At 35.7% G+C, this 72,089-nt stretch overlaps 1 protein-coding gene and 1 long non-coding RNA gene across 2 annotated transcripts; one reads left to right on the top strand and one right to left on the bottom strand.

The window, feature by feature from the left end:
• Positions 1 to 14,642: 14,642 nt before the first annotated feature.
• Positions 14,643 to 19,678, bottom strand: LOC104882950 (cationic peroxidase 1). Its single transcript, XM_057391458.1, has 4 exons — positions 19,463 to 19,678; positions 18,433 to 18,624; positions 15,632 to 15,797; positions 14,643 to 15,119 (listed from the first exon to the last, which is right to left on the bottom strand). Exons 1-4 carry the CDS (start codon positions 19,676 to 19,678, stop codon positions 14,689 to 14,691), a joined length of 1,005 nt encoding a protein of 334 aa, XP_057247441.1. The 3' UTR covers positions 14,643 to 14,688.
• Positions 19,679 to 33,885: 14,207 nt separating this feature from the next.
• LOC130589663 (uncharacterized) lies at positions 33,886 to 35,212 on the top strand. The gene is made up of 3 exons (XR_008967256.1): positions 33,886 to 34,061; positions 34,153 to 34,251; positions 35,021 to 35,212. It is a non-coding gene; the product is annotated as an uncharacterized LOC130589663 (long non-coding RNA).
• The last annotated feature ends 36,877 nt before the right edge of the window (positions 35,213 to 72,089 follow it).

The raw sequence follows: 72,089 nt of genomic DNA, 5'->3' as shown, positions 1-72,089 counted from the left end.
GAGAAAATTAAGAAAAGCGAAACTTAATAGGAAGATTATAAAATTTGCATTAAATAGTTCTAGTTTTCAAAATAAAGTATAGAGAAATGAAGAAAAAAGAGGAATATGATAATCAATGTAGTGGTTGGAAAGAGAAAATGTTGATTGAAAATTGAAGTGATGCATGGCAGCATGGGGAAGTTAAATAAATTGTTTTATAAATATGTATGGGAAAGAGAAAAAAGTAATAAATTTTGGTACATTTTCTAGATAAAAAGAGAGGATTTGATGGAGAATTTTAAAACCAAAAAAAAGGAAGGAATCAAAATGGGAAGAAGTTTTAGGAACACTATTTGAAAAAAACAAGAAGAACAAAAAGAAACGAAGGGAGTATTATATGTCTCGACAAATAAACAAGGGATAATGAGACATGAACAATTCTAAATTCTTATCCCATAATAATCCCTCTAAACAAACAAGATGTGTGATAAGTTAAATCAGAATATTGAAGTATAGATTGTACCCAATTAAATTCATCAACATCTAAGGTTAGCTTCTTTTAAAAAAAAAAAAATATAATACATTAATTAAAAAAATTGATTAAAATAATACAAAGTAATAATAATAATAAATAAATAATTTATTAATTGATTAGTTAATTAATTCAATCAAGGGACACATTTGTGGAGAAATAGGTTCTCACATCTTTGAGTTTCAACAAGAATCATGTGTTTATCTTAATCTAAAAGTTCGTACTTGGGATTTGTTTGGGGTTCAATATTTAGGGGACAGTAGAATTAAAGGAGCTATTAAAATTATTTACTAATTGAATCGTTTATTGAACAAAGTTAATGCTGATGTTAATTTGATTCTTTACGAAGGATGTCAAGCTCTCCATATTTCTTGGGAAAAAAAGAAAAAAGAAAAAGAAAAAAGCTTTCCACATTTCTCCACGAATATTTATGGAGAAGTACGTGGGTATTCATTTCGGCCCAGGATAACATATGAATATCTTATCTTGGTCTTTCTAATTGTACCGAAAGGCTAATGTAACTGGGAAGTTACATCGAATCAACCCAACATGCTACAATACATTTATGTTTTGGTGGTCATGAAATCTTTGTAACTTCTAGTCACAATATTGCTTCCTCCACTCGATATTAATTGCATTGTTGGAGATTTTACGCTTGTCAATGTGTATTTTAGTTTACTCCCTCCGTTTTTTTAATCGTTCCATTTGACTTTTGGCAGTATTCACTCTCTCCACTTTGACCATTAATTGTTTCTTATACATAAGGAAAAATATATTCATGTGGGGTCTTCTTAGATTCGTATCGAAAAAAACTTTCCAAATATATAATTTTTTAAATTTTTACAATTATAAAATAGAGATATAACGGCTTAAAGTTTTGTCTCGGCAAGTGTGAAAAAGCAATTGGAACAATTAAAAAGAAATGGAGGGAGTATTAACTAGTATTTTTTGGTTCGAGCATTCCCTCAAATCGAAAACATTAAGTTATTTATAATACTTCCTCCGTAATAAAAAAAAACACAATAATTGTACTTTTCACGCAAGTCCAGAAAAAACTTTAAATATTAATATCTCTAATTATGTATTTATAAAAACTATAAATACTAGATCATAAAAAACTAGAAGTTGAGACAAATCTAACGAGACCCACATAATTATATTTTTCCTTATATATAAGTCACAAATTATGGTTAAAGTGAAAACTGTGAATAGTGTCAAAAGTACAATTGTTGGGTTTTTTCTGTTACGGATGAAGTATTTGTTATTTGATAAAATTTTGATAAATATTCCTTATATTATCATTTGTTACTTTTTGTTTTCAAATGTGTAGAATACATTAAGAAATAAATTGTCGATAATACTTCATCAAACTGGCATTTATTATAATATATCTTCAAAATTAAAGATAAGTTAGTTTTTTTTTTTTGGTGCGAAAGAGCCACGAGGGTCGGGATGAGAATCGATCCCATGATCACCTGGGACTGGGAGAGAAGCTGTAATAGCCTTATTTTTAAGTGCGTTTATTAAATGTTCATTATGTTTATTGAGTTAATTATGTTATGAAAATTCTTATTTTATTTTCGTGGTGTTTGTAATATATTTAATTATGGCAAGTTTATTATTTTATTATTAATAATTTATATTTTGTTAGTTAAGCGGTATTTCACAAATTAGGAAACCAAAGCCAACTTCCAATCCAAACCTTTTGTTATGTTGTTGGTTAAGGAATCGAGAACCTCGACCCTTCCTTCTTTATTCTCGTGCCTTTCAAAACCGAAAACCCCAAGAGGAAACCCAAACTCGTGAAACCCAAAACCCTAATCCCCAAAACCGAAAAACCGAAGATCGTCGAAGCTTTCTTTTCCCCTCGGTGTGGTGCTGGTGCTGCTGCTGTGCTAGTCCCTAGTCATGTATTCTCGCCTCCTCGTCGCAGTGGTGTGTGTGGTGTTGTTGTGTTGTCGGTGGTGTTGCTGGTGTTTTTCGTGGTAGTTGTTGTCGTGAGTATGCAGTTGCCGAAGCTCCTCCGTCTGAGCCTCCTTATTTCTCCATCCTCAACTCGATTTTGCTGTTGATGTGTTGTAGTTGTTGCCGTGGTGTTGTTATTGCTCCTGTTTCTCTCTCTCCTTGTTGTTCTCGTCGTTCCCCCAGTTCGCCGCACCTATTGATGCTCGTCGGTGCACTGAAGCCTCGACCCCCCCCCCCAACTCCTCTGTTCCCTGTTCTTCGCTGCTCCTAGTAGAGCAGGGCAAAAAACTCTTTGTTCCTAATTTAGAATCCTTGATTTGTAAACCCAATATATATTTAGACTAGGATTAGGAGTTTAATTATGGAGTATTAGTTTAATTGTGGTGGTTGCTGTTGTGGTGGTTTCTGTTGTGGTGGCTGTTGTTTGTGTATTGGTGTTATTCTTGTTGTTGTTGTGTTGTCATTATTATTGCTGCTATTATGTTGTTGTTTTGTTGTTGTGATACTGATGTTGCTGATGATGTATTGTGGTATTGGTGGTGGAGTTATTGTAGTTGTGCGGGTTGATGGTGTGGTTGTGTGTTGTTGTTGTGTCGATGTTAGGTGTTGAATTGTTATAATGTTGGTTAGAATTGTGGGTATAGGATGGATAGTTTAGTTTACATAATCTGTAATTAGGGAGTTGAATGATAAATGTATGTAGATTTTGAGTTGAGAATGCGTTATGGTTCTATAGTATGAGAATTGAAGAATTAAGATTATTATCGTAAAGGATCTTTAAATTAGGAATTGGTTATGGTTTCATTTTCTAGTTTAGAATAGTTACTGTTATTTCATTGTATATAATATTTGGGAATTTAGTCGAGTTATTTGTGTAAATAAAGGATATTTTTCCACTGTGATTTTATTAATTAAGATTTGGATTCTAGTTTATTGTTGTCGAGTGTGTTTTATTAACAGCTCGGAAGAGTGGGCTGTTACAAGATGGTATCAGAGCAACCTTGTGACCATATGCCTAGTTTGCTACCGCTAGCGAGGGTAAAAGATTTTTGGGATAGTTTGAAATCAATTTGGGATTATTAGTGGTTAAGAATTGATGATCAGAAATTAGGAATGTTGAAGATTAAGTGTATATAAGTGTTTGTGCTTTTGCGTGTGCTATATGGTTTCGTTTATGTAAAGGTATAGTCTCTTGTGTTGTCTATGATGGTGTATATTTCAAGAAAACTTACATGATTTGCTGAAGTAAATGAATTTCAAGCGAGATCTCTACAAATGAGATGTCTGAATTCTATGCTGAAAATTTTTGCCCCTTTTGATTTCTTTGCTCCTCGATTCTGATATTGAGTTGAAGTGGAGATACAGAAGCTGATGGTAGAATTGAGGTTGGATGACTGATATCTAACGAGTTTGAGATTTTGGTTTTATTTAAATCATTATTTTCAAGTTTCGAGGACAAAACTTTAAATAAAGGTGGTAGTATGTAATAGCCTTATTTTTAAGTGCGTTTATAGAATGTTGATTATGTTATTGAGTTAATTATGTTCCAAAAATTCTTATTTTATTTGAGTTGTGGAGTATTATTTTTTATTTTCATGGTGTTTGTAATATATTTAATTATGGCAAGTTTATTAATTTATTATTATTATTAATTTATATTTTGTTAGTTGAGCGGTATTTCACAAATTAGGAAACCAAAGCCACGTTCCATCCAAACCTTTTGTTATGTTGTCGGTTAATGAATCCAAAACCTCGACCCATCCTTCTTTATTCTCGCGCCTTTCAAAACCCAAAACCCCAAACCCCAAAAACGAAAACCCGAAACACTTTCTCTCTCTCCTCCGCCGTTGCCTCGCCGGCGTTCTTGAAGATTGTTAAAGCTTTCTTTTCCTCTTTGTGCGGTGCTGGTGCTGCTGCTGCGCTAGTCCCTTGTCGTGTATTTTTGCCTCCTCGTCGCGGTGGTGTGTGTGGTGTTGCTGCTGTTTTTCGTGGTTGTTGTTGTTGTGAGTATGAAGTCGCCCAAGCTCCTCCGTCTGAGCCTCCCTATTTCTCCCTCCTCAGCTCGGTTTTGCTGTTGTTCTGTTGTTGTTGTTGTCGTGGTGTTGTTATTGCCCTTGTTTTTCTCTCTCCTTGTTGTTCTCGTCGGTGCCCCCAATTCGCCGCACCTATTGATGCTCGTTGGTGCTCTGAAGCCTCGAAACCCCCACCTCCCCCCCAACTCTTCTGTTCCCTGTTCTTCGTTGCTCCTAGTAGAGCAGAGCTAAACTCTTTGTTCTTAATTTAGAATCCTTGATTAGTAAACCCAATTTATATTTAGACTAGGATTAGGAGTTTAATATGAAGTATTAGTTTAATTGTGGTGGTTGCCGTTGCGGTGGTTATTGTTGTTTGTTTATTGTTGTTATTCTTGTTGTTGATGCGTTGTCATTATTATTGCTGCTGTTATGGTGTTGTTTTGTTGTTGTGGTATTGTTGTTGTTGATGATGTGTTGTGGTAGTGGTGGTGGAGTTGTTGTAGTTGTACGAGTTGATGGTGTAGTTGTGCGTTGTTGTTGTCGTTGTTGTTGTGTCGATGTTAGGTGTTGAATTGTTATAATGTTGGTTAGAATTGTGGGTATAGGATGGAAAGTTCAGTTTACATAATTTGTGATTAGGAAGTTGAATGATAAACATATATAGATTCTAAGTTGAGAATGCGTTATGGTTCTATGTCCTAGTTTTATTAGTTTGAGAGTTGAGGAATTAAGATTGTTGTCATAAAGGATCTTTAAATTAGGAATTGGGTATGGTTTCATTTTCTAGTTTAGAATAGTTACCGTTATTTCATTGTATATAATATTTGGGAATTTAGTCGAGTTATTTGTGTAAATAAAGGATGTTTTTCCACTGCGATTTTATTAATTAAGATTTGGATTCTAGTTTATTGTTGTCGAGTGTGTTTATTAGCAGCTCGGAAGAATGGGCTTTTACAGAAGCTCTAACCACCTGAGATATTCCTCACACTCATTCAAGATAAGTTAGTGGCAATATCTTTGTGGTAGAAACTTCAAGTTTCAAATTTGATTTTTGTTGGAACTACAGTTTTTTGCTTTTTATGCATTAAGTACAATGCAATACCAAGTGGCACTATTTATTGCAAATTAACACCTTTTAATAATATGTATAGATAGATAGATACTTCATTCATTTCTTTGTATTTGCAATAAAAGGGTATTTTTTGTGAAAGATAAAATATTCGTTTGTTGCAAATATAAAGAAATGGAGGAAGTATTTTTAGTAATGTATAAATAAAAATTATAAAAAAAAAAATAGATATTAGCATAGCATACAATGAGATGAATACAATTAGAACACACTTGACTATATCTTTCCGGCGTATAAATCATAAAAGCTCGGTAGAATATTCAATAGGTGCGTAAAATAAAGTGTAAGTTGCAGCACAAACTCTAGGGTCAAAATGCGTATAAATAGAAATTGAAATTGTTAATCTGGCATTCTTTTAACTCCGAGAAATATTTTTTATTTTATTATATATGTTGTGGAATCGAACATGCACGCTTTCAATGTGCCTCTTACTCTTGCATGCATGATGTGGTGAATTGGGCTGCGATTAGGGAAAATAACTTTGGGTGTTTTTGTAGAGTAAACTAGGTTCATTTATGAAGGTACATGAAAGAGAGGCAAATACAAAGTAAAGATGTGAGAGACCACTAAATAATAAGGCCAACCACCTCATTTACTCCGTATATTGTTTTAAGCACCTGACCACAAAGTTTCTATTTTAGCTTATACCTTGTTTTGTTGGTGCTGATATCACAAAATTTCTTGTTTTGTTGGTATTGGCCTGCCCGGGAGGCATCAGACCTGCATAGGTCCGCGGCCCAGCACCACATCCATAATTCCAAACTTTCTCCTTACCTGCCTAGGGCTTCACCAATCTGCTCGGGTGGACACTTCCACCGCAACTTAACTTCAACACTTTGCAACGTACCACATTATTGAGACTGGGAGTCTTTTACAAAAATGACTACTTTTAACAATCTTTTTACCAAAATGGCTATCTTATAAAACTACTTACAATACTAATTACAGTGTAATAAAAAATCAAGCTAAACCAATTAATCCTTTTTTTTTAACTATGATTTTTGGTAAGTTTCACAATACTAGCTATGTAATTACCATTGTAATTTTTTTAAGAATTAATTTTCAATCACTTATTTTTTTGAATACATAAAGACTAAAAAAATACATTGTAAAATATTCGTTTACTGCTTCTTCTTCCTCAAACATATACACCATTAATCATTCATTTATGAAACCACACACAAATGTATAAATAATATTATCAAATTCAAACAAATTGTTGGCCAATAAGCAATCACCCAACATAATAAACAAAAAGAAAAAGATAAAAAAAATATGTAGCTACATGGAGCAGGCTACCATGAGACAAAAGATCTTTCTAAAGAGATTCGATTCGGAACTATATTATGTCCAAGGTCCAATATGAAAATAATTTCAGAGGCAAACTTGAATCTTTCAATTCATTTGGCTCTCACACCCAATTACTTCAATCATTTCAATTATTTATCGAAAATTTCCTATGCTTTATTTTAATGTAATGAACCTATCCTCTCTTCTCTATTTATATTCGACAAAAAATAAAATATGGACTGAAGAGGACAATCTACGAACTTTCTCGATACACTTTAATGTCTAGGTTCCTTAACTGCATGAAATGGAAGATCATGAAAATGAGTTATTGACTAATTGGTTCAATGACAGATTATAAGCGAATTAATGAATTATTAATACTGACAATATATTACAATGTATTCCCTATGTTTTTTTTTTTCAACCTTTTCCAAATTTTTTGATTTCAAAATCTCTAGTCTTGGGAAATTAGAGATTGAAAATTGAAAGTGGATAAAATTTTCTTGCATTGAATTATAAAACCACCAACATCAAATTTACAGTTTTCCGAATCATGAAGCGAATCGTTCTAACCCCCCGATTTTTTTTCATTCTAGAAACTGGTTTAGCATAAAGGATTGGGTTATCTTTTTTCAAAATTATACAGAGTAATTAATATGGTAAATACTTTTTAAAAGTAGCTATTTTGGTAATATTTTAATAAAAATAGTCATTTTAGTAAAAGACTTTGATATTGTTGTAAAACATAAGTATTAGAAAATACTAACAACCTCAGATAAGTCCAAAAATTACTAATTAATAAGTCAAGATAAATTCAGTTAAACAAGAACATGTATTGATACCCTCAAACATAATGCACTATAGCTCACCTGAAATTTATTCAACTAAAATGACTAGAATTGATTAAAATTATTGTTATTACGTAAAATAATCTAAATTGATAGAAGTTAATTTTACTTATCAAAACTTATTTTTACTGAATTTATTTTGATTGAACTAAATATTACTAATTAGAGCTGATTTACATTGTTTGACATGTTTACTAATTTTTACTGAAATTATTGTTATTAAGTAAAATAATCTAAATTAATGAACTTATTTTCACTAATTATACTTGATTTACTGATTCGATTTGATGTAAACTAATTATTTTTTTTGATGCAAAAGATTTGAACTAATTATTGCTTATTAAGACTTATAGTTGCTGATTCGAAGTTATTATTATTGGACATTAATTTTGTTAGGTGAACTAAACAAGGTCGGACTATCCAATAAAATTAGTACATTAGTATTAATTAGCACTAATAAGTAAAAATAAGTGCTCCTCTAAAAAAAAGTAAAGATAAGTGCTAATAAGTTTAAATAATATAAGATAAGTTTTAATAAGCAAAAGCAAGTTAAGCATAATAGACCTGCAATATTTTATAGGTAAAGTTTATCATTCTTTAAATCCATGAAAATAAGTATCATGGGTATATGCTCTTCATCTCATTTTTTTCTTATCATGATTTATTTTAACTTATTGGAACTTAGTATTATTTTTTTACCTAAATTTACCAGGTAACTATTAATATTTATCTCAACTTATTGAATACTTTTAGAGAAGTTAATGTGGCCATATTTTCCGACACGTCAAACTAAGAGTTTTTCTTTAAATTTGTTACACTATTATCTGTTATTTTAGTTGTTAGAAGCAAGCTCTAAGCGTTGTGGTTCGAAGGGGATAACTTGTACGGAAGAAATCGTGGAGAAAATGGAAGCGCGGACCTGACCCGGGCACCCAAGTCACTCGACCCGATCGGGCCAGGGGGTCGAGTCAACTCACCCAGTCGGGCCGAGTGATAATGTGCTGCTCCGGAGTTGACCCGGGCAGTCGGGCCAAACGAGCCGATCGGGCCAAGCAGGTTGTTCCTTTTTTGGCTTTGTTCGTTGGATTTTTCTACAAGTTGTACCCCTTTTGTAATGTTTTCCTTGGTTTATTTTATTTCCTAATATTAAGAGGGCGAATTTAGGAAATAGATGAGATTTAGGAAAATATATATTTTTTGGTATGTAATCTTTTGGGAATAATAGGCTTGGTGAGCAAGTATTTTCCTTAATCGATTGGGGGGTGTTTAGCATATAAATAGGGGCTTTAGGCTAGACATAAAATATGTTGATGTTGAGAGTCATATTACTTTGAGAGATTGTATAATTGTGAGAGATTGAATACATTAATACAATACATTATTTTGAGGGGAGGAAATTCAAATTCCCTTATTAAACACTTGTCTATAAATTATTTTTCTATTTTTCTTATTAATCTATTTTTGAGAGAGTGTTCTTAAATTTTTATGATTAGGGGCCTTGTGGGGTATTTTTCCTAACAAGTGGTATCAAGAGCTTGGTTTGAGTGCCATGGAAGATTTTAAGGCCAAATACAAAATAGACTTATTTGATGGGAAAACGAATTTTTCGTTATGGAAAAGAACTGTGAAGGATATTCTTATCCATCAAAGTCTTCAGAAGACTTTGGAGGACAAGAAGTCGGAAAGTGTGGATGATGAAGACAAGTGGGAGGAGATGAAGCTTCGTCCTACAAGTACGATCCGCTTAGCCTTTGCATCGGAAATTAAGTACAATGTGTAGGATGACACAAATCCAAAAGATTTGTGGGACAAGTTGACGAAGATGTATGCATCAAGTCATTGGCGAACAAGTTGCTCTTGAAGAAGGATCCCTACGCCACTAGGTGAAAAGACGCAATGTGCTACGAAAAATGTGATGCGGTTATAACAAAACCGTAGCAAAAAACAATGCATAATTAAGGCATAAAAAAATAACTTTGTGCTTCGGTTTCAGAAGAACCGCAGCGCAAAACTATGTGTTGCAGTTCTTCTAAAAACTGCAGCACAAAGGGTTAACCCAAATAAACCCTTGGGCCAATAAAGAAACTTGCGGCCCGCTAATCAGAACAAACACGCGTCCTACTCTAACCAAAACAACCCCCCCTCTTATAAACCCTAACCCTAAACAAACCCCCCCTATTTAGCTGAAATTTATTCCTTCTATATTCTCTCTTCTCTCTCATCCTTTTCTCTTCAAAAATGCCCGAAAGTCCAAAAATCCCCCCAAATCTCTCCAAAATCCCCAAAAATACCCGAAAATCCCAAAATTTTTGAGTTGTAATATTTTTTTGATCAATTCATGAATTTGACTTCGTTCTAGTAGAAAGTTTTGTCGAAAACCTCGGTCTTTTTCGTGGTTTTTTTCGAAAAAATTGCGATTTTGCAAACAAATTTGGGGGTTTTCGAAAAATTGGGGTTTTTTCAAATGAAATTACGATATTTTTGAAGAATTTTGGGTTGGGTTCATGTGTAGATCTGGGTTGGGTTCGAAAATAATTGGGCTTTCTCGGGTATGGGGGTTCGGGTATGGGGGTTCGGTTATGGGGTTTCAGTTAGGGTTAAGGTTGGAATTTGGGCGGTTTGGGTTCTAGGTTGTGGGGGTTCGATTTTGGGGGGTTTGGGTTCTGGGTTGGGGGGAGGGGTTCAGTTTTGGAGGGTTTAGGTTTTGGGTTGGGGGGTTTCGAGTCTAGGTTTTATCGAGTCTGGGTTGCGGGGTTCGAGTTCTGGGTTGGGTTTTTCGAGTTAGAGTTAGGTTTTTCAAGTAGTGGGTTGGGAGGTTTTTCAAGTAGTGGTTGGGGGGTTTTCGAGTTGTGGGTTTGGGGTTTTTCGAGTTGGGTTCGAATCAGGGTTCGGGATCTGGGTTGGGTTCGATTTCTTGGCTGGATTTTCCGAGTTAGGATTCGAATTAGGGTTCGATTTCTGGGCTGGGTTAAGAGTTCGAATTAGGGTTCGATTTGAGATTTGGGTTTTTTGATTCGTTCGACTTTGGGTTCGAGGGTTCATTTGAATTTATGTTCATGAAATTTTTTTTTGAATTAATTTTAACTCTGTTTTTTGTTCTTGTTTCAGGGATTTTAGTGGAAGATGGTGATGATGATGAAGATTCTGATTGATTTTTGTTTTTTATTTCTTTTTGTTTTAGATATAAGTTGATATTTTTATAGTCTGTAGTCATTAGATTTAGATATTTAGTTTGAATTATTTTAAATCTTTTGCTTTATCTTGTTGTATTATAAGATGAAATTGTATATTCTCAGGTTGAATAAATAAGGCATCAAATTAATTTCATTGCAAATTGTGTTAAAATTTCATTGAATTTCAATAATTTGTAAATTCAGTGTTCAAATATATTGATTTAATAATTTCAATAACTGTATTAATGACTACAATTAATGACAAGTTAGAAAAGACAAAGTTCAAATGTATAAAGACTAGTAAGGAAAAAAAACAATTCAATTGCAGACTTTGTGCTGCGATTTTCTGGAAACACCACAGCACAAAGTCTGCGGTCTTTTAAAAAAATTATTCTTTGTGTTGCGATTCTATAAAAAACAGCAGCACAAAATATTTTGTGCTTCGGTTCAAAACCGCAGCATAAAGTTTTTGTTTTGTGCTGCGCCCGTTTGTGTTACGGTTCAATTCCGGAGCACAAAGCCCCAAAAAATTGCAGCACATTTCAATTTTTCTACTAGTGACGCTCTCTAGATGGAGGAGGGGACATCACTACAAGATCACCTATACAAGTTCAATGGCTTGATCACCCAATTGACGAGTTTAGAGGCGAAGATCGATGAAGAGGACAAGGCAATATTGTTGTGGCATCTCTTCCTAAAAGGTAGAATTCTGTTATTACGAGTTTACTTGTTGGGAAGACTATTATTGCTTTGCAAGATATTGTGGTGGCCCTAATTGAGGTGGAGAGGTTTATGAAGCAAGGAGGGTCGTCTTCAACCAATGGAGAAGGGTTGGTAGCGCAAGGAAGCACAAAGAGGAAGAGCAAGAAGAAGGTGGGCAACCCTGATGTCAAGTGTTGATACTGTGATGAGGAGGGACACATTCAAATGAGGTGTTCCAAGTACAAGGAGGACTGGAAGGCGTTGAAGAATGTGAGGGGTGATGCTACTATTACCATTGATGAGGAAGATATGTCTCTCTTGGTGGATGAATCGAAGGGTCCAAAGAGTGATGATTGGATCTTAGATTCGGGATGTTCCTATCATATATGTTCTAGGAGAGAATGGTTTTGGTCCTATGAGAGAGTTGAAGGGAAGTCCATTACTGTACCTAATGGGGAAGAGGTGAAGGTTGAGGGGGTCGATGTTGTGAAGATTCATCTTCAAAACGACCAAGTGGTGACTTTAGCCGAGGTAAGACATATCCCTGGCTTGAGGAAGAATTTATTTTCTTTGGGAAGACTAGTCAAATTGAGGTATGAAGTTCATACGCGCAATGAGATTCTAATGGTCACTAGTGATTATGTGGTGATCATGGTGGGTAGATTAAATGAGCAAAATCTTTTCGTGTTGGAGGATGAAGGGGTTTTGACACAAGGGGAGGCCTGTGGCTCAACCAACACTATGAGCTTGAGGGGAGGATTGTTAGAAGCAAGCTCTAAGTGTTGTGGTTTGAAGGGGATAACTTGTACGGAAGAAATTGCGGAGTAAACAGAAGCGAGGACCCGAACCAGGCACCAAGATCAACCGACCCGATCGGCTCAAGGGGTCGGGTCAACTCACCCGGTCGGGGCTGAGTGACAATGTGCTGCTGCCACTACAAAAAAAGTCCATTTAGAGACGGACAAAATCCGTCCGTAAATAGGTCAAATCCGTCGCTATATGGGCTTAGAGACGGATTTAGAGACGGATATTGTCCCTCACTAAAACCCTTGTCGCTAATTCGAGTTAGAGACGGATTTTAAAAATCCGTCTCTAAAGTTTAGAGACGGATTTTGGAAATCCGTCTCTAAGCTTAGAGACGGATTTTCGAAATCCGTCTCTAAGTTTAGAGACGGATTTCGAAAATCCGTAAATTCGTTGAAAATAAAAAAAATATATAAACGAAATTAACAACACGATAGTTCCTAATATTATCATGATTATATTTAATCACCTATTATTACCTACCTAGTTCAAGTTGATCTCATTACCTTTAGGAATATCCTTAAGTAAACCCGGTTCAGCTCTACAAGGAAAGGATAAGAAGACTCCACAGTCGCAAGAATCGCTATTCGTAGGAATCGAACTTGTAACCTCAAAGAAACGAGAAGAAGCTCCAACCAAACACACCAAATACAACTTGTATACTTCTCTACATATATTGGTAATATGAGAAGAAATATTAGAGACGGGATTCAAAAATCCGTCCCTAATTAGAGACGGATTTTCAAATCCGTCCCTAAATTAGAGACGGATTTTAAAAACCGTCTCTAAATTAGAGACGGATTTCTAAAATCCGTCTCTAACTTAGAGATGGATTTTTAAAATCCGTCCCTAAATTAAAGAAGCGCAATAAAATATTCATATTTGAATTTAGAGACGGATTTTTAGAATCTGTCTCTAAATTTAGAGACGGATTCTAAAAATCCGTCCCTAAATTAGTGACGGATTCTAAAAATCCGTCCCTAAATTAAGGACGGATTCTAAAAATCCGTCCCTAAATTAGAGACGGATTTTGAAAATCCGTCTCTAAATTAAATACGTGCAATAAAATATTCATATGTAAATTTAGAGACGGATTTTTTAAATCCGTCTCTAACTTTAGAGAAGGATTTTTAAATCCGTCTCTAACTTTAGGGACGGATTATCAATATCCGTCCCTAAGTTAGAGACGGATTTTCAAAATCCGTCTCTAAATTTATTTCAAGACGGATTTTTAAAAATCCGTCTCTAATTTAGAGACGGATTTAAAAAATCCGTCTCTAAATAAATTTAGAGACGGATTATCAATATTCCGTCTCTAAATTAGAAACGGATATATATCCGTCTCAAAAAATCCGTCGCTATATAAACTTAGAGACGGATATAAGTTGACCCGGGCAGTCGGGCCCAATGACCCGATCGGGTCAAGCAGACTGATCCGTTTTTTGGCTTTGTCGTTGGATTTTTCTACAAGTTATTATCCTTTTGTAAAGTTTTCCTTAGTTTTTTTTTATTATTATTTCGTAATATTAAGGGGATGAATTTAAGAAATAGATTAGATTTCGGAAAATATAGATTTTTTGGCATGTAATCTTTTAGGAATAACTAGGCTTGGTGAGCAAGTATTTTCCTAACAAGATTGTGTGTGTGTGTGTGTGGTGGGGGGTGTTAAGCCTATAAAGTTTTAGGCTAGACATAATATATGCTAATGTTGAGAGACATATTATCTTGAGAGATTGTATTATTGTGAGAGGTTGAATCCATTACCACAATATATTATTTTCACGGGAGGAATTCAAATTTCTCATTAAACACTTGTGTATTATTTATTGTCATATTTTGCTTATTACTCTATCTTGTGAGGGAGTGTTCTCAAATTTTTCGTGAAGCGGTCTTGGGGTCTTGTGGGGTATCCTTTTTCCTAACAATAGCACCTACCTTTTGTCCTAAATGCTATTCATTATTTGTGTTTACGCTATTTGCTATATTCAACAATATAGAGTATGAAATAAGACCTTTAATGCTAATTGGTGGAGAAAGCTAGAACTTGTTTTTTTTTTTAAGAAGGGGTTTGAAGCGGTGACTTCAACCTCACCTTTGATCCTTGTGGTCAGAGGTTCGAATCCTCATATCCCCTTCCCCCGTTATAAATATGTATCCGCCCTTGTGGCTCATTTGCAACCAAAAAAACAAAATTATATTTTTTTAAATAATTTTTTTATTTATTTAATTATAAAAATGGACAATAACATATTTAAAGTCGATCGGTAAGACCTTGTAAAACATTATTATTGCCCTTAACGCGGCAATTCTTTCTGACTTCTCCATTAGTGCCAGTAACAATCTGCATGTTTCCGACCTTCAAAAACGCCTTAGAAAACACCTCAAAGAACAACTCTTTATTGGAGCTAAAAGATTGAACAATTGAGTCAGTTTTCCCTCGCTTTCCAGTGTATAGTTCTTGGTCAGACTCAAGAAGACCTTTCTTGTTGATCAAGTTGGTGAAGTATGCATTGTCGAACACGTACGGCGTTGTGGTGTCGAGTGATGCAGTGTTGTTCTCCCCTCCGATTGCCGGACAATTTGCCTGCAGTGCCTCGGCGTACTTGGGGTCGATGTCGACCTTCTCGTCATGGATGCGTTTTTTGTAGAACATGCATCTCGCCCTTCCCACCGTGTGACCACCTATATATAGCATGAAATATATTAAGAGCATTAACTTTTATTTTATTTTTGATTGCAGGGTAGGGGATGGGGGAACCAGTCCCCTTACTTGAAGATTCGATCCCAGGTATACTCAAATTCTCTATTAAGAGCATTAATTAGTTAACGGCAACTTTGATGCTCTGCCATCTGTTCTACATCGACTTATGTATACATGCTGGTTCATTATGCAATCCAATAATCAATGAACATTTTCTGTTGTTAATATCTAGAATTGCATGTTTGTAAAGATTATAGCTATTGGATATTAATGATGAATCGCGGCAATATATTTGTTTTTATATTGTGATAAATGTATAAAAAATTCCTTTTAACATGTGAATAGTGTAAATGAATGAGAAAAATGCACAAGTCAATGTGGAACGGAAGGAGTAATATAATTTGTTCTTTATTTTTTGTCCCATTTCTTTTTCTAGAGTCAAATATTTGGGGTCGAGGGAGTATTGCATAGACATGCATGCATTGATGCATACCTTGTAAAGCCACATATTCATCCTTAGTGAAGCCTAGCACGTTGAAGGCTGCAATCTTTGTGTCTAAATCCCCTAGTAGAATTCCGGCTATGCTATCAAGTTGAACTTTTAATGCTTGATCTGAGTCTCTTCTCCCCAATGGCACTGTCCAATTTGGTCCACCAAGCTGCAAAACCAAAAAAAATAGAATATATAAATAATAAACTATCTCTTATTATTACAATGGTACAAACTAAAGGTTGAGTGCATACAACAACACTACTTCGATTAAGTGGTTGTATATGACAATACCAAGTATTATAATTATCTTTGGTGCACCAAATGACATACTTGATCCATTTCAATTTAGGTGTAACGCTTTCTATTTTAAGAAGTTTCAATTTTGTTGTGACACTTTCATTTTGGGTAATAAATTCTCTCTATCACTCTCCTATGTCCTATCACATGGGACCCATATTACTTTCTTTCTCTATCTCTCTCCTCTCCGTGATTTTAAAAGTGTGACAACTAAATTGAAACGCAAGAAGTATTACACATTTTCTTAAAAGGTTCCAAAATTGATAAGGACAGGATTATGGAAGTAGCAAGAATGTGAGGGAAAAAATAGGTGAAACTTGAAAAGATTTTAGTTTCAATGTCATTAGACACCATCCAAAATAAAGGTTGATTATTGTGCCCTATCCACCCAATGCAAAAAAGATATAATATTGTCATATACGCCCATTTTAGATGGTATAAATAGGGTGTAATTCGGTCCCTGCATCCAATCCAAAGGTTTGCCGTTTGTGTCATCATTCTAACCCTAAACTAGTTTGTGCCTGCTTTGCTCGGGTTGTGAATTAATTGCTTCTTGATCTTAGTTTTGGGTGTATAATAAGAAAAATCATACAAATTTCTACAACTGTACGTAAATATGTGGAGATTGTTATATTAATAAATAGGAGCAATTAATCACACTAATTGTTTCCATGATTATAAATATCTTGAAGGTAATAATTGTTAAAAATGAGGGAGTGAGTATGTAGCCCCAGACAATGCTAGCTGGGTCTGGAAATTTGTCTGCAATGCAAAAAATGTTGTCAATGATAAATTGCAACCTAACCAATGGCTTCAGATACTCATTTCAGTATCAGAGAGCAATATAAGAAGATCAAAGATGAAAGAAGAACACAGGCTACTCACTGAGATAAACCTGCGTGGAACAGATATTCTACTCCTAAGCACAAATTTATCTTATGGCTTGCTGTTCAGAACAGATTGAAGATTAGATGCAGACTTCTTCAGATAGGTCTAAGTAATGATGACATATGCTATCTATGTATGCAAAGGCCTGAAAACATTCAACATCTTTTCTTTGAGTGTGAATTTAGCAAAAGATGCATGCAGGAGGTAATGCTTTGGCTTGGAATCAGGTGGAGTGTTAAAAATTTGAGTCAATCTTGTCGTTGGATGAGAAATAGACATGCTCGAAACCAGTTTAAAAGACATGTTGGGCTAGCTGCCATTGCTACACTAGTTTACAAGATATGGATGAATAGGAATTAAGCTGTATGGGAAGATACTGTGGATACTATAAGTCATACTGTTAAAGAGACTGAATACATAGTGAAAAGATATTGAAATCAAAGGTGAAAGAAAGTAATAGGAGGTGGGTTAATACATTGTAATTGATGGGGTTTTGTCCAGCTGTAGAATGAGGCTTGCTATTTATGAGCTGCCTTTAGGTGTTTGTGTTTTGGTTTAGGCTCCATTTGGTAGGGCGTAAAACATTTTCAGTGTAAATTGAATTTCATGGAAAACAATTTACAATGGAAAACACAATTCCAAAATTAGTTTTCCGTTGTTTGGTTCGATGTAAGATAAATGATGAAATGAAAGGAAAAAGAAAGGGAAAGTAAGGAGGTGGTGAGAGGAGTGTACAAGAGAGATAAGGAAAATAGTTTTCCCTTCATTTTGAAAGGAAAATGGTTTTCCATCATTGGGAGAGTAATTTTACCCCAAGGGAAAAATGGTTTTACACTCTTTTGCCAACCAAACAATGTAAAACTGAAAATAGAGGAAAACAGTTTTCCGGGAAAATATTTTACGCCCTACCAAATGGAGCCTTAATACAATTTCTTAATTACCAAAAAAAAGAAAGGTAATCCAATTGTTGCTTAAATAAATAAAATGTCGTGGTCATATCAAAGGATGCTTAAGTAGGTGTTATGAAAGGAATAACATTAAGAAGCTATGCCACGTTTCAATATTTTCCAAATTAAAGGAGAGAGGGGAGAGATGAGGTGGATGATTTTGGGTGTTTTTACTTTAGTCTTTCTTTTTAAGTACTTATAATAGATACTCCCTTTATCCCATAATATAGTGCGTACTTCATTTTTGGTGGGTCAAGCTTTAAAATTTTTGATCGAATATTCTCATTTGTATGTATAAAAAAACATATTCATGTGAGAACTTGTTAGTTTCGTCTCAATGTGTAGTTTCATAATATCAACTTTCTATATTTTTTATTAATACGGAATTGAAGATATTAAAGGTCAAAGTTACGTCTTGGAGACCATGTAAAAAAGAAACAAGCACTATATTATGGGATGGAGGGAGTAGTAGATAGTAGATAGTAAATGTATGTACTTCCTTCATAACAGACAAAAATGCAACAATTTGTATTTTCTGAGAGGTATAAAATATTCAAATGGTGTGTTTTTTGAGTTATGCGGGAAGTAAATTAAAACTAGGAATATTAAAATGGATTGAAGCTCGAAATTATTATTCTGTCTTTGCAAGATGATGATTATAATTTTTACCTTGGCGACAGCATCCCGAGCAACCACGGCAAGGATATCGGCACAAGACACAACTCCTGGACATTCTTTCTCTAGCCGAGCTTTGATCCCATCAATGACTTCATATCCTGTTTCTGTATTGAAATTTTTGGCTTTGGGGTTTCCTGCAATGAAACTCCCGGTCTCATTGAGCATTATGGAACCATCACATCCCTATTGAATCCACAACAATTTATTAGAATTCAAATATATATAAGTTTCCTCCTAGATACTTATATATATAAAAAACCACATATAAACATAATTTTGGATCAACCTAAACTTTGAGCTAGTAATTTGAATTATGTGTAATGTTATATGCAACTTTTAGGGTTGTATATAAATATTAAATATATTTCTTTCCTCCTAGATACTTTTCTTAAAATGGTATAGATTTAAGAATATATGACAAAATTATGAAAGCTTGAAAAGATTGATGTAACTTTTTAGCAGGAGGATCAATGTAATTAATGCTAAAATATTATATGCGCAACCTTAAAGGCCACATATAACATCTTCCTTGAATTTATATCTATACACAATCGTATTATTATTATTATTATTATTATTATTATTATTATTATTATTATTATTATTATTATTATTATTATTATTATTATTATTATTATTATTATTATTATTATTATTATTATTATTATTAACTTAAGGAATTTACAAGAAATTAGTTGGCGGCCGAGATACTATCTAGGCCCCACTAATAATAATAATAATTATTATTATTAATAACATTTTCCTTAAAGGCAAATAACATTACTTCTCACAAATGGTACGGTACTTTTGCCTATGTATTTAAAACATTAAATTATTAATCATGAAAATTTTGACTTTCCAGCTTGAGAAAAAAATTTGATAAATATAAACCTACATTCTAAAATTTTCTGTTTGAAAAAAAAAATTGAATCTGTTCAAACAACATTTTATTCTATACCATTTCTTTTTAATAATAATAATTAATAACAACGATGATAGAAATAATAGTCGTAATACTTACACCAAAAAGGCAATCTTTCACATGAATTTTCATCAATGGTGCTCCCAAGTAAGTATCCTTGGATATGGCAGACTTAATTTCGGATTCGATGATGGAGAGTGCCTGAGGGCATGAACTTGAATAGTAGTCCTCAGACAATTGGGCAAATGCCGTGCCCAAAAGCACACAGAACAAACACCATTGTAGAAGCCTCATGTTGGAGGATGAGGAAGCCATGGGACAAAGCAACCTAATGGAGAAAATAATTCAAAAAGAGATGCACATAAAAATTTTATTTGGTCGCAAACTAATAAGGCTAAGCCTGATAGCCCTTATTAGCACAAAACAAATGTTGTAGAATAATGTCACTTATAAGATTTGCTACATGATTAAATATTTTAACTGCTCCGGATAGATTTACTATTCTTTGATTGAAGCAGTCAAAATGTATATATTTAGGTAAAACTTGTCTATTTCATATCCCCTTTACTTAGAAAGATTGTACAAAAGTGCATCAATATTTCAATGGTATGTGTGTCATATGTAATCTTTACCTATTTAACAACGAAGAATGTGGTGAAAGTAAGTCAATGTTTGTGGTAATTTTGTATTATTCATGTCTTACCCTTTTCTATTCTTTTCTTAGGGTAATGTGGTTAAAGTGTGCAAGTCAAGTTTTGTTGTAATTTTCCATTTTTCCTTTTTCTTTATTGAGGTATATCGTGTCACATTATTGTTTGCTTATGTTATATCTACACATCATAAATTTCGCTGGCTTTATAAGTATTATAGAGGCTTTGATATATTGATAGTTGTATCTTGTACTATTGTTGATAATTTTCCCTTTTTCTCATATTATTACTAATTGGCATTTGTACTTCATATATATGACATGCAAAATATATAAAAATGGATAATATTAGTGTATTATGAAGTCAAAAAGTAACATCTCATTAGTGGAAGGCGACATATTATTATGGGATACATAGTGTAATATAAAATATCTCATATATATATATATATATATATAAATAAATGAGATATTTTATATATATTAGTGTATATCAAGTCAAAAAGTAACATCTCATTAGTGGAAGGCGACATATTATTATGGGATACATAGTGTAATATAAAATACCTCTTATATATATATATATATATATATATATATATATATATAATATATATATATATATATATATATATATATATATATTTACCTAACTTAATAATCATATACAAGGGAAAATTGCTAAAAAAGGACCTTAAAAATCAACATTTTGCGAGAAAGGATCTTCATAGAACTTTTTGTGAGGAGGGACAAAAAAATTTTCTGAAAAAGGACTTCATGGCACTTTTTCGACGTTGACCAACAATTATTGGCATTTTTGGTTGACAAATGCCCTCACTCCACCTCCATCTCCACCACTATCACAATGTCCTCACGCTTGTTATCCTTAAACTGCTTTTAAAATGTTGGTCAAATCCTGTTTTTCAATGGTCAACGTCAGAAAAGTGTCCAGAAGTCCTTCCTCACATTTTTTTTTGGTTGTTGGTCCCTCTCAAAAAATTTATTTTAAGATCCTTTCTCACGAAATGTTAGATTTTTAAGGTCCTTTTTGACAATTTTTACATAAAATTAAGAACATGAAAATTAAGTTGTGTGAATATGGAAAAGCCACTTACCAATCAAAAAGAAGATTAATGTAATTACTATTATGGCTTATATTATGTAACAAAATATTAAAATGAAATAAATAAATATTTGTTTATTTGTTGTTAAAATAAAGTCTGTAAAATTTGAATATATCTTTTGTGATCTTTACATTTTATGGACAAAGATGTGAAAATGTTACCTTTTCAAGTTTGTTAAATTATAACACCACATTCCTTAATATTCTCCAACCCCTAATCTTAATCCAAACACAACCCTATAAGAGTTCTCTATGATTTCTTCTTAGTGTATGTTCTTAGCTTAGCTTGCTCCTTTTTATGATAAAGGGTAAAATTTTGCACAAGCCTTGAAAATGGTCATAAAACTAGATAAAACTTGGAGGAAGGAAGTGGTAAATTAAATTTATTGGTTGGCTATCAACACATGCATTTGAAATTTTTGTGTTTGCCATGCACATTTTATATGATTACGAAGTATAATTGTAAATTAGTAAAAACGTGAATCTAATAATCAGGATATTCTTTATACTTGTGAATAGTAGTTACTGTAACAAATACACAAAAGATTATAACAGTACGAGAGTATAACTTTCAAAGTAAAGATAATAATATAAAAGAAGTGATACTAAATAGCGAATGAGACCTAAGTACGGAGTAGTTCTTATAAGTGCATTTTAGGCTGCATAACCTTAGAGGAAAATTACTTCATTTTTTTCTTATGCATATTTTGGTTTTGTAGGCATGCCATTTGTAATAACTTCACAAGAACATACTCGTTTACTACAAAAGCTTAGAAGTTTAAAGACATCGTTTTAATGTTAAGCGCAATCATGATTTTTGCAATGCTAAGTATAAGGTCTTCATTGTTTTATGTGTAGATTCTCAATTTTTTTTGGTTTTGTTTATTGGGGGATTTGATAAGATTTTTGTCATGTTATCCCCTTAATTCTTTTTACACTTTAGAGCTTTTATTTTTGGATTTTGCTATTTAATTATTTGATAAAAATAAATTACTTAAGTTTTATATTTGGGTTTTGCTATTTTCGGGTTTCGCTTTTATTTGATAAAATTATTTTAAAAGATATTAAATATATTATTCAATATTCAATATTCAATATTTTCCCTACACCAATACAACCTCAATTTATCTTTCCACTATCAGTATTAATTTATCATTACCTTTCTCTAACAATACTGATTAACATCAACAACAAAATCAATCCACACCATAAAACCACCACCAGTTACATCATTGCCCTATGCCGCCCTAAAAACCACTACAACTCACCCAAAAACTATTTTATAATTTGTTGTATCTAGCCTTTACCTCTTGACCACCATCATATACCACTTACATGAGGCCATGACTACTCACCAACATTTACGACACCTCCTCAATCACTTTGACCACCTCTAAATCTGCCTAAAAAGCTCGTCAGTTCACATCTTGCACTATTGTTCTTGACCACCTTTTCACCTAGAAACAACCTAATGACACCACTATTCCACCATTTGGCTGCACAACTTGGACCACCAAAACTAGCCGAACCACACAACTCGTGTCTCCATTATTCAACAATAATCCATCATTTTTTCATTGCGTAGCATATTATTAAACACCTTATATGCATCATCTATCATATCATCCACAAATCAAGTATAACTTCATCAATACATTAAAGTTATCAAAACACAATCATGCAAATATTTGGCTACATGTTCGATTCAAGCAACATATTAAGGGTAAATATTTACCACTAGGGATAGAAAATTGAGAGGCAAGTAGTGGAAAGAGTTAGATATGAAATTGAAGAAATTGATGTATATAGAAAAAGGTTGTAGCGAAGTAAACAAGTATTATCTTTTTTAAATGTGTGCATTGATCATTTGATTTTGATTCCATTGACAGGATTTTGAGTTTGATGATTAAGGCTTCGTTTTGGTAGGGTGTAAATTTTTTTTCATGTAAATGAGTTTTCCTTTTCGTTTCATTTTCCGTTGTTTGGTTTAATAAGGGTGTAAAATAAGATTTCCATCAATGGAGCTTTAGGTGAAATCATTTTTCTTTCAAAATAAATGAAGGAAAAACACATTTTCCTCCCTCTTCCTTAGCAACTTTTTACTATCCTCTTATCCATCCTCTCCCTTCCCCTTCCATTTTTCTCTTTTCCATAACTTTTTTTACATTGAACCAAACAAAGGAAAATGAGCTTTGCATTTGAATTTTCCATTGTAAAATGTTTTACATGAAAAAACATTTTACATTGTAAATATTTTACATCCAATCAAACGGAACCCAAAAGTGTTTGAGAGTACTTCTCTTTGGGGAGAGAAAATGAGGAAGAAAAGTGAAAGAAGGTTTGATGAATATCTAAATACAAAAAGGAAAATTGAATTAATGATTATTTTATATGTAACAACACATTAATTCAACTCAATCAAGTGAGTTAAAGGTGGGTTAGTTTGCCGAAAACTTTAACTTGTGTCCCAGAGAGTGAAAGAAAAAGTTCTAGATCCTTAAAAGTGACAATTTCAATAGTTTAGGTCCATCTTATTACCTTAACTCCAACTAGCTCCTGGGTTAATGTTTGGACAAGCGATAGGATCAAAGACAATAACACTTTTATATCATTGCCATAAGTATCTCCTTACGCTGATGGGAAAAAAAAAAATTAAAAATCAGTAGACTCATTCTATGTCGTGGAATGTGTCTTAGCTTCTCGATATCATTCTCTTGTTTGCTAGACTAATTTCTAGACTATCAATCATCATATTTATCAATATTCTGAGTAATATTGCTTAGAACACAGGAGACATTAGTACTCCCTTCATAACAAAAAAGTTTTCAACAATATATACAATCATTGTAATCTGTTCACTATGGAAGGAGATATGACGGCGGCAGCAGTACACCAACCACAGCAACAACCGCAACATCAACAAGCAAGAATATGGGGAAGAACGCAGCGCGGCAACAAGCAGCACCGCCGCAACAACAGCGCGCGATAGAGAGAGAAGAGGTGCGCAATCACCGGCGAGCAAGGCGGCGCGACTCCAGTGGTTATAGTGCGCAGGAGAGAGAAACACAGGGGCAACGGCAACAACACCGCGGCGGCAGAATACGAACAGAGGAGAGAGAGATGAGTCGGCACGAACAACCCACTAGAGAGCTTGGGCGAGCTTCGGCAATTACCCGTGAGGGGAGCGAAAGAAAAAGACGGGGAGGTGCGAGAAAAATGGGGTTTGGGGGTTTTTCCTTTTGGGGTTTGAGAAGTGACGAGGCAGGTGGGGTGGTTTTGTTTCATCCATATTAAACCGATAAATCGCTTAAAAAAAAAAACCCGATAAAGAGAGTTAGAAGAGTATGTTGAGAAACCGTGGATTGGAAACTTTCATTGTTCAAGAATAGTGAATGTCCTAACATGCATAAATGCATGTTAGAAAAAGTTTTTCCTCCGCGCAGAAATTGTTGAAAGTGTAATGTTAAAACAGTATAATTTTTGCCTATAAATATTGGTGTAAGAAATCAGTTCTATACATCAATACAAATACAATACTCCCTGATATATTTACATAACTTCTCTCTCTATATTTCTCACAACACGTTATCAGCACGAGTCTTCTACCGAAATTTTTTTAAGGTATCTTTAGAATCTTTACATCCATTCTGTTTTAAGTTTTAAATTTTTTTCTCCAAGTCCAACTCTTTACTATCCGAACATGGATCAACAAAGTAACGTGATTAACATTGTTTTACACAATGTATGTGTCTCGGGTGTTTATATTTGGATAGAGGGAAACAATGTACCATTCACTACCAACCCAGCGAGGGGAACTGTAATACAGCCCCGACCTAGTAACCATAACGATGGTACAAATACCCGTACTAGAGAAAACAACCAAATCCCTGTTCCCAACACCAATAATAACCCTCCTATACAACCAGCTGAAACTTAACCTCCGCCCAGTAATAAAAGAGATAGAGATGAACAGGAAGAAACTAGTAGTAAACGTCACCATGCTGCTAACGCAGAAAACAAATCATTTTAACGCCAGCTTCATGGAGGGCAAGGACATTTTATTCACGTTATTTATTTTACTTGCTCTTGAACCGTCTATATGGACAGGTTAATTTCTTTTCAAAAATTGCCACCTATATGGATGGCTTAGCGAAGTGATAAAATTATTGTCTCTTATATGTGCAATAATGTTGTATGCATGCAGGGAACAAGCATTTAGAACACTATTATATATTATTGTCTCTAATCTTCTATTTTTTTTTTTGCATTTATAGTTACATATCACTAGGAAAAAAAAGGAAGGGCTGCGCTTTTCCTCAAAGCGCAGCCCTACATAACAGAAGGGTTGCGCTTGTGGAAAAAGCGCAGCCCTTCTCACACTCAGAAGGGCTGCGCTTTTCTACAAGCGCAGCCCTTCTGTGTTAGTAGGGCTGCGCTTGTTAAAAAAGCGCAGCCCTTCTGTAATGTAGGGCTGCGCTTTTTTAAAAAAGCGCAGCCCTTCGTTAATTTTTTTTTGGTATGAATTAGTGCGCGCATGTACAGTAGAGAGATAGAGCAATTCTTATTTCCCTCTTTCCCTCCCTTAGAGAATTTTTCGACGAAAAAATTTTCGCCCTAACATTGCTGCACACCACCACCACTGTTGCCCACCACCACTGCTCCACCACTGGCATTTGCGCGACCTAACTCCACTGCCCCTGCTCCACCACCACTGCTCCACCACTGGCATTTGCGCGACATAACTCCACTGCCCCTGCTCCACCACCAGTGCTCCACCACTGGCATTTGCGCACCACATTGCTCCACCACTGCTGCCCACCACCTTGCGTACCACATTGCCCCACCACGTGCAACCGCGAGCATTCTCTTCTCTTCTCTTCTCTTCTCTTCTCATTTCTTCTCCACCATTTGAGTGGTTAATTAGGTATGAATTAATTTTGTTTTTAAGTTAATTTTATTTTTCTTATTTGAATTAAATGATTAATGTGCAATGCGGGTTTTGTCAATTGTAGGAAGAAGAGGCTAATCCCAAGTATCTCTTTTCTCTTCATTGTTCGTCGTTGGTGTTAAGAGGTAACTAGATAGTTTAACATGTAGACAAATTTGATAATTTATCGATGTATATATGTATTTTTTATAATGTATATTATAATTTATTGATATGAGATTGTATGAAAACGCAATGTGATTTAGCTATATATGAAATCTACAAGTTGTTGAATCATCATCATATCCTAGATACCCGTTCAAGACTTACTCATTAGGAGTAAGTCTTGAATAGTCCCCGATTTGGGACTGTTCTTGGACGTTTGATCTCACTTAGGTAGTGAATGTGTGTCTTCTTTTCAATTCAGAGGAAAATCTTGGCTTATCGTTTCTCTACATTGTTCTCTGGTACATATGTAGATAAGCAATTATCTACATTGTGTACTTGGGAACTGTAGGGAAATGCTGCCGGATTTTCCTTAGAATTGAAAAGTTGGCATATATTCACTAGTGAGATTAGACGTCCAAGGATGGGTTAGGTTGGAGTGATAAGGATCTCTGACTGCATGCATACAATTGAACATGTCACTATCTTAGCTTGCTGTATACGTGTGTGATTTGAATATGTGAGTGTATGTACTTTAATAATGATTGATGCATTATAATGAATGTTGTGTTTAATTATTAGAGGTGGTCTTCTTGAATGAGATGGATCGTACTTGGATGTATGGTAGTCGTGAATCGATTGAGTTTGTGAATGGGGTCTCGGAATTCTGTAGAAGTGCATTAGAATATCAAACATCCTCTGGAGCAGTCGACTTTTATTGTCCTTGTTTGGATTGTAGAAATGTGAGCAAGGTTAGTAGTATACATGTGGTTAGGGAGCATGTCTTTCGCCGTGGGTTTAGGCCTCAATACCACGTATGGGTTTGGCATGGTGAGCAGGGGAGGTATATGGGAAGCTCTGGAGTAAAGAATGATGTATGTGAAGAAAAAAAAGAAGGATGATGATGAGTTAGGGGATGAGAATTTGGATGATGAATTTGGAGATGACGATAGGGATCGGGTAGACGAAATGATACACGAGGTTGAAGATCAGACGTGTAGACGACCTCGTATTTTTGAGTCTATGTCTCAGGCTGCTGAAAAGCCGTTGTATCCAGGTTGTACAAAGTACACCAAACTTTCCGCGGTGGTAACACTGTTCAACATTAAGTCGAACGCTGGTTGGACGGACTCTAGTTTCACATCGTTGTTGGAAGTTTTAGCTGAGATGCTCCTGATGGAAATGGACTGCCAAAGTCGTATTATTATGCGAAGAAGCTGATGTGTCCTTTGGGTTTAGAGTACGAGTGGATACATGGTTGTCCTAACGATTGTGTGCTTTATCGTAATGAGTATGAGCATTTACATGAGTGTCCACGTTGTGGATTATCGAGGTACAAGCGTGAAGGAGCTGGAGGTAGTGAAGGACCACCAGCCAAGGTGTTGTGGTATCTACCCATAATACGTAGATTTAAGCGCATGTTCTCAATTACAGGAGATGCGAAGAATTTGAGGTGGCATTTACTATGAACGATTATCCACCTTATGGGAACTTATCTGGGTATAAGACTAAAGGAAAACAACCTTGCCCGATTTGTTTAGATGACATGAAAATCTACACACCTTAAGGGCTGCAAACATGTGTATATGCGCACACGAAGGCTCCTCAGCCGCGACCATCCCTATCGGTTTAAGAAGAAGGCATTCGATGAGACGGTTGAAGAAGAAGTTGCTCATAGACCATTAACTGGTACTCAAGTTTATAATCAGGTGAAGGGCATTGAAACAGTCTTTGGTAAACCTGTTAGTGAGGTTAATCGACCTACAGGATTATGGAAAAAACAGTCCATTTTTTGGAAACTCCCATATTGGAAAGATTTAAAGGTCAGACATTGTTTGGATGTCATGCACATAGAGAAGAATGTTTGTGAAGCTATTATCGCGACACATATGAATATTCCGGGCAAGACAAAAGATGTTAAGGCGTCACGACTTTACTTGGAAAAAGAGGGGATTCGACCAGAGTTGTGGCTCAGAAAAGGGACAGAAGGAAGAAGAAAAGAGGGAGGAAAGGGTTGATGATGAAACTCAGAAAAGTAAAAAGGTGGAGGATTCGAAGAAGAATTATTTGCCACCAGCTTGCTACACAATGTCGCGTGCAGAGAAACGGATTTTTTGCGGGTCATTGTATGGCATTGTATGGCATTAAGGTCCCTACTAACTACTCATCGAATATGAAGCGCTTTGTTACCTTAAATGGTGAGTTGAAGTTATCGAGTATGAAATCGCACGATTGTCATGTCAAGATGCAAGTATTCTTACCGATTGCAATTCGTGGGATACTTCCAAAGCATGTGAAGCACACCATTATAGAACTGTGTTCATTTTTTCATATAATATGCAGCAAAGTCCTAGACCCGTCGACCCTCGATTCCTTGCAGGCCAGAGTAGTTGAAACTCTATGCAAATTTGAGATGTTTCCCCCCCCCCCCGCATTCTTTGACATTATGGTCCATCTCATTGTCCATCTAGTTCGAGAAATTAAGTTGTGTGGCCAGTGTTTGTGAGGTGGTGCTCTCCTTTTGAGAGATATATGGGAACTTTGAAGGATAAAGTTCGGAATCCTGCACAACCAGAAGGTAGTATAATTCAAGGGATTGTGGGTGAAGAGATCAGTAATTTTGTGGCTGAGTATTTTGCTAGTGTTGATCCTGTGGACTTCCGACATCCCGACACGAGGGCAGACTTGAGGGCAAGGGTACAATTGGTTCAAAATTGATCACACCTTCCGTAGAAAAGCGTAAACAAGCTCACTTATTTGTATTGCATCACGTACCAGATGTCCATCCTTATTTAAGTGAACATATGGAGGAATTACGTGTTAGCAATCCTGGAAAAAGAGTGAGGGCATTGACGCAAATGCATAACAAGACTTTCATTGACTGGTTTCATAAACCAGTACTGAATGATTTGGATGAAAGTGTTTCTGAAACAGTCAAGTGGTTAGCATTTGGTCCTTGTGAAACTCTACGCTCTCATGAGGGTCATGATATTAATGGGTATACGTTTTGGACTGAACGTCAAGATCTGAAGTTAAGATCGCAACAAAATAGTGGTGTTTCACTTGTGGCGTCGTCTACAAATATGCAAGCTCGAAAGATAAGTCGCCTGTACATGCTGATAGCAACTATTATGGGCGAATAAAAGAAATATGGGAGCTGGACTACTGTACTTTTAATATTTGCCTCTTGTGTTGCAAGTGGGTTGACGATAATCGACGTTGTGTAAGAATGATGATCCTTGCGGATTCACTCTTCTTGACCTTAGTCGTCTACGTGAAACTGAGGAGCCATTTGTAATTGCATCACAAGTCAAGCAAGTATTTTTGGTAACTGATCCTGCTGATCATAAGAGGTCAATTGTTGTACCTGGTAAAAGGAGTATCCTCGGTATTGGTGATGTTGATAATGAGGAAGAATATGATGCATTTGAGGACCTCCCCCTTTTACCTATCCTCAAATTAGTGTGGAAGATGATGTGAATATGTCGGAGAACTATATGCGTGTAGATCACACGGAAGGGATACATGTACTTGAGGATCCTAAAAAACGGCGGAAGCTCAATAAATCATGAGACATAAACTCAGGTGTGTGTAATTTCTCCGATTTGTAACTATTTTGGCCTTTTCGCTCCCAAATCATACTTATCGAGTCATTTAACCCCAAAGTCTCTTTGAACATGATTATATGAGGCATAATATAACTAGTGTGTAGATTCTTAGGCATTAATTTGTTGTTGGTTGCATTTCGGGAACGAAAAGGCCATTTTCGGCCTATTTTGGCCTTTTCGCTCCCAAAATGTACTTATGAAGTGATTTAACCCCAAATTCTCTTTGAACATGATTATATGAGGCATAATATAACTAATGTGTAGATTCTTAGGCATTAATTTGTTGTTGGTTGCATTTCGAGAACGAAAAGGCCATTTCCGGCCTATTTTGGCCTTTTCGCTCCCAAAATGTACTTATGAAGTGATTTAACCCCAAATTTTATTTGAACTTGATTATAAGAGGCATAATATAACTAGTATGTAGATTCTTAGGCTTTAATTTGTTGTTGGTTGCATTTCGGGAACGAAAATGCCATTTCCGGCCTATTTTGGCCTTTTCGCTCCCAAAATGTACTTATCAAGTCATTTAACCCAAATTTTCTTTGAACATGATTATATGAGGCATAATATAACTAGTATGTAGATTCTTAGGCTTTAATTTGTTGTTGGTTGCATTTCGGGAGCGAAAAGGCCATTTCCGGCCTATTTTGGCCTTTTCGCTCCCAAAATGTACTTATCAAGTCATTTAACACCAAATTATCTTTGAACATGATTATATGAGGTATAATGTAACTCTTGTTTAGATTCTTAGGCTTGCATTTGTTGTTGGTTGCATTTCGGGAACGAAAAGGCCATTTTGGGGCTATTTCGCCTTTTCGCTCCCAAATCGTACTTATCGAGTCATTTAACCCCAAATTTTCTTTGAACATGCTTATATGAGGTATAATGTAACTAGTGTGTAGAGTTATAGTCATGCATTTGTTGTTGTTTGCATTTCGGGAACGAAAACGCCATTTCATGGTCTATGGTCTATGGCTAACTGTTACTTTGTCTATGTTTTAATACCCTTTCCCCTCCCCCACTGCTGCCCTCCCCTCCCCCCACCACTGCTGCCCTCCCCTCCCATCCTCACACCCTGCTGCACTCCTCCCAACAGCCTGCTGCCCCCTCCCCACATTCTGCTGCACACCCTGCCCCCCTCCCCACTGCAGCCCCCTCCCTGCACACCCCCTCCCCACTGCTGCCCCTGCCCCCTCCCTACTGCACAGCCCCTCCCCCTCCCCCTAATGCCCCCCTCCCGCCCTAAATGTGTTTTTTTTATATTAATGCGTATGCTTGTACAATTTCAGGGACATGGCGGAGGTGCATACCGATACGAGTGCGGAACACACTACCGAGGATGAGTGTTTCGATTACGAAAAGGAACGGTGGCAATTGCTTAAGGCTCGCTGTGAAGAAAAAGGTTTACAAAGGCCAAGTAAGAACTTGGAGACGAAAAAGAGGAAAGGAAGCGGACCTACAAAGTCACTAGGGAAACCCACCCTAATGACTTTGGAGTACGATCATTTGGGGCAACCTTGTGGCAAATGGCGTCAAAAGTATGCCATGCAAGTTGGGATTTGCATGCATAAGCTCTCCATTCTCCACTCATGGAAAGAGGTGCCCGAGTCTTTGAAAAAGATGATTTGGGAAATACTATGGTAAGCTTCGCGTACAATAACGTTTAAAATCTTAACACTTTAGTTAAATCTAGTATGTAATATTTACTAATTTGTGAAATGCGTTTTTGTAGAATCAATTCAATATTGCAAATGATGAAGCCAAGAAGAACGTGTTTCTATCCGCGGTTGCCCAGAGGTTCAGAGACTTCAAGGCCAAGCTAGTGTCGGGGTGGATCACGAAGCGGAGAAAAGTCGGGGGTACAAAGAAGAAGAAAATTTATGGGGTAGAAAAACACACCAGTTCTGAGACTTCACCGGACACATCATTTGAGGCGCCCTCCAAGTTACCATATCAGATATGGAGGCATATCACACCTGAGCAGTGGCAAGCATTTGTTGCACAAAAAACAACCCCGGAAGCTGTTGTAAGAATATTTTACTATCTAAGATTTAATACTTTTAGATCCAATATTATTGTATAACACCATATCTAACCTTTGTTAATATTTGTGTGTTTCAGGCATCTCGTGAGAAAAATAGCGCGAATGCAAAAGCTAGGAAGTACTATCACCATCTGGGTGCTCAGTCGTATGGTCAGGCGAGAGAATCGTGGATGTATAGCCATTACCCCACGATTGCGTCGACCACGACATCGGGCACTAGCTCTACGACAACAGTTGCACAGCCTCGACAACCAGATAGAGTGCTCGATTGGTGGTGTTCCATGCATGAGGTTGATGCAAAGGGACAGAGAGTCTTGCCTGATCCCGGAATAAAACAGATAGCTAATGCCATTGTAAGTACATATTATAAGTTTTTGATAAGGTATACATAATAATATAACTTGTGCGCTCACGAGTATTTCTCTCTTATCCTTATGCAGATTGGCTTGAAGGAAAAGGAGGCAACTTGTGAGTTCACTCCTAGAGGACAAGTTGATGCCTTACACGAGACTCTAGGACGGGACCAATATGGACGTGTGAGGGGCGTAGGAGGTGTCCGCCTCGGGGTGAGAAAGGTGTATGGTGATCAATACACCTCTACGTCAAAATCCAGTGCCTCCAGTGTCAATTCAGCAGCTTCCATAGATGTGGAGGCTATGAAAGCCCAAATTCGGTAGGAGCTCAGAGCGGAGATGACTCAGAATTTCAACGCCATTTTGGCGCAGATGGGCTTACTGACTTTTGGTGCTTTCTCGCAGGGCAGTGTTCCTACGCAGCCTGTTCCTACGCAGCCTCATCCAGATCCGGAGTTCACGGTAATCATTTAATATCACAACTATTGTTCTTAAATGCATAAGTTTCTTACTATATATTATGTTGTTTCATAGACTAACTATGAATAGAGTTTTTTTTTTTAAAGGAAGAGACACCATGTGAGCTATTAGCTTTAGGTGATGGTCATGGCAGTTTCATTGTCGTTGCTTATGGCTCTGCACAGCCCCCTATGGACCGGGTACGATTGCACAACCAGCCAGTCGCTGATATTCACTATGTGGTCAGTGTTTCAAACATTATGCCCGGTTTCGAAGAATTACCTCTTCCGCTGCCGAATGCAGAAGTTGGTGTACACTCAGTGACTGATGCCCTTGTCAGTTATGTTCTATGGCCGCGTGCATTGGTGCGGTTATCAGATCAGGTACAATGATTAACATAAGTTATATACATAGTTTTCTTTTATAGTTCCTAGATATGATTGTCAGTAATATCTTTTAATTTAACTAATTACTAGGTTTCGGGAAAGGCCGACAGAAAGGGAAAGAAGGTAGCTTCACCTCAGGAAGGCCGACGTGCCCAAGTGGAGAAAGTAAATGTTTCTACGGCAAAGTCTCCACTCATTACGGAGATCGAGGTGTGGTCAGGCCTTACTCAACCGTGCTTTTGGCTACATGAGTGCGCTAGCGATGTAGAAGATGAAGCAATGATTGAGATTAAGTTGTCGCACCACCAATTCCACTACTTTGAGGATTCATCGACCTTCATTTCTAAGGTTGATATTAAAGAATTCTTACTTGAGGAAGAGTTGAATGTTTCCATGATACAAACATTCATGAGGTAATACTTTATTTGTATATAAATTAATAAATATACATATATGCCTTAATTAAGTAGTATCCAATCCAACTAATAACTTCCATAATAAGTAAGTTTTATTTTAATCAATATGATTTCTCAGGCTATTATACAATGACTTGAGGCCATCTAGTGAGCCAATGTTTGGTTGGTTATGTCCAAGCTTAGTATGAGATCACAGTTGCGTACAAAACCAAAAGGAGGTGAAAGCATATCCCAAGGATTCTTTGAGAGCATGTTCTCGTCTTGGATATAAGATCATTCTTTTTCCTTACATTGAATCGTATGCTTCTTAAACTCACTTTTTACTTTAATTAAATTGACCTATTAGTTGTTCTACGATAATAATAACATTTTCTTATTGTAGGAACCATTGGACACTGATTGCAATATGTTTGCCACGTAACAAAGTCTACCACTTTGATTCTTTGCGTAAATAAACAATACTAAATGTACATCTAATCTTATAATAATGTATTGATGTAGTGTGATGAAGGGGGTTATTGCATCTGGACTTCGACAACCAAAACCTCCTGTTTGGCATTTAGTCGAGGTAATATGAGTAATTTTTTGCATCCTTTTATAGAAGAAACACATAATACACATCTAACATGTCATTTATTGCATCCTTTGGTGAATTTTAGTGTCCAATACAAGTAGGTGGACGTGCGTGTGGGTATTACGTCATGAGGTTCATGCTCGATATCGTCAACCATTGCAAAGATGTTGGTGATCTTCGAAATGTATGTAACTTTTAGGTTTCCAATTGTTGTTTGTTGCATTTCGGGAACGAAAAGGCCATTTCCGGCCTATTTTGGCCTTTTCGCTCCCAAAATGTAGTTATGAAGTGATTTAAACCCCAAATTCTCTTTGAACATGATTATATGAGGCATAATATAACTAGTATGTAGATTCTTAGGCTTCCATATGTTGTTTGTTGCATTTCGGGAACGAAAAGGGCATTTCCGGCCTATTTTGGCCTTTTCGCTCCCAAAATGTACTTATCAAGTGATTTAAACCCAAATTCTCTTTGAACATGATTATATCAGGCATAATATAACTAGTATGTAGATTCTTAGGCTTGCATATGTTGTTTGTTGCATTTCGGGAACGAAAAGGCCATTTCCGGCCTATTTTAGCCTTTTCGCTCCCAAAATGTTCTTATCAAGTGATTTAACCCCAAATTTTCTTTGAACATGATTATATGAGGCATAATATAACTAGTACGTAGATTCTTAGGCTTGCATATGTTGGTTGCATTTCGGGAACGAAAAGGCCATTTCCGGCCTATTTTGGCCTTTTCGCTCCCAAAATGTACTTATCAAGTCAGTTAACCCCAAATTTTCTTTGAACATGATTATATGAGATATATTATAACTAGTGTGTATACTTTTTGGCTTGCATTTGATTTTGATTGAATTTCGGGAAGGTATATGTCATTTTTAGAGGTACTAACTACGGTAAAATGATTGAATTCTTATATATGTGTTCATTCCTTGGTTGTTTTGCAAGGTTTATGCGAATTCCACACCACGTTTGAGGAACTTCACCAAAGAAGAAATAGATTAAGTTCGGGATAAGTTGGCGTCCCACATTACCGATGATTGCATAAGATGACATTTTAGCTCGAATGTATTAGTTTCTATCAATCTTATGTACACTTTTTACATTATTAAATATATTTGAAGTTAATTATTACCTTTATCCACTTGTCATATATTATCGTATTGCAATTTGCAATTTTTTTTTGTCCAAGGGAGGTTTTGGGTGGGGGTGGGGTGGTGTGGCATGGGTGTGGCTGGGGGCTTGGGGTGGGTGTAGTGGGGCAATGGGGTGGGTGCAATGGAGCAGTGGGTTGGGAGTGGGTGCTGGGAAGGGGGCAGTGGGGGTGGGTCAGTGAGTGTGGGCAGGGGGGTTGTGGCAGAGGGGGTGGCTGGGAAGGTGTGAGGGTGGGCAGTGGAGGGTGTGAGGGTGGGCAGTGGGGGTGTGAGGGTGGGCAGTGGAGGGTGTGAGGGGTGGGCAGTGGGGGTGTGAGGGTGGGCAGTGGAGGGTGTGAGGGTGGGAGGGGTAGGCAGTGGGGGTGTGAGGGTGGGCTGTGGAGGGTGGGCTGCTGTGTGCATGCAGGAGTAGGAGCAGGGACAAAAAAAAAATCGTGAAGGGCTGCGCTAGTTTCAACTAGCGCAACCCTTCTTCTTAGAAGGGCTGCGCTAGTTAGAACTAGCGTAGCCCTTCTTGCTTAGAAGGGCTGCGCTAGTTCCAACTAGCGCAGCCCTTCATAGTAGCATGGCTCCTGGAGCCAGCAGCCCTTCATAGTAGCATGGCTCCTGGAGCCAGCAGCCCTTCAAGCTTAGAAGGGCTGCGCTTGCTGAAAAAGCACAGCCTTTCAAGCTTAGAAGGGCTGCGCTTGTTGAAAAAGCGCAGCCCTTCAAGCTTAGATGTGAAGGGCTGCGCTTTACTAGCGCAACCCTACTTGAAAAGTGAAAGGTTGCTATTGAAAGGGTGCTGGCCATTTTCAGCGCAGCCCTTCTTCATTTTTCCACTAGTGTATATTATATTACCAATTTACTAGCATGCTCTAATATATATTTGTCAATATTAGAATTTTATTGCGTTGTATATTTTTTAACTGTAGATGAACTGCACAGTTAGGGATAGCCCTCTATAAAAGAGGATTACCCATCCCCATTTTCACCACACATCCCTTATCTTCTTCCGATTTTTTTTTTCTCTAAACCCACAATTTTTTTTCCCTTCTTCCTCAACCTTCCGCCCACCATGTTTAACGCCAACAACAACCGTCCTCCACCCTCATCTTCTTCTTTTGAAGAGGATTTTAGGAAAATAAGACTCTACTTATTTCTTATAGCCGGTTTCTTTTTCCTCCTCATGGCATTAATGATATATCTCCTAATACATAAGTAGGAGACAAAAATTTATCCCCCCCCCCCCGGAAGAATGGCGAAAAATGCACATGAATATCAATTTTTTTGTCTTTAAGTGCATTTTAGGAAGTTTTTTTTTTGTTTATTCACTTGTTGTATTTTGTTTCTATTTTTGGTATTTTCTTGTTTTTTTTTTGCTTCATTATTGTTGTACGCTAACTTTAGTTTTTTTTTGTTTATATTATTTATCTATAATAATAATGATATAAATCAGGGGGAGATAATATACATATGTGATATATCATCATTACTAATTTCAAATATTTACCTGTTTGTAGTCAAAATAATGGGAGATCTAGTGAAAAGACAATTTAACATACTAGATCTATCTGGCAAAATTTTTAGAATGGACGGTGACGCCCAAATGAATTTAAAGGCCCAAGGAATGGAACATACAATTAAAGATTGACAACACAACAAGGGATGCAACTACAACAGCCGCATCAGTTAAAATTGCGACAGTACAAGAAAAGCAAAAGCCTTAGTCCTCCTAAGACATCATTTACATGAAAGTTTAAAAATGAATATCTACTTGTGGAGGATCCAAAAGAACTTGGGATAGCCTAAATGAAAGATATGGGAATCAGAAAAATGTGCTCCTCCCAAAGGCACATTATGACTAGTCCAATCTGAGGTTCCAGGATTTTAAAAGAGTCAGTGATTACAATTCAACATTGTTTAGAATTGTATCATTGTTAAGATATTGTGATCATCCCATCAAGGAAGAGCAAATGATAAACAAAACGCTCTCCACTTTCCACGCCTCTAATATCATATTGGCAGAATAATACAGGTTCAGAGCTTTCAAAAAGTACTCTGAGCTAATATTAGTACTAATTGTGGCTGAACAAAATAATGATCTTATGCTGAAAAATCATAATCTTAGACTGACGGGGTCTTCAGCCACTCATGAGATAAATGCAATAGAAAGCTCTAATCCACCAGAAGCAAAAGCTATACGTAGTGGTGGACGCGGTAATTACAACGGTTGTGGAGAGGACGTGTAATACCGTGGCCAGGGCTGGACGTGGAAGAGACCGATTTTCCCAAGAAATAATAATTTTAAACATTCTGAAAAAATTGGGACAATCATCTGGAAATCAGAGGCAGACATCCTAAAAGGAATTGATACTTGCCACAGATGTGGCATGACTGGGCACTGGGGCCGCACATGTCGTACTGCCAAACATTTGGTAGATCTATATCAAGCTTCAATAAAAAACAAAAGAAAAAATGCTGAAGCAAACTTTGTTAATGAGGCCACTACATCCATGCCCAGCCTTGATGTTTCAAATTTTTTTATGGATGATGCTGAAGAAGAAAATAACTTTGTTTAGATAACAATCCATTAATGTGCTTAGTTTATTTTAACTGCTTCAATATCCACTTTCATATATTCGTTCCTTGATTATTAATAAAATATGCATTTTTCTTATATTGATCATCGTATTTATTATATATGAAGATATGAATTCATCAGAAGTTGGAACCAAAGAACAATGTCTCCTAGACACTGGGACAACACACACCATATTGAAAAATAAAGAGTATTTTTCAAAACTTACAATATTCCAAGCAAATGTTAGTACGATCTCTGGGACAGCCAAGTTAATTGAAGGCTCTGGAAAAGCCTCATTATATTTCCAAATGGGACAAAATTGATAATCAATGACGCATTATATTCGAGTAAATCTCGAAGGAACCTCATAAGTTTCAAAGATGTACGTCAGAATGGTTACCATTTGGAAACAATGACGGTAAAGAGGAATTCATATGCATAACGGCAGAGAAATACGGCAAGAAATACATCTATGAAAATTTGCCAGCAATTTCATCGGGACTATATCGCATAGATATACACCCGATTGAAATTAATATGATATCTAACTAGAAGTTAGATAACAGAAAATCAGTTACTCTATGGCATGACCGATTAGGCCATCCCGGCACAGGAATGATGCATAGAATCATTCAAAACTCAAATGGACACTCTATAAAGAATGTCAAAATTCCTCGGTCAAATGATTTAACATGCTCTGCATGCTCACTTGGCAAATTGATAATCAGACCATCTATAAATAAGATTGCCACTGAATCTGCAATGTTTTAGAAAGAATTCAAGGAGATATTTGTGGGCCTATTCACCCTGCATGCAGATCATTTCGCTATTTCATGGTATTAATTGATGCCTCTACTCGATGGTCACATGTGAGCTTTCTGTCAAGTAGAAATGGTGTATTTGCAAAAACCTTTGGCTCAAATAATTCGATTAAGAACTCAATTCCCAGATCATACAACAAAGAGAATAAGATTAGACAATGCTCGGGAATTTACACCCCAAACTTTTAATGAATATTGCATGTCTATTGGGATTATTGTTGAGCCTCCTGTACCTCATGTACATACACAAAATGTTCTTGCTGAATCATTAATCAAAAGACTACAATTAATTACAAGACCATTAATAATGAGGTCAAAATTGCCATCTACTACTTGGGGTCATGCTATATTACATGCAGCAGCATTGATAAGATTAAGGCCGACATCCTATCACAAATTCTCCCTGTTACAATTAGTATCAGGCCGAGAACCGAATATCTCACATTTGAGAATTTTTGGGTGCGTTGTACATGTACCTATTGCTCCGCCCCAACGTACTAAAATGCGTCCACAAACAAGGATGGGAATATATGTTGGATTTGAATCTCCATCAATTATCAAATATCTAGAGCCAACAACTAGTGATTTATTTACGGCTCAATTTGCCGACTGTCAATTTAATGAGTCAGTATTCCCATCCTTAGGAGGAGAGAAAGTGGTCCCACAAAATATAAAATCGGAATTTACATGGAACGCATCGCAAATATCGTTTCTGGACCCCAGAACAAATTCATGTGAACAAGAAGTCAAGAAAATTGTTCATCTGCAAAGTATTGCAAACCAATTGCCAAATACATTCACAGATACTAAGAAAGTGACAAAGTCACATGTACCTGCTGCGAATGCTCCGGAACGGATTTAAATTCCTAATGACAATAAGACCATTGAAAATGAGTCAATAACACGTTGAAAACGTGGCAGACCACCCGGTTCTAAAGATTCAAAACCGAGAAAAATGAAAAGGCAAGGGGAGACATTGAACAAATTAATATAAATCCTCCAACGGAGCATGATGAAATCCATAATGAAAACAAAAATGAGGACAAACAGGTTCCAGAAGAAAAGGAACATGAAAGCATAGACAACAATGAAACTTCAATTAATTTTGTTTCTACAAAGAGACAATGGAATCGAAAAGATGATGTCTTGAATGAAATTTTTGCTTACTCGATAGCGGTTGAAATGACATATGATGAAAATGATATAGAACCAGATACAGTTGATGAATGTCGCCGCAGAAAAGATTGGCCAAAATGGAAAGAAGCAATTCAAGTAGAATTGAAATCACTTGAAAAACGTGAAGTATTCGGTCAAATAACCCAAACACCAAAAGGTGTAAAACCAGTTGGGTACAAATGGGTATTCATGAGAAAACGAAATGAGAAAAATGAGGTTACTAGATATAAGGCAAGATTAGTAACCCAAGGCTTCTCGCAAATGCCGGGGATTGATTATGATGAGACATATTCTCCAGTAGTCGATGCAACTACACTGAGATTTCTGGTAAGTTTATCAGTTTCGAAAGGATTGCAGATGATATTAATGGATGTAGTGACAGCGTATTTGTATGGCTCACTTGACACAGATATTTATATGAAAGTTCCCGACGGACTAAAACTACCAGAAAATCACTTGCCCAAAGAGATGTTTTCAATAAAAATGAAAAAAATCACTCTATGGGTTAAAACAGTCTGGAAGAATGTGGTATAATCGTCTTAGTGAATACCTATTGAAAGAAGATTCAAAAATAATCAAATCACTCCCTGTTTTCATTAAGCGATCTAAATCAGGATTCGCCATCATTGCTGTATATGTCGATGATTTGAACATTATCGGAACTCCTAGAGAACTTGAAGCGACTGCAAAGTACCTGATGAAAGAATTTGAGATGAAAGATCTCGGAAAGACAAAATTTTGCCTTGGCCTGCAAATGGAACATCTAAGAAATGGAATTTTTGTCCATTAATCAAATTATATAGAAAAAATTCTGAAACATTTTTTCATGGACAAAGCCCACCCAATAAGTTCTTCAATGGTAGTGCGTTCCCTGAATGAGAAAGATGATCCATTCAGACCACGAGAAGAAAATGAAGAGATTCTTGGTCCTGAAGTACCATATCTAAGTGCAATTGGTGCCTTAATGTACTTGGCTAACAATACTCGACCTGACATACCTTTTTCAGTAAACTTGTTAGCTATATACATACAAATCACCAACAAGAGCATTGAAATGGAGTCAGACACTTATTACGTTATCTTCGAGGAACACAAGATCTTGGATTATTCTATCAGTCGAGACCAAATGTGTCACTCATTGGATATGCAGATGCTGGCTACCTATCAGACCCACAAAAGGCTAAGTCTCAATCCGGATATGTATTCACTTATGGAGGTACTGCAATATCGTGGAAATCTACGAAGCAGACTTTGACGGCCACATCATCAAATCATGCAGAATTAATTGTTCTTTATGAATCTGGAAGGGAATGTGTATGGCTAAGGTCAATGATCAAGAATATCCAAGAAGAATGTGGGATGGAAACAATAACAACAAATCCAGCTATCACATACGAAGATAATACTGCATGCATCACCCAAGTAAGCGAAGGGTACATTAAAGGAGACATAACTAAACATTTATCACCAAAGCTCTTCTTCACTCATGACCTCCAAAAGGATGGGACGATCAACATCCGACAAATCCAATCATGTGAGAATCTTGCAGATTTATTCACCAAATCCCTTCCGGCGAAGAAATTTGAAGAATTAGTCCTAAAAATTGGAATGCGTCACCTTCGTGATGTATGCTAAATTCAGGGGGAGTATTATATGCGCTGCACTCTTTTCCTTCGATCAGGTTTTTATCCCACCGTGTTTTTCCTGACAAGGTTTTTAATGAGGCAGTTGATTTTAAGCATATAAGGATACATAATAGTTATACTCTTTCCCTAGTTACGGATTATTCCCACAGGGTTTTTCCTAACAAAGATTCTTAATGAGAAAATGTCTATTATAAATTATAAGTCGACATTCAAGGGGGGGTGTTGAGAAACAGTGGATTGGAAACTTTCATTGTTCAAGAATAGTGAATGTCCTGACATGCATTTAATGCATGTTAGGAAAAGTTTTTCCTCCGCGCAGAAATTGTTGAAAGTGTAATGTTAAAAAAGTATAATTTTTGCCTATAAATACCGGTGTAAGAAATCAGTTCTATACATCAATACAAATACAATACTCTCTGATATATATTTACATAACTTCTCTCTCTATATTTCTCACAACAGAGTAAACTGATTTTATTTTTTAATTTGGCCAAATTTAACTTAACTTAAACTTAAAATCTAAAAGTATCAATAATAGCCTCATAGTATTAAATAAATAAATATTTTACAAGATAGATTGCAATATTCATATTCTTAACCCAGATAAGATAAAAATATTCAAAACATAATTAACTTAATAATTATAATTAGTATTTAATAAACGCTCTTAAAAACAAGCATGTTACACTTTGGGTGCCAAGGCCTCGTGGGCACCGCTACCTAGAATGCTGCAACAAATCTTGGCACATTTTTCTTTGCCACAAATGTTCTTTTGGTTGTTTGATTTGTATGTTAATTTTTTGCAATAACCTTCAATGTGTAATTGTGACTCTCTCATCTCCGTTATGTATGAAAAGGTTGTTGCAACCTCATATGAACCGGATGTTAAACATCCGCTATGACCACTCGGTGTTTACAACACCACAATTGGAAAAACTAGTTTTCTTATGAGGATCATAAGTTGGAACATACAAGGGGGAAAAAAATCGACAGCTTTTGCCAACTTGTTTATCTTCGTAATAAGTACAAAACGGATATAATGTTCATCCTTGAAACGATGACCTCGCATCATAACAGCGTAAATATTTTGAAGGCGCTCCATTTTGATCACAAAATCATAGTTTATCCAATTAATCACTGATGTGGTATTTGGGTCCTTTGGAATGATAATAACGTACATGTCTCTAGTCATTTTAATACCAATAGATGTGTGCAACTGTCTGTTTGCTTTAAACCAACTAGTCAGTAATTGGTTATAACGGGTTTGTATGGCCTTGCTCAAAACATGAAAAAAATGATTTTTGGCATTATCTTGCGGAATACCTTTGCTCCTACTCTCTCCCATGGCTTGCGATTGGTGATTTCAATGAAATGCTAACTATGGAGGATAAAATTGCTGGTAGAATTTTATCCCCTTCTCATCTCAAGCGACTACCCAAATTATTAAATATTACTAATAGTGTGGTTATTCCTACTGTCCAATCTTTTTTTTTTATGGAAAAAAGTTATCTATAACCACTCTATCTATGAGAGACTAGATCGTGCAATTTGTAATCATGCCTTTATCACTCTTGTATGGGGCTTTCACTATCTCTAACCATGCCTATGTTACCTTTAAGTCCAGATTTAATATTGTCTCTAAAACTACACTACTCCGTTTTCTAAATGCTTGGTGCTTGATTTTAAATCTCATCACATTGTAGCCCAAACTTGGGTCAATTTTATTCGAGGCTCACAGTTTTTCAGAGTACAACACTGATTAACTCAAATTAAGACGCATTTAAAAGAATGGGTAAAATGCACTTATCGACACACTCACAATAAACTCACTCAAAATTGTGAAAAAATCAAGGCCATAGAAGAACGACTTTGGACCCAACCTTTTAATCCATTTTTAGTTCAACGTATTAACCGCCTCATCCTGCAAAGAGAATAGCTACTTCTGTTTGGCCAAGCTACTTGGGGGTAATTTAGTCGACATAAACAAGAAGATAGGAACTCTAGGTTCTTTCATGACAAAATGAAAAACGCACTGCCAACAGATCTATTTACTGACTAAAATATGATTTCCACTAGTGGGTTAATTATTCGGAAGGAATTCAAACCCTTTTGCTCACTTCTTTCAAGGAACGATTCCCCACTTCAAGTCCTTCCCCTAGAACAATAGACCTAGACTTAGTTTAACCTATGTCTCATAGGAGGATGCCGCCCATCTGTTAACCCCTTTCTCAGATTCCGAAATCAAAGATGCCTTTTTTGATATGAACCCATATAAAGCCTCGCGTTTGGACGGATTTGGTCCCAAATTTTTCCAAGCATACTGGCCAATTATTGGCAAGGACATATGTTTTGCAATTAAAGGTTTTTTCCAGCATGATTGTCCGTCTCTTAATCATACGATTATACCTCTTATCCAAAAGCTTTCTACGCCAGAAACACCTAATCATTTTACGCCCATTAATCTAATTAATCGCTTTATAAGGCCATTTCCAAATTGCTGGTTATAAAATTTTGTCCAATCCTAAAATCTAACATTAGTCCGCTACAAAATGCTTTTACCACGGAAAGGTCAATTCATGACAATCTTTGGATTGTACAAGAAATTCTAAACACCTTCCAAAAATCCGCAGGTAAAACTGGTTGGTGTGTATTGAAACTAGATATGGAAAAGGCCTTTGACCGCATCGAATGGGACTTCTTATGGCAAGTCTTGACAAAACTGGGTTCCCCGCTCCATGGATTGAGTCGATTAAGCCGTGCGTGACCACTGTCTCCTATTCTATTAAGGTCAATGGTCAAACTACGAATGGTTCAAACCATCCCTAGGTCTTCGCTAGGGGGACCCTCTGTCCCCGTACCTATTCATTATCTGTATGGATGTTTTAATAAAAAAGCTAACTATATATAGCACTATGCCCAAATCTAGCATCGGGTTTAAAATCTGCCCAAGAGGTTCTAAAATTCCTTGCCTAATGTTTGCCGACGATAGTCTTGTCTTTTGCAAGGCTACTTCCTCAACCTGTAATAAACTCAAAACAATCCTAGATGATTTTTGTGCTATGTCGGGTCAACTGATTAATTTCCATAAATCTGGCCTAGTGCTTTAAAAAAAGATCCCCAATTCTAAAAAAGCATGTATTGCTAGTCATTTCAACATGACACCTAAAGCATGCCTGGGTAGATACTTTGGTATCCTTTTCAGTTCTTACAACCCCACTAAATAGGATCATAGTTACATCTTGGCTAAAACATTATAGCTTCCTTTGAGAGTGAGGCTTCCTTTATAAAGTTGGTCGCCATACCCTGATCCAACCCACTTTGGAAGCTATTATGACTTACTCATGCTCTTCACCTCTAATTCCCACTAACATTTGTAAGTCAACGAATACTGTTCACCGTTAGTTCTTTTGGTGGCAAGACAAAGAGACAAATAGTTCATTACTTATTGCTTGGAAAACTATTTATTCCCCTAAGTCTCATGGAGGCCCAGGCTTTAAACCAAGCCTTCCTTGCCAAAATTTGTTGGAATTTGATTTCAAATAAGACATGTTTTTGGTCTACTCTAATAAAAGAAAAATACCTTGTAACACCCCCAAATTTCTTCACTTTAACAACTTATGCTTTCGTAAAATACTTGGAGAAACTAAAGGGTATTATCGCCACATATAAATACATTTTGGTAGTACTATAACTTGATACAAAAAATATGCAGCGGAAACTTCTAACTTTACATATAAAAATAATATTATTATCCAAAAACCACAATACTAATATGAAAAGTCTAAAGACTACTAAAATAGTGATCTAGTTCTTGTGATCCCAAAAGGTTCCTCCCATGCCTCATGAATCATCAATGGACATGAAAACTACTCCCCGTAAGGAAAGTAGGGCAAAGCCAAAACAAATAGAAAATACGAGTCACTTGAAATATTGATTACAATTACATGCAAGACTTGTAAACTTGTAAATATATAATTCACATACTTTCATAAACATGCTTTATTTCGCAATTCTAGTGATAACAAAAGATAAGATCAATCCATTATTAAATTCATGTTACCACCAAAGGATGTATCTCCTTTAATAATTCCATTAAAACTGGAAAATAATAATATAAGAACTTAACTTTAAACCCCTTTCCTTGATTCACAGATCCTAAGTGTGCACACCCCCCAAGCTAGTATCCCTTTATGAATACAAAAACATTGGAGTAACCTTGATGCTAACTAGTGGAGTTGGAAGAACTCTTCTTGAACAAAGGCAAGGGGTAATTGTAATAAAAATAACATAGAGGTAAACCTTTCCTTTAATTCAAATAAAGAATTATGATAACAAACTTAATTATAGGAAAAAGATAATTTTAAACTTTGGAAATAAAAACTTAGGCTTAATACCACTGATTTGTAAAAGTATATTATTCCGTATACTTTGAGTTAGGCACATGCAACTGATTTTTTTTTTTAAAACAAGTGAAGCCATCTTTGGTTGTCATGAACAACATGTGTATACAATACACGAACTAACAAAGTAGGAGAGAAAAAAAACAAGCTTTTATCTATAGCTTTAACTATAAGAAGATTTGATCAAGCTAACCACATATACCAATATGTATAATTTGTACTAAAACATACATAACTAGTGTATACTCAATTAAAAATCAAGCCACGTAAACGTACCTTGATAATTCATGAAACAAGAAAATCAACTAGTAAGGGAATGCTCACAAACAAAATCCTCCTATATATTAATTATAAACTAGTTCTAATCAAAATGATGAACAATATATGAACTCTAAAAGAAAATTATGCTAAACTAACTAATTATAAACATGATTCATGCTCAAACAATTAAAACATGTTTTTATAAACTCAAAAAGATCAAAACTAGGAATAAAACAACTTGAAAAAGAGTACTTACAAAACCTCCCGCTAAAATACTTGGAGAAACTTAAGGGTATTACCGCCACGTATAAATACATTTTGGCAATACGATAACTTGGTACCCAAAATATGCAGCAGAAACTTCTAACTTTATTTATAAAAATAATATTGTTATCCAAAAACCAAAATACTAATATGAAAAGTCTGAAGACTACTAAAATAGTGATCTAGTTCTAGTGATCCTAAAAGGTTCCTCCCATGCATCATGAATCATTAATGGACCTGAAACTACTCCTTGTAAGGAAAGTAGGGCAAAGCCTAAACAAATAGGAAATAAGAGTTAGTTGAAATACTGAGTACAATTACGTGCAAGATTTCTAAATGTGTAAATATATAATTGACATACTTTCATAAACATGCTTTATTTCGCAATTCTAGTGATAACAAAAGATAAGATCAATCCATTATAATTCACGTTATCACCAAATAATTCCATTAAAAGTGAAAATAGTAATATAAGAGCTTAACTTAAACCCATTTCCTTGATCCGCGGATCCTAAGTGTGCACACCCCCCCCAAGCTAGTATCCCTTTATAATACAAAGACATTGGAGTAAACTTAATGCACCTGAGCTTGATCCACAAGTAGAATAATTGCTTATTGCTGCGGTGATATTGCTGCGATTTTACCCATACGTAGCATATATCACGTAAAAAGAAAAGAAAAGATATAATATAACCATATGCTGCGGTTTTTGTTCGAAAACCGCAGCAATATGGTTTGAACGAATTTTTTTTGAATTTTTTTGACTATTTGACCAAATATATTGCTGCGGTTTCTGACAAAAACCGCAGCAATATATTAAAATAATATTAAAATTATTATTTGAACCTATTGCTCCGGTTCCTACAAAAAACCGCAGCAATAGGCTTTTAAAATCAATAATAAAAAAAAAGTCACTTAGGGTTTTAAGGTATTTAAGCGCTCTCTTTTCACGTCCTCTCTTCAGATCAGTTTCACGCCCTCCTCCATCCCCTCTCTCTCCTCCTCCTCTCTTCCTTTCTCTCTCCTCCTCTCTTCCCCCCTCCTCTCTTCCACTCTCCGATAACCCTTCTTCGCCTGTGTAAAAATTCTTTCGACGCTCTCCTCTCCGGAATCAGCTCCGTTCGTCGCACCTTCGTCGCCCACTCCTCGTTCGCTCGACTCCTCTTCGATGACAACCGTCGTTCGACTGTTTTTGAAGATAACCGTTTGACAGTTTAGTGATGTTTTTTTTTCGATTTTTAGATTTTTATTTGTAAATAGATTTTTATGTCTTTTTGTAGTTTTTTTAATATCACATCTCTTCGTTCGTTCGTCGCTCGCCAGGTCCCGTTGCTCTCCGTCGCTCGTCAGATCCGGCCGTTCTTTGTGCTCGCCAGATCCGGCCGTTCTTCGTGCTCGTCAGATTTGGCCGTTCGACGGCGTTCATTCGCTAGTGTCGGAGAATTCTATTGGGGATATGATGTTGGTAATCGAATTATGCAGATGTTTGTTGATATTGTAATGGTTTAGTTATTATAAATTTGAGTGAATTTTGAATCTGATGTTCGAATGCTGCAAATATTCGTCTATTTTTTGATGATTCATGATCAAGAAGCTTGTTTCTTGAATATTCATGATCAAGAAGCTTTTATCTATAGCTTTAACTATAAGAAGATTTGATCAAGCTAACCACATATACCAATATGTATAATTTGTACTAAAACATACATAACTAGTGTATACTTCAATTAAAAATCAAGCCACGTAAACGTACCTTGATAATTCATGAAACAAGAAAATCAACTAGTAAGGGAATGCTCACAAACAAATCCTCCTATATATTATTATAAACTAGTTCTAATCAAAATGATGAACAATATATGAACTTAAAAGAAAATTATGCTAAACTAACTAATTATAAACATGATTCATGCTCAAACAATTAAAACATGTTTTTATAAAACTCAAAAAGATCAAAACTAGGAATAAAACAACTTGAAAAGAGTACTTACAAAACCTCCCGCTAAAATACTTGGAGAAACTTAAGGGTATTACCGCCACGTATAAATACATTTTGGCAATACGATAACTTGGTACCCAAAATATGCAGCAGAAACTTCTAACTTTATTTATAAAAATAATATTGTTATCCAAAAACCAAAATACTAATATGAAAAGTCTGAAGACTACTAAAATAGTGATCTAGTTCTAGTGATCCTAAAAGGTTCCTCCCATGCATCATGAATCATTAATGGACCTGAGAACTACTCCTTGTAAGGAAAGTAGGGCAAAGCCTAAACAAATAGGAAATAAGAGTTAGTTGAAATACTGAGTACAATTACGTGCAAGATTTCTAAATGTGTAAATATATAATTGACATACTTTCATAAACATGCTTTATTTCGCAATTCTAGTGATAACAAAAGATAAGATCAATCCATTATAATTCACGTTATCACCAAATAATTCCATTAAAAGTGGAAAATAGTAATATAAGAGCTTAACTTAAACCCATTTCCTTGATCGCGGATCCTAAGTGTGCACACCCCCCCCCCAAGCTAGTATCCCTTTATGAATACAAAGACATTGGAGTAAACTTAATGCACCTGAGCTTGATCCACAAGTAGAATAATTGCTTATTGCTGCGGTGATATTGCTGCGATTTTACCCATACGTAGCAATATATCACGTAAAAAGAAAAGAAAAGATATAATATAACCATATTGCTGCGGTTTTGTTAAGAAACCGCAGCAATATGGTTTGAACGAATTTTTTTTGAATTTTTTTGACTATTTGACCAAATATATTGTTGCGGTTTCTGACAAAAACCGCAGCAATATTAAAATAATATTAAAATTATTATTTGAACCTATTGCTCCGGTTCCTACAAAAAACCGCAGCAATAGGCTTTTAAAATCAATAATAAAAAAAAAGTCACTTAGGGTTTTAAGGTATTTAAGCGCTCCTCTCTTTTCACGTCCTCCTCTTCAGATCAGTTTCACGCCCTCCTCCATCCCCCTCTCTCTCTCTCCTCCTCTCTTCCTTTCTCTCTCCTCCTCTTCCCCCCTCCTCTCTCCACTCTCCGATAACCCTTCTTCGCCTGTGTAAAAATTCTTTCGACGCTCTCCTCTCCGGAATCAGCTCCGTTCGTCGCACCTTCGTCGCCCAACTCCTCGTCGCTCGACTCCTCTTCGATGACAACCGTCGTTCGACTGTTTTTGAAGATAACGTTGACAGTTTAGTGATGTTTTTTTTTTCGATTTTTAGATTTTATTTGTAAATAGATTTTTATGTCTTTTTGTAGTTTTTTAATATCACCATCTCTTCGGTTCGTTCGTCGCTCGCCAGGTCCCGTTGCTCTCCGTCGCTCGTCAGATCCGGCCGTTCTTTGTGCTCGCCAGATCCGGCCGTTCTTCGTGCTCGTCAGATTTGGCCGTTCGACGGCGTTCATTCGCTAGTGTCGGAGAATTCTATTGGGGATATGATGTTGGTAATCGAATTATGCAGATGTTTGTTGATATTGTAATGGTTTAGTTATTATAAATTTGAGTGAATTTTGAATCTGATGTTCGAATGCTGCAAATATTCATCTATTTTTTGATGATTCATGATCAAGAAGCTTGTTTCTTGAATATTCATGATCAAGAAGCTTTTATCTATAGCTTAACTATAAGAAGATTTGATCAAGCTAACCACATATACCAATATGTATAATTTGTACTAAAACATACATAACTAGTGTATACTTCAATTAAAAATCAAGCCACGTAAACGTACCTTGATAATTCATGAAACAAGAAAATCAACTAGTAAGGGAATGCTCACAAACAAAATCCTCCTATATATTAATTATAAACTAGTTCTAATCAAAATGATGAACAATATATGAACTCTAAAAGAAAATTATGCTAAACTAACTAATTATAAACATGATTCATGCTCAAACAATTAAAACATGTTTTTATAAAACTCAAAAAGATCAAAACTAGGAATAAAACAACTTGAAAAAGAGTACTTACAAAACCTCCCGCTAAAATACTTGGAGAAACTTAAGGGTATTACCGCCACGTATAAATACATTTTGGCAATACGATAACTTGGTACCCAAAATATGCAGCAGAAACTTCTAACTTTATTTATAAAAATAATATTGTTATCCAAAACCAAAATACTAATATGAAAAGTCTGAAGACTACTAAAATAGTGATCTAGTTCTAGTGATCCTAAAAGGTTCCTCCCATGCATCATGAATCATTAATGGACCTGAGAACTACTCCTTGTAAGGAAAGTAGGGCAAAGCCTAAACAAATAGGAAATAAGAGTTAGTTGAAATACTGAGTACAATTACGTGCAAGATTTCTAAATGTGTAAATATATAATTGACATACTTTCATAAACATGCTTTATTTCGCAATTCTAGTGATAACAAAAGATAAGATCAATCCATTATAATTCACGTTATCACCAAATAATTCCATTAAAAGTGGAAAATAGTAATATAAGAGCTTAACTTAAACCCATTTCCTTGATCCGCGGATCCTAAGTGTGCACACCCCCCCCCCAAGCTAGTATCCCTTTATGAATACAAAGACATTGAGTAAACTTAATGCACCTGAGCTTGATCCACAAGTAGAATAATTGCTTATTGCTGCGGTGATATTGCTGCGATTTTACCCATACGTAGCAATATATCACGTAAAAAGAAAAGAAAAGATATAATATAACCATATTGCTGCGGTTTTGTTCTAAAACCGCAGCAATATGGTTTGAACGAATTTTTTTTGAATTTTTTTGACTATTTGACCAAATATATTGTTGCGGTTTCTGACAAAAACCGCGCAATATATTAAAATAATATTAAAATTATTATTTGAACCTATTGCTCCGGTTCCTACAAAAAACCGCAGCAATAGGCTTTTAAAATCAATAATAAAAAAATCACTTAGGGTTTTAAGGTATTTAAGCGCTCCTCTCTTTTCACGTCCTCCTCTTCAGATCAGTTTCACGCCCTCCTCCATCCCCCTCTCTCTCTCTCCTCCTCTCTTCCTTTCTCTCTCCTCCTCTCTTCCCCCCTCCTCTCTTCCACTCTCCGATAACCCTTCTTCGCCTGTGTAAAAATTCTTTCGACGCTCTCTCTCCGGAATCAGCTCCGTTCGTCGCACCTTCGTCGCCCAACTCCTCGTTCGCTCGACTCCTCTTCGATGACAACCGTCGTTCGACTGTTTTTGAAGATAACCGTTGACAGTTTAGTGATGTTTTTTTTTCGATTTTTAGATTTTTATTTGTAAATAGATTTTTATGTCTTTTTGTAGTTTTTTTAATATCACCATCTCTTCGGTTCGTTCGTCGCTCGCCAGGTCCCGTTGCTCTCCGTCGCTCGTCAGATCCGGCCGTTCTTTGTGCTCGCCAGATCCGGCCGTTCTTCGTGCTCGTCAGATTTGGCCGTTCGACGGCGTTCATTCGCTAGTGTCGGAGAATTCTATTGGATATGATGTTGGTAATCGAATTATGCAGATGTTTGTTGATATTGTAATGGTTTAGTTATTATAAATTTGAGTGAATTTTGAATCTGATGTTCGAATGCTGCAAAATATTCATCTATTTTTGATGATTCATGATCAAGAAGCTTGTTTCTTGAATATTCATGATCAAGAAGCTTTTATCTATAGCTTTAACTATAAGAAGATTTGATCAAGCTAACCACATATACCAATATGTATAATTTGTACTAAAACATACATAACTAGTGTATACTTCAATTAAAAATCAAGCCACGTAAACGTACCTTGATAATTCATGAAACAAGAAAATCAACTAGTAAGGGAATGCTCACAAACAAAATCCTCCTATATATTAATTATAAACTAGTTCTAATCAAAATGATGAACAATATATGAACTCTAAAAGAAAATTATGCTAAACTAACTAATTATAAACATGATTCATGCTCAAACAATTAAAACATGTTTTTATAAAACTCAAAAAAAGATCAAAACTAGGAATAAAACAACTTGAAAAAGAGTACTTACAAAACCTCCCGCTAAAATACTTGGAGAAACTTAAGGGTATTACCGCCACGTATAAATACATTTTGGCAATACGATAATGGTACCCAAAATATGCAGCAGAAACTTCTAACTTTATTTATAAAAATAATATTGTTATCCAAAAACCAAAATACTAATATGAAAAGTCTGAAGACTACAAAATAGTGATCTAGTTCTAGTGATCCTAAAAGGTTCCTCCCATGCATCATGAATCATTAATGGACCTGAGAACTACTCCTTGTAAGGAAAGTAGGGCAAAGCCTAAACAAATAGGAAATAAGAGTTATTGAAATACTAAGTACAATTACGTGCAAGATTTCTAAATGTGTAAATATATAATTGACATACTTTCATAAACATGCTTTATTTCGCAATTCTAGTGATAACAAAAGATAAGATCAATCCATTATAATTCACGTTATCACCAAATAATTCCATTAAAAGTGGAAAATAGTAATATAAGAGCTTAACTTAAACCCATTTCCTTGATCCGCGGATCCTAAGTGTGCACACCCCCCCCCCCAAGCTAGTATCCCTTTATGAATACAAAGACATTGGAGTAAACTTAATGCACCTGAGCTTGATCCACAAGTAGAATAATTGCTTATTGCTGCGGTGATATTGCTGCGATTTTACCCATACGTAGCAATATATCACGTAAAAAGAAAAGAAAAGATATAATATAACCATATTGCTGCGGTTTTGTTCGAAAACCGCAGCAATATGGTTTGAACGAATTTTTTTTGAATTTTTTTGACTATTTGACCAAATATATTGTTGCGGTTTCTGACAAAAACCGCAGCAATATATTAAAATAATATTAAAATTATTATTTGAACCTATTGCTCCGGTTCCTACAAAAAACCGCAGCAATAGGCTTTTAAAATCAATAATAAAAAAAAGTCACTTAGGGTTTTAAGGTATTTAAGCGCTCCTCTCTTTTCACGTCCTCCTCTTCAGATCAGTTTCACGCCCTCCTCCATCCCCCTCTCTCTCTCTCCTCCTCTCTTCCTTTCTCTCTCCTCCTCTCTTCCCCCCTCCTCTCTTCCACTCTCCGATAACCCTTCTTCGCCTGTGTAAAAATTCTTTCGACGCTCTCCTCTCCGGAATCAGCTCCGTTCGTCGCACCTTCGTCGCCCAACTCCTCGTTCGCTCGACTCCTCTTCGATGACAACCGTCGTTCGACTGTTTTTGAAGATAACCGTTTGACAGTTTAGTGATGTTTTTTTTTTCGATTTTTAGATTTTTATTTGTAAATAGATTTTTATGTCTTTTTGTAGTTTTTTTAATATCACCATCTCTTCGGTTCGTTCGTCGCTCGCCAGGTCCCGTTGCTCTCCGTCGCTCGTCAGATCCCCGTTCTTTGTGCTCGCCAGATCCGGCCGTTCTTCGTGCTCGTCAGATTTGGCCGTTCGACGGCGTTCATTCGCTAGTGTCGGAGAATTCTATTGGGGATATGATGTTGGTAATCGAATTATGCAGATGTTTGTTGATATTGTAATGGTTTAGTTATTATAAATTTGAGTGAATTTTGAATCTGATGTTCGAATGCTGCAAATATTCATCTATTTTTTGATGATTCATGATCAAGAAGCTTGTTTCTTGAATATTCATGATCAAGAAGCTTTTATCTATAGCTTTAACTATAAGAAGATTTGATCAAGCTAACCACACTATACCAATATGTATAATTTGTACTAAAACATAACATAACTAGTGTATACTTCAATTAAAAATCAAGCCACGTAAACGTACCTTGATAATTCATGAAACAAGAAAATCAACTAGTAAGGGAATGCTCACAAACAAAATCTCCTATATATTAATTATAAACTAGTTCTAATCAAAATGATGAACAATTATGAACTCTAAAAGAAAATTATGCAAACTAACTAATTATAAACATGATTCATGCTCAAACAATTAAAACATGTTTTTATAAAAACTCAAAAAGATCAAAACTAGGAATAAAACAACTTGAAAAAGAGTACTTACAAAACCTCCCGCTAAAATACTTGGAGAAACTTAAGGGTATTACCGCCACGTATAAATACATTTGGCAATACGATAACTTGGTACCCAAAATATGCAGCAGAAACTTCTAACTTTATTTATAAAAATAATATTGTTATCCAAAAACCAAAATACTAAATATGAAAAGTCTGAAGACTACTAAAATAGTGATCTAGTTCTAGTGATCCTAAAAGGTTCCCTCCCATGCATCATGAATCATTAATGGACCTGAGAACTACTCCTTGTAAAGAAAGTAGGGCAAAGCCTAAACAAATAGGAAATAAGAGTTAGTTGAAATACTGAGTACAATTACGTGCAAGATTTCTAAATGTGTAAATATATAATTGACATACTTTCATAAACATGCTTTATTTCGCAATTCTAGTGATAACAAAAGATAAGATCAATCCATTATAATTCACGTTATCACCAAATAATTCCATTAAAAGTGGAAAATAGTAATATAAGAGCTTAACTTAAACCCATTTCCTTGATCCGCGGATCCTAAGTGTGCACACCCCCCCCCCAAGCTAGTATCCCTTTATGAATACAAAGACATTGGAGTAAACTTAATGCACCTGAGCTTGATCCACAAGTAGAATAATTGCTTATTGCTGCGGTGCGGTGATATTGCTGCGATTTTACCCATACGTAGCAATATATCACGTAAAAAGAAAAGAAAAGATATAATATAACCATATTGCTGCGGTTTTGTTCGAAAACCGCAGCAATATGGTTTGAACGAATTTTTTTTTTAATTTTTTTGACTATTTGACCAAATATATTGCTGCGGTTTCTGACAAAAACCGCAGCAATATATTATAATAATATTAAAATTATTATTTGAACCTATTGCTCCGGTTCCTACAAAAAACCGCAGCAATAGGCTTTTAAAATCAATAATAAAAAAAAGTCACTTTGGGTTTTAAGGTATTTAAGCGCTCCTCTCTTTTCACGTCCTCCTCTTCAGATCAGTTTCACGCCCTCCTCCATCCCCCTCTCTCTCTCTCCTCCTCTCTTCCTTTCTCTCTCTCCTCCTCTCTTCCCCCCTCCTCTCTTCCACTCTCCGATAACCCTTCTTCGCCTGTGTAAAAATTCTTTCGACGCTCTCCTCTTCGGAATCAGCTCCGTTCGTCGCACCTTCGTCGCCCAACTCCTCGTTCGCTCGACTCCTCTTCGATGACAACCGTCGTTCGACTGTTTTTGAAGATAACCGTTTGACAGTTTAGTGATGTTTTTTTTTTTCGACTTTTAGATTTTTATTTGTAAATAGATTTTTATGTCTTTTTGTAGTTTTTTTAATATCACCATCTCTTCGGTTCGTTCGTCGCTCGCCAGGTCCCGTTGCTCTCCGTCGCTCGTCAGATCCGGCCGTTCTTTGTGCTCGCCAGATCCGGTCGTTCTTCGTGCTCGTCAGATTGGCCGTTCGACGGCGTTCATTCGCTAGTGTCGGAGAATTCTATTGGGGGTATGATGTTGGTAATCGAATTATGCAGATGTTTGTTGATTTTGTAATGGTTTAGTTATTATAAATTTGAGTGAATTTTGAATCTGATGTTCGAATGCTGCAAATATTCATCTATTTTTTGATGATTCATGATCAAGAAGCTTGTTTCTTGAATATTCTATCGCCTTTTTTTTTTTTTAAATTTTACAACTAAGGGTGTAATTGTATTCTATACATTCCTGCGCCATCTGGGTTGTTCATTTTATGGGTGACTTCGGTTTTTTTGCAATTTGCAGACTTATCTTGTATTTATAACTTTTTTTTTTACTTTGCCTTTTTTTTTGTATTTTTCTTGTATATTTCTTCTTAATATGAGCTTGAATATTTTTTTTGTAAAAGCACATTTATAAGTTCTTTATTGTTACTTTAAATTTGTTGTCTTTTATTTTATTTTTTTCAGCATTTTTATTTTGCAAATTTGATGGTGAAATGCAAAAAAAAAAAAAATAATTTTTTTACCTATACCAGTACCTATTGTTGCGGTTTTGGCTAAGAACCGCAGCAATATGTTGTTAATTAAAAAACAAAAAAGTAATATTGCTGCGATTTTTGGCCCAGAACTGCAGCAATATTACTTTTATTATTTTTAATTAATAATATTGTTGCGGTTTAAGGCCAGAAACCGCAGCAACATTACGTGTTAACCAGATAAATAATTATAATATTGCTGCGGTTTGGCCTAAAAACCGCAGCAATATTTATAGATATTGCTGCGGTTTAAAACTGCAGGAATATAATTAATACCTGTTGCTGCCCCCTTAATTGCTGCACGCCGAAAACCGCAGCAATAGGGCACTTTTTAACCGCAGCAAATAATATTTATTCTACTATTGATCACCATTATCTATTTTTTGATAGTCCTTACAGTGAAGCTTGTCTGAAATAGATTATGACCTAGTTGAACCTACAATGTCCAACAGAGGAATTGTAGGAGGTCATAAGAAGAGTACAGTTGAGCAGGAGAACTAAATTTCAGAGAAATGTTATACTAGCTAGCCTAAGTGCCTTAACCTATGTAATTTGGAGTTGTAGGAACTCAGCATACTGGTATCAATGTATACCAAGGATAGAAATGAGTGTTAAGCAGGTTAAAAATCTCACTAGAGCATGTGTAATAGTTGTACTACCTAAGAAAATTTCTAGGAATATTACAACTGGTTTGTGAATTTGTAAATTGATCCTAGTGACCCTGCTGGTCTGTTTTCCCTGTTTAGGTTAGGGAGTCGAACATAGTTGGTTTGCCTTCCTTTTGGGGTATAGGTTGTAATTGTTACTTCATTAATCTACTCACTTAATTTAGCAAAAAAAAAAAACAAGTTTACTAGTAATCATTATCATTTCTTAGGTTATTATACAATGAATTGATTGGAACATCAAGTGGCCCAATAATGTGTGGTTAGTTATGTGCAAACATATAACAAGATTACAATTGCTTGGAAAACAAAGCCAAAATGAAAGATTACATCGAAATGAGTTTCAAAGCATCATCGATCTTGTGTAGGTGTTCATCAGATCATTCTTGTTCCGTATTTTGAAAGGTATGTTTGTTAAACCCACTTTACTTCTATTTATTCGATAATTAAGTTCTAATTGTTTTATGATTATTACTATATTTCTTTGTCATTGTAGCGCTTATTGGACACTGGTTGGAATATGTTTGTCAACTAACCAAGTGTACCACTTCGATTCTTTGCGTCGACAACCACCACGGTCCTTACTACCCAAATTATTGTTAAATAGGTAGCCTAACCAAAACTAAATATATATGTACTTATTAATATTACATGATCTTATAATGATGTACTGATGTAGTGTGATGAATAAAACTATTAGATGAAGACTTCCAAAAGCAAAAGTTCCTGCTTGGATATCAGTCGAGGTAATATGAGTACTTTGGTTGTCCATATATATAGAAACATCATTTTTCGCTACATACTCATACTTATACACATCTATCATGAATGTCTTTGGATGCATGTTCTAGTAAACTTTAAAGTGTCCGCAACAAGATAATGGACTTGCATGTGGTTATTACGTGATGGGGTTCATTCTCGATATCGTCAACCATTGCACTAACATTGATGATCTTTAAACCGTATGTAACTTATTAGTATATTATGCTAGTTTTGATTAGATCGATGGGTAATAGTTAATTGCTTTAGAAAGAAAAGTAGCACATATTAGATCGATGGCCTTTTCGCGTCCAATTATTAGATTTTGAGTCATTTAACCCCAAATTATTTTTTTAACATGATGATATAAGGTATAAATAACTAGTTTGTAGATTTTTAGGCTTGGATTTGTTGTTGGTCGAATTTCGCAAACGTAAATGTGATTTAGGCCTATTTTGGCCGATTCGCGTCCAATTTGTACTTCTCGAGTCATTTAATCTCAAATTCTTTTGAAACATGATAATATGAGGTCTAATATAACTATTGTGTAGATTTTTAGGCTTGCATTACTTGTTCGCCGAATTTCGGGAACGTAAATGTGATTTTTTTTGGCCTTTTCGCGTCCAAGTATTGGATTTTGAGTCACTTAACTTCAAATTTTTTTTTTTATGATTATGACTATATAAGGTATAATATAACTAGTGTGTAGATTTTTAACCTTCAATTTATTGCTGGTTGAATTTTGGGAAGGTATATATAATTTTTAGAACTGTTAACTACGCTAAATGATTGAATTCTTATATTATGTGTGTTATTTCCCTAGGAACACTACAAGAGGGGGGTGAATTGTAGGTGTAGAAATAAACGTAACTTTTTGCGGAAATTTAAACTTAAACGAATAAACAAGCTAAGGAACACAAGGGATTTTTACGAGGAAAAACTTCTTGGGCCCAACAAGAAGAAACAACCTCGACCACTAGGGATTTTAAACTCAACCTTTCACTGATTAGGCCAAACAACTTTGTTACAACCTAATTCTAACTCGACCACACCTTGAGTTCCTAAACTCAAGTTCCTGAGCCATCCTGAGCCACTGTTCCCTTAACAGCAGTTCCTCTCAACTTCACTCGAAGTTATCTCACCATACAAGCTTCACTCAAAGCCTCTCTTTACAGAACTTCACTCAAAGTTCCCTTACCCCAAAAACCAAAATACAATTGATCGAAATAAGCTTAGTGGAATTAGAGTAAGAAGCAAAGAACAAATGGCTATTATGAGAGAATGAAGGCACTGACACTTAATAGTTAAACTCACTTAATTACTTAGTCAGACACATTTGGAACTTATTAGACTTCATATTTATAGTGTAATCATGAAAACGTGGGAGTTAAAATCGTTTCATGTTAAGTCCATTAACCCATGATGTTCCTTCCCCTAAGGAACACGTTTCTCATCATGTCCCATGATCCCATGAACTATTGAACGTGGATATATTTAGCCACACTCCTAAATTAGGAGTTCCTTGAGTTTATCCGAAAATCAGTTTTAATAAAACTTTTTATTTAAAATGAATTTTAATCTTTAAGAAAATAATATCTTTTAAAAAATCTTTTAAAACCGGATATTATTTTCTTATTTTTCCGAAAAAAAAATCTTTTCCTAAAAAGATTTTCTTTTTAAAACTGATATTTTAAATTAGATAAAACTAATTTCCTATAATTAGGCATGACTTACTCAATTCATATTACCGTTATACTTTCACGCCTAAGTCTAGTTCCTTTTATTAACAGTTCCTTTAACATATTCGTTAGTGCCACTTAGTTTGTTCCTTACGAAAGGAACAAACTCTCATTCTCAAATAAACTGCCACTGTTCCTTACCATTCTTTCTTTGTTCCTTTACATTGGAACTAGAAAATAAAACGCCTAGCTTCTATTCTTCTTGATCCAATGCTTGCTCCAGTATCAACATAGAAACTTCTTTACTTAGCCTTTGAAATCCTCTCTTGACTTCTTCTTGACTTCGTATTCTCCAGTTCCTTCATTGATACCTTAACACATACACTTAAATAATCATTAGTTCACTACTTAGTTTGTCTTTGTTTCTTTGTCATTATCAAAACTAGGGTTCAACAATTTCCCCCTTTTTGATGATGACAACAAAGGTACAAACTAAGGAAATAACAAATAATATAAGTGAATGAAAAATAAAACATAAAGAAGAAAATGAAAAATAAAACACAATTAAGTAAGTACTAATGTTTGATTTTGATTTTCATTTACCTTAACCTATTTTTGATTTTTCATTTACCTTATCCTAATTTTTAATTTTTTTTTAATTTTTCATTTTAGTTATGTACAGTTTGTTCCTTAAATCCTTTTCCCCCTTTGTCATCCTCAAAAAGAATAGACTCTGCATGTATTGATGAATTGATTTAACACCTTAAGACCATATGCAAGCACCATTGTGGTTAAGTTAGAAAATCAAAGAGTAAACTTGCTCAAACATCAATCACATAATACTAGCCATTCCAAGGAAGAAATTATGCAAACATTTAAACATAGACAAATAGCAAAAGTCATTGTTATATATATAGCACTTGTTCCATAACAAAACAAAGAAAGAAAAGAAAAAGGATAAAAAAAGTGTGTTCCTTGAAAAGAAACAGGAACAACAAAAAACAAAAAAAACTAAGAAAGGGAAGGGGAATGGTGTTCCTCTACAACTTCTTCTTCAACCACATCCTCCAACTTTTCATCACCACCCCATGATTAGTCACAACTGTTCCTTCAGCTCCTCCAAAGCGGCCATAGTCTCATCTTCTTTTGTTGCGCAACCACGTATCACTCAATCTTCATAAGACTTACATTTGTAGTTTTGCATCCAAAGTCCAATGAAGATGATTATAAAATTTTATCATATGTTGGCAGGAAGCAACTTCATTAACCCAGTTAAGTCATCCGGACTTGTTCCTTACCCTTGGAACTAGAGGCAGATGGGGATTTTGTGAAGGAACTGGAGAGGTTGAGTGGAAGGCTCATCTGTTCCGGAATGGAAACAGAAGGTGAAGGGTGATAAATGGGAGGAAGAAATGGTGGTGTGGGTGGAAGAGTTGTGGAGGTGGAAGCAAAAGGTTTGGTCCTTTTATTTCATCCTTCAACTGCTCAAAACTGGAAGGAACGAGAAGGATGAGGGAGAAATGGAGGTATTTTGTGAAAGGAACAGAGAGTTTGGGGATGTGGTGGAGTGGTTCCTTGAGAGATGAGGGTCCTGTTCCTCATTATCCGAAAGGACTAAAGGAGAGTCCTGTTGGAAGGAACAGGAAACGTGAGCAATTTTTCAACGATGCTCTTCCTACTCTCGAGGAACAGAGGGTTTAGGCTTATGGCAATGTGTTTGCGCCTCTTAGGTTTCGGTTCCTCCGGTTAGGAACAGGTTCTCCAAGATAACATCATTATCTTTTCTCTAATGTCAACTTAGGCATTTTCTTTTCTTGAGGAACTGGAAGCCATTCTTCCTTGAATGAGAACCCTTCTTGGACAGACAAGACCAAGTCCATTAGAGTCTTCTCATTCAAGATGTTCCCTTGTTTGACTCCTATGTGGCCAACCAGTAAGTCTTACTTCAAAGTATGAAGTAAGAAGTTATCAAGGCCCTACCCAATAACACAATGATTTCAATACAGTGGGTTAAGTGTTGAATAAGAGGGAAGGGAAGTTGATTTGTATGGGTCCAAGCAAAACATGTAACACATATCCAAGAGACCCACTTCATTCCTCTTTTCAGTTCGAGGAATGAGTGCTCTCCAAACCAAGTTAACAATATTTGTGAAGGGAGAGAGTAGGTTATGGTTAATTTGTTTTGGCAGCAGTTCCTCCAAAATATTCTAAATTTTGTCTTGAGGAAAATTCGGAAAAGAAACAGTTCCTTTCCGTTTAAAATACAAATCAGTTCCTTTGCAAGGAACTTCCCATACTTTGCCAAAGTGCTTGATTAAACCTTATTTTCTTTCCTCTAACCTCAGTTGTGCAAGTCCATCAACATTGTAAAAATTTGCACAAATTTCCATAGCTAGAGGAACAAGAGCATTATTAAAGGCGAATTCAAACAAGAATTCCATGCCTTGTTCCTTTAGAATGGAGTTAATTCATGAAATTCATTTATTTGCCCATTCTAAATCGACACAAAAACCCAAACATACCTAGATTCACTTCGTTCGACCCGTTTCTTGGAAGAGAAGAAACAGTTCCTTTGGAAGGAACAGGTGCGTATTCTTCTTCTTCCCCTGAGTTGTTCCGGGGTTTCTTCTTCATCATCTTCCCCAATAATTTTCTTCTTGAGCTCCTTCTGGAGATTCTAATTGTTGTTCCTTATGGGGTTTTCTTGAATTATGTCGGTTTCAAGGGTTTTGGTGGAGAAGAGAATTTCCATTTTTGAAGGTGTTGGTTTTTGGATGTTGGAAAAGGAGAGTTTCTTGAAGTTTTTGCCATGATTTGAGAAGGTTTGAGGTTTTTATGGAGTATCAAAGGGTGTGATGATTTTCGGCTATGGTGAAGATGAAAGGTTGAAGGAACACGGTTTCTTAATAATGTGAATTAAGGAGGAGTTTTGCATGTAATAGTATTATTGACACGCGGGAAAAAATAAAACAAAAAAAAAAAAAAGAAAATGAAAAGATGATAAATAAGAACCAAGATTTAACTAAACTGTTCCCCTTTTATTTTTGGGATTTTTGCGGATTTTTATGATTTTAATTTTTGAAAGAAAAAATATGCTAAGGAACTTGTGCTATAGGAACAACTAATGCTACATATCAATGTCCTTCATATCATGCATGTTTCTTACCTTAGGAACAGTAAGGGGAGTATTATGTGACATTTGTGAGTTGTTTAATTTCTTTGAATTCATGTTTATGTTTTGAACATTCCAATTTGCAATGGTCTTAGGCAATTAAACACAATTATTTTTAGCACACAAAGTCACTCAAATTGATTCAAACATGGGGGAATACATAGGAACAATCACTTAATTTTTATTAACCTAACTCAAGCCTTAATTTTTCATATCTATCTCTTTGCAAAGGCTTAGTTAGTAATCAGCAATCTGATATCTAGTTTGACAAAACTCAAGTTTAATCAAACCTTTTTCAACATTTTCTCTTAAAAAGTGATGTCTGATATGTATATGCTTTACTCTAGAATGATGCACTGGATCTTTAGATATACTATAGCACTTGTATTTCACAATAAATAGGAACACATTCAAAGTTTATTCCATAGTCACTAAGTTGTTGTTTTATCCAAAGCATTTGAGAGCAACATGCAGCAGCAGCTACATATTCTGCTTCAGCAGTGGATAAAGCAACTGTGTTTTGTTTCTTGGTACTCCAAGAAACTAAACTATGACCAAGGAATTGTGCCATACCTGAGGTGCTTTTCCTATTTACAAATCTCCAGCATAATCTGCATCTGCATATCCTTTTAGTTCGAATGTATCACTTCTTGGATAGTAGAGTCCAAGATCATCTGTTCCTTTAAGATATCTAAGAATTCTCTTCACAGCATGAGGTGAGACTCCTTTGGATTTGCTTGAAATCTAGCACACAAACCAACACTGAAAGCTATGTCTGGACGACTAGCAGTTAGATACAAAAGTGAACCAATCATTCCTCTATATTTTGTTTGATCAACACTTGTTCCTATGGAGTCTTCATCTAATCTAGTTGAAGTTCCCATAGGAGTGTGATTTATCTTTGAATTTTCGAGGCCATATTTCTTTAATAGTTCCTTTATGTATTTTTGTTGGTGAACAATTATCCTTTTAGTTTGTTTGATTTGTAGTCCAAGAAAGAAATTTAACTCACCCATCATACTCATTTCAAATTCATTTCATGAGACTTGAGAATTCTTTGCACAATGTTTCATTAGTAGCTCCGAATATGATGTCATCAACATATATTTGAACAAGCAAAATTCAGTTCCTTTAGATTTTAGGAACAAGGTTTTATCAACCTTTCCTCTTTTAAAATTGTTTTCTAAAAGGAACTTTGATAATCTCTCATACCATGATCTAGGTGCTTGTTTTAACCCATAAAGAGCTTTATCAAGCTTGTAGACATGATTTGGGAGATTATTATTTTCAAACCAGGGGGTTGTTCAACATATACATCTTCGTTTAGATAGCCATTTAAAAATGCACACTTAACATCCATTTGATATAATTTAAACCCATGTAAGCAGCAAATGCAATTAAAATTCTAATGGCTTCTAATCTAGCTACAGGAGCAAAGGTTTCTTCATAATCTATTCCTTCTTGTTGATTATAACCTTTTACTACAAGTCTAGCTTTGTTTCTACAATGGTTCCATATTCATCTAGTTTGTTTCTAAACACCCATTTTAAGCCAATTACTTTTTGTTGTTTAGATGAGGAACTAGATGCCATACCTTGTTTCTTTCAAACTCATTTAATTCAGCTTGCATTGCAATAATCCAATCAGAGTCAGTTAAGGCTTCTTCATGATTTCTTGGTTCCATCATTGATAGGAACGCATGAAATGCACAAAAGTTCCTTAACTGAGATCTAGTTTGCGTACCTTTGGATATGTCGCTGATTATGAGTTCCATGGATGTGACTTTTGTAATTCTCCAAGGTTTTGGTTGAAACTCTCTTATAGGAACATGTTGTTCCTCATGAGTTCCTTGAGTAGATGAGGAACTCTGCTCAGTTGTTCCTCTGTTAGCCTCGGTGGACTCAGTTCCTTCATTTGAGGAACAGGAACATCTTCTCCTCCTTGAGGAACAGGAACTCATTGATGTTTTTTTTCAATTCCTCGTTCCTTTCCTCTTTCACTTCTTCTTCTTCTTGTGAATCTGCTTCTTCTACTTGGTTGTACAACCCATCTCATAGTCATCAACCTGTATGCTTGGATTGTATTTGTCAGATTCATCAAAGATTACTGAATGCTTTCTTCAACACACATAGTTCTCTTGTTATATACTCTATAAGCTTTACTATGTGAGGAGTATCCTAAAAATGTTGCTTCATCACTCCTTGCATCAAATTTTCCAAGATTATCTTTTCCATTATTATGCACATAACATTTGCACCAAATGTTCTAAAATAGTGATATTTGGTTTCTTTCCAAATAAAGTTCATAAGGAGTTTTATTAATGATAGGTCTCATCATGGCACGATTAATTATGTGACAAGCAGTATTAACAGCTTCAGCCCAAAAGTTCCTTGGAAGTTCACTAGCAATTAACATGGTTCTAGACATTTCCTCCAAAGTTCTATTTTTCCTTTCTACAACACCATTTTGTTGTGGTGTTCTAGGGGCAGAAAAATTATGATCTAGGCCATTATCTCTGCTTAAGTCATCAAATTTATAATTTTCGAATTCTTTCCATGATCTGATCTAATGTGCATTATTTTATGCCACTTAGTTTTGAACTCTTTTAGCAAAGACAAGGAACTCATCATAAGTTTCATCTTTACTAGTGAGAAAAATAACCCACCTAGAGTAGTCATCTACAATCACAAGTACATACCTCTTTCCACTTCTGCTTTGAATTCTCATGGGTCCACATAAGTCCATATGAATTAATTCTAATGGTTTAGTGGTACTTACAATCGTTTTAGATTTGAAAGAGGATCTTACTTGCTTACCTCGTGCACATGCATCACAAACTTGATCAATATGAAATTTTATGGATGGTAATCCTAAAACAAGTCTTTTGATCTAAGTTTCTCAAGTAATGAAAAGCTAGCATGTCCTAGACGCTTGTGCCAAGAAGTGAATCATCTTCAATAACACTAAGACAAGTTAAATTGATTTGAGGAACAAGGTCTAGATCCACAATGTATGTGTTCCCTTTCCTTGTTCCTTCCAAGATAACCTTCTTAGTTTTAATGTTGATGATAAGCATTTTTCTTTATCAAATTTTACAGTATTTCCTTTGTCACAGAATTGAGAAATGCTTAATAGATTATGTTTTAGACCTTCAACTAAAAATACATTTTCAATGGAGTGTAGTGGTGACTTACCAACCTTACCCATGCAACTATGTTATCTTTCTTATTATCACCAAATGTTACACTTCCACCTTCATAGGTTGTGAGTGAGAGAAACTTGTTTTGTCTCCTGTCATGTGCTTGGAACAACCACTATCGAGATATCATGTGTTGTTCCCCCTCACTCCAACCTGCAAAAATCGACTAGGTGTTAGTTATAGGAACCCCATCTTTCGTGGGTTCCTGTTCTTGACTATGATTTGTTTTTACAACCCATTTTTTCTTACTTATTTTCACATTTTTGCCAATCATTCAGATTTTATGTTGACATTGATTTATGTAATGACCTACCTTGCCACAATACATACAGAATTATCACTAGGTAGATCAACATATTTCTTTGTCTTGTTCCTTTTCTTGTAGTTTTCAAAACCAAGACCTTCCTTCCTCTTTGGTCTGTGGTTTCTCAATCCACTTAGGAACTTTCATGATTTTGCCTCTGTTCCTTGCGACAACCAGTTCCTTTTTAAGATTACAGATCTGTTCCTTTAAAAATTTTTCTCTTTATTCATATTTTCAATCTCAGATCTGTATCCTTTCAAAGGGTTGATCTTATATCAAAGGAACTCAGAACAGGGACAAATTCCTTCAAGTGTGAAATCTCTAAATTAATTAGATAATTTTCATTTTTCAAACTTTCATAATATTCTTTGATTTTTAAGTTTTTATCAAATAAATCAAGAATCTTGTTTCAACTCAGTCTGTTCTATTTTCTTAAGCCATTCTATGTGTTCCTTGCAAACCTTTAAGGCTTGTTCCGTTTGTTTACGTTTTTCACGTTCATCTCTACATTCAAGAATTGCATCATAAAGAAGATCATATATTTCAGTCCTAGTTTTACCATCTAGTCTGACTCAAGTCCATGTTGACTTACCTCAATTTTTCTTCATCTTCTTTTTCGTCAGTGTTTGCCATGAGGCAAAGGTTTGCTGTTTCTTCAGTTGGTTGTTCCTCTTCTTCTTCCGTCTCTGAATCTCCCCAAGCAGCTATCATAGCTTTGCGCACATTTGCCTTAGAGAAAGGTGCTTTTGATTCTTTGTTCCTTTCAGCAAAGCGTTCCTTGTTCCTTTCTTTGGTTTTGTCATTTTCCCAAAGAGGACATTCCTTGATGAAGTGATCTGTACTCCCACATTTATGACAAGCAGCTTTGTTAGAAAATTTCTTAGTTTTACCTTTGAAGTTTCCATTCTTCATGTTCCTGTACATCTTTCGAAATTTTCGAACCATGAGGGCTGCTTCTTCTTCTTCTGATTCCGAATCATCTTCATCATCTGCTTTGAGAGCAATTGATTTTGATTTGGAGCTTTCACCATATTCAGTATCAAGGTGAAGCTCATGAGTCATAAGTGACCCTGCCAGCTGTTCTAAGTTGAACTTAGTGAAGTCTTTTGTTTCTTGAAGCAGTGACTTTAGCCATCCATCTGTCCTTAGGAAGACTCCTAAGAACCTTTCGAACCTGTTCCTCAGATGAAATAAACTTTCCAAGAGAAGCCAACTCATTATAATGTTAGTAAAACGAGTAAACATGTCTCGGATGCTTTCTTGGATTTCATGCAGAACAGTTCATATTGATTCATAAGTAAATCATTTTTGATCTTTTAACTTCATTAGTTCCTTCGTGGGTTACTTCTAGTAAATCCCATATTTGCTTTGCGGATTTGCATCCCATGATCCTATTATGTTCATGGGGTCCAAGTCCACAATGCAATAGTTTAATAGCCATGGCATTTACTTCCATTTTTTCAAAATCAGATTTGTCATAATCAGAGAGGGGTTTAAGAGTTACCTCATTTTTGTCATTTGTAGTTGTGACTTCGAAATCACCAACTTCAATGACTCTCCATACCTGATAATTTTCAGCTTTTATGAATATCTCCATGCGGTTCTTCCAGTAGTTGTAGTACTTCCCAATGTTATCAGGATCGGGATCCTACTTTGGATCGTAGGGGTTGGTAGAATCGAATCGGTGGGATCGGATCGTAGGATCGTACGATCCTACAATTCGGTGAAATAGAGATAATTATACTAAAATATGGTGCCAACCTCATGTTAAAAATTTACACATATTAATAATGAATTTTTTAATTAGCAAATGATGATAGTTTTTCTACACTATAAGATTGAAGTAACATGCGACCAAAATGTAATAGGAGAAATATAATATGTGAAATTATTTTATGATTTTTATACGGTAGGATCGGATCGTAGAGTCGTAGGATCGTAGGATCGTGTTAAGATCCTACCATGTGAATTTTTGTGATTGGGCAGGATCGAAAGATCTTACAAAATCCCGATCCTACGTAGGATCGGGATCAGTGAGGTCCTCCAGGATCGTAAAATCGTAGAATCGTAAGATCTGGATCGGGATTTTAACAACAATGGTACTTCCCACTGAACATAGGAGGCCTTTGAGTAGAATAACCTTCTTCAAGTTTCTCGGTGGTATTCATTGTTCTTTGGATCTTTTTCACAATAGGGTTTCCTATCTTACGTGAGTTCTGGCTCTGATACCAATTGTTATTTCCCAAGGAACAATACAAGAGGGGGGGGTGAATTGTAGGTGTAGAAATAAACGTAACTTTTTGCGGAAATTTAAACTTAAACGAATAAACAAGCTAAAGGAACACAAGGGATTTTTACGAGGAAAAACTTCTTGGGCCCAACAAGAAGAAACAACCTCGACCACTAGGGATTTTAAACTCAACTCTTTCACTAATTAGGCCAAACAACTTTGTTACAACCTAATTCTAACTCGAGCCACACCTTGAGTTCCTAAACTCAAGTTCCTGAGCCATTGTTCCCTTAGCAATAGTTCCTCTCAACTTCACTCGAAGTTTTCTCACTCATACAATCTTTACTCAAAGCCTCTCTCTTACAGAACTTCACTCAAAGTTCCTTTACCCCAAAAACAAAAATACAATTGATCGAAATAAGCTTAGTGGAATTAGAGTAAGAAAGCAAAGAACAAATGGCTATTATGAGAGAATGAAGGAACTGACACTTAATTAGTTAAACTCACTTAATTACTTAGTCAGACACACTTTGGAACTCATTTAGACTTCAATATTTATAGTGATAATCACAAAGAACGTGGGAGTAAAAATCGATTTCATGTTAACTCCATTAACCCATGATGTTCCTTCCCCTAAGGAACACGTTTCTCATCATGTCCCATGATCCCATGATCTCATTTTGAACGTGGATATATTTTAGCCACAACTCCTAAAGATTAGGAGTTTCTTGAGTTTTATCCGAAAATCAGTTAGACATAAAAACAGATTTATTATTAAAACTGAATTTTTAATCTATAAGAAAATATTATCTTTTAAACAAACTCTTTATAAGACCGGATAATTATTTTCTTGTTTTTTTCGAAAAACAAAATATTTTCCTTAAAAAGATTTTCTATTAAAACTGATTTTAAATTAGATAAAAACTAATTTCCTATTATTTAGGCATGACTTACTCAATTGCATAATTGTACCGTTATACTCTTGCACGCCTAAGTCTAGTTCCTTTTATAAACCAAGTTCCTTTAACAAATTCGTTTAGTGCCACTTAGTTTATTCCTTAGAGAGGAACAAACTCTCATTCTCAAATAAAACTGCCACTGTTCCTTACCACCCTTACTTTGTTCCTTTACAATGGAACTAGAAAATAAAACGCCTAGGTTTTATTCTTCTTGATCCAATGCTTGCTCCAGTATCAACTTATAGAAACTGCTTTACTTAGCCTTTGAAATCCTCTCTTGACTTCTTCCTTGACTTCGTATTCTCTTAGTTCCTTTCATTGATACCTTAAAAATCATACACTTAAATAACTCATTAGTTCACTACTTAGTTTGCATCTTTGTTTCTTTGTCATCATCAAAACTAGGGTTCAACAATGTTTTTTATTCCTTGGTTGTTTTGCAAGGTTTATATTAATAGAAGGTTGAAGCGCTTCACCATGGAAGAATTAAATGAAGTTCTAGATAAGTTGGGGACTTATCTTTGTGACAATTGCTTATGAACATTTTGAGAGGATTTTTATTTTCCTAATAATATGTACACTTTAAGCAATTTTATATATGTACTTTATACATTATTTAAAGATTATAAAGTTATTTACAATTTTTTTTAATTGCATTTCGATTATTATATTTTGATAGGGAGGTGTCCGACCCGGGGGGGGCTGTCACGATGGGTGCTGAGGTGGGCTAGGAGGTAGGCCGAGGGTGGGGATGTAGGTGTGCAGGGGTTGTGGGAGATGGGTGGTGGCATGTGGGAGGTGAGCAGAGGGGTGTGAGAGGTGGTTTGTGGCTGGGCAGGTGGTCTGTGGGTAGGCAGGTGGATGGTCAAAGGTTATTGGGGGGTGGGAAGAGGGTGGGCAGGTGGTCTATGTGTGGGCAGGTGGGTGGGGTGGGGTGGGGTGGGGTAGGGTGTAGGAGGTGGTCATGGGTGGGTAGGTGGGTGGTCTACGGGTGGGAAGGTGGTTGGGCAGTGGTGTGGGGAGGTGGGCAGGGGTAGGGCTGAGGGTATGGGGTGGTGGGTGTGAGGTGGGCTGGCAGCCGGGGGTTATTAGCATTGGCTGGGGTGCTGGGGGCAGCAGGGTGTGGGTATTGTTTTTCAAAAAAGAAAAAAAAAAATTTGTAAAAAGGTTGCGATTTTGGACATAAACCGCAACCCTTCTAAATTTGAAGGGTTGCGGTTTAGGAAAAAATGCAACAACCCTTTTGATAATGAAGGGTTGCATATTTATTTCCTAAACCGTAGCCATTTCAAGTACTGAAGGGTTGCGGTTTATGAACAAACGCAACTCTTTTGATAATAAAGAGTTGCGGGTTTTTCCCCTAAATTGCGGCCCTTTAAGCACGAAAGGGTTGCGATTTGTTTAAAAACCGCAACCCTTTCTTTTTGTTGAAGGACTGCTACAGCAAGGGTTGCAGACCAACAACGCAGCCCTTGCGTATTTTTCCACTAGTGCTAGTATAAGGCGGCAAAAGGCCAACAATTGGTACCAAAGCTTGGCTAGATAGAGATAAAAAAAAGAGCATATGACTGGCAAACCCATCAGTAGATAGTCCATGGAATGTAATCTTGGACCTTACGTGAATCAAACGTTATGAACATTTTGTGGTACTTTTCACCACTCCTAGAGGAATGTTCTATTTCATGGAGTTCACCCGCTAAGGAATAAAGTAATTCTCACGAACATAAATAATTTCAATCATTATTATTTTACTAATATGTAACGATCAATACATATTTAAGCCAAAAAAGTGCATAGACAAATGCGTACAATTAAATAAGGTAGGAAGAGCACAAAAATGTAGAAGAAGTATCATTTATTCATCCAACATAACCCTCACATTTCCAGTCTTCTTCCTTCTTCCCATTTTTTTGTTACTTTTCCTAATGGGGTGACATATTTAAGCATGAATCGGATAATTATATACTTGGAGTCGAACATCAGTAATTTACATGCATAAGTTAAGGAATAAATCAGACACTCGAGGGCTAGCATGTTTAGATACATGCATGCGGTCCATAGGGTCGTGTCTTGTGATGATTCGGGATAGACATAAATAGGACCCGACCAAGATTTGCCGATTTTGTTGAACTTGACCCATATTTTAAGGATTTGTATCTAGAATTTTGAGACCCAACGAGTCTAGGTTGAATCTCGGTGTTAAAAGTTGGAGATAGTTTCAGATTCATACCCGACCAAGACCCTCTCCATATCCATTTTTTCGTATACATACATATATATATATATATTGAACAATAAAAGTTTTCACCCTAACATTTGAAGTTTTAGTTTTTCACGCAGTTATCAAGTCGAGTGAATTAAGTCCTCCAGCCCTACACTTCTTACTTTATCTATTTCCAACCGAGACGACTCAGACAACTTGTGTGTAATTTTTAAAATTTTTTTTAGGAGAATTAGCTTATATATTAGTCATTTATCATTCTAATAACTAAAATAAAATGGCGTAAAAACACTGCAAGTAGAATAAATAATGAAACCCTAATAAGCATTTCAAACCCATAATCCGCCAGACCCATTGGATCTAGAAAAAAGAGTCTGAATTTTTAGATCCTTGGGTTTGGAAAGGGTTTGGGTCCAAATCAAAATTCACCGGCCTAGAACTCTGACATGTCTCATTCTCACCCCTAAGTTATGATAAATATCAAATAAAGATTCTAATCGATATCATCGATTGTGTTGATTGATTCAATG

This window comes from Beta vulgaris, chromosome 8 (assembly GCF_026745355.1).
Source record: "Beta vulgaris subsp. vulgaris cultivar EL10 chromosome 8, EL10.2, whole genome shotgun sequence".
Taxonomy (NCBI): domain Eukaryota; kingdom Viridiplantae; phylum Streptophyta; class Magnoliopsida; order Caryophyllales; family Amaranthaceae; genus Beta; species Beta vulgaris.
This window is presented reverse-complemented; position numbering and strand designations above follow the sequence as displayed.

Excerpts from the sequence above, each read along its gene's own strand:
- LOC104882950 (XM_057391458.1), bottom strand. The coding sequence starts at position 19,678 with ATGGCTTCCTCATCCTCCAACATGAGGCTTCTACAATGGTGTTTGTTC. Across the intron at positions 18,625-19,462 it reads TGAAAGATTGCCTTTTTGGT|GGATGTGATGGTTCCATAAT; the intron begins GTAAGTATTACG and ends TGGATTCAATAG. Across the intron at positions 15,798-18,432 it reads CTCGGGATGCTGTCGCCAAG|CTTGGTGGACCAAATTGGAC; the intron begins GTAAAAATTATA and ends TTGGTTTTGCAG.